The sequence below is a fragment of the Bos grunniens genome, chromosome 11, assembly GCF_055505025.1.
Source record: "Bos grunniens cultivar Pamir isolate PY7600 chromosome 11, Bosgru_T2T1.0, whole genome shotgun sequence".
Classification (NCBI taxonomy): domain Eukaryota; kingdom Metazoa; phylum Chordata; class Mammalia; order Artiodactyla; family Bovidae; genus Bos; species Bos grunniens.
In genome coordinates, this window is record NC_141175.1 from 33,057,286 (window position 1) to 33,118,233 (window position 60,948).

Here is a 60,948-nt window from a genome sequence, read left to right on the forward strand (position 1 = left end):
ATGCATATACCTGACAAATATATATGTCAGGTATACATTGATGTATAATGTACATCAAGAATTGATGCTTTTGAACTGTGGTGTTGGAGAAGACTCTTGAGAGTCCCTTGGGACTGCAAGGAGATCCAACCAGTCCATTCTAGAGGAGATCAGCCCTGGGTATTCTTTGGAAGAAATGATTCTGAAGATGAAACTCCAGTACTTTGGCCACCTCATGCAAAGAGTTGACTCATTGGAAAAGACTCTGATGCTGGGAGGGATTGGGGGCAGGAGGAGAAGGGGACGACAGAGGATGAGATGGCTGGATGGCATCACTGACTCGATGGACGTGAGTTTGAGTGAACTCCAGGAGTTGGTGATGGACAGGGAGGCCTGGCATGCTGCGATCATGGGGTCGCAAAGAGTCGGACACGACTGAGCTACTGAACTGAACTTGACAAATGACTCCTACCAAGGGTATACAAATAACTCCTTCATATTAATAAGATAAATACTGACAACCTGGTAAATAATGGGCAGAGGCTTGAACGGATACTTCACAAGAAATAAGCACATGAAAATTTCCTAAATTTGAATCATCAGGGAAATGTAAATTAAAATTACAATGAGATCCTTCTACTAGAATGGCAAAAATTAGAAGAACTAACAATACCAAGTAGAAGCTAAGATGTGGAGGATGCATTCCTGGTTTAAATTAGTACAGCCACTTTGGAAAACTTTTTAATGATTTCAAAACTAAATATGCATGTACTTTATGACCTAGAAATTCCACCCCTTTGTGGAAATATTCCGAACAGAAATAAATGTTTATATCCCCCCCAAAAGACATGTACAACAGTATTCATAGCCGCTCTTTTCATAATAGTTAAAAACAGGAAACAGGTCAAATATTAATGGATATGTTTCCTCGCATTCCTATAATGGGATACTATATAACACTACAGAAAAGTGAACTACTATATAATATTTACAACTATGTGGATGAATCTCATGGACACAATGTAAAGTGAAAGAACGCATATAAGATTACCTAGTACTGTTTGCTGTCATTCATAGACTATTCAACACTAAATAAAACCACTGCTGCTGCTGCTGAGTCACTTCAACTCTGTGCAAGCCCACAGAGGGCAGCCCACTAGGCTCCTCTGCCCCTGGGACTCTCCAGGCAAGAAAACAAAACTAGTTGATGGTTAATGATAGTGGTGAAAACGACAATACCTTTGACTGGGAAGGGTCAGGGAGGCGCCTTCTTGGGTGTTAATAGTATTTTATCTCTCTTTACAAGGGTGGTTACCTGGTTGTGATTACCTTTTAAAACTTCATCAGGCTAAGACTTTACACAAATTTGCCCTCAAAGAAACAGATGTCAGTGCTAACTCATTTGCTAACTTCAGATGTGTGGTCATTTTCTCCTCAAACCCTTGTATCTCTGCTTTGAGTGTTTGATATATATGTATGTGTGTGTATATATATATATATATAATTTTTTTCTAGAGTTTATTTTTTCTTTAGTTCTTAAGGTTTACAGAGATTTATTTGGTTATGATTTTCACTGGATATGTAGCAAGATTTTTCTGCTGTCATTCTTTTTTTTAATAAAGGAAGGCAATATCATTCATTTTGTCTTTCCCCTTATTTTTTTTTTTTTAGTATTTATGTTTTAAATGTATGTATTTGTCTGTGCCTGGTCTTAGTTGTGACACATGGGATCTTTTGTTTTGGCATGTGAGCTCTTACTTGCAGCCATGGGATCTAGTTCCCTGACCAGGGATTGAACCCTGCATTGGGAGCACAGAGTCTTAACCACTGGACCACCAGCGAAGTCCCTCTGCAGCCATTCTTTATCTACCAGTGATTTTCCCTCCTGATTTCCTCCTTTTTTCTTGTCTTTTTGGAAAGAGCTAGGCTGGTCCCCTTGTGATCATTTCCCTGTTTTAATAAGGGCATTTCTTCCTGCAGGGCTGACTCACTATCCATTTCCGAAGGAAAAAAAGTGAAAATGAGAGTCACTCAGTCGTGTCCAACTCTTTGTGACCCCATGGACTATACAGTCCATGGAATTCTCCAGGCCAGAATACTGGAGTGGGTAGCCTTTCCCTTCTCCAGGGGATCTTCCTAACCCAGGGATTGAACCCAGGTCTCCTGCATTGCAGGTGGATTCTTTACCAGCTGAGCCACAAGGGAACAATATCCATGCTGTATTCTCTCCAAGGGGCACTGTTCACATAGAATACCATATGGACAGTGTCTTCTGAGACACCTCTGCTGAGACAACCTGTTTGTTGAAATTCTTGTTGAGAAGTGACCAGGGCAGAGTGCCAAACCTCTCCTGGAGCCCCTAGGGCTTTGTATGTGTGCTTGTATGAGCTGGTCTAGCCCTTTCTTCTCCTCAGAGGAAAAGGTTAGCAACTGCAGGGCAGCCTATTACTTACTGACAGCTATTCTTCCACCTGGATGGGTCACCAGGATGGATCCGCAACCTTCTTTCCTCACCTGCTGCCCTTGTCCCTCTGTGGTCTCCAAAAGTGCCTGAGGAAACTTCAGCTGCCAACGCACCAGTTCTTTTTCTAAGCAAAGTACTGTTGGTTCTCATGTCAGGAATCCTCTTGTGTTTGAGCTGAGTGCTGCTGGCTCTGTGTGGCGTCCCTGGTGGTCAAAGAATCTGCCTGCCAGTTCAGGAGATGCAGGAGACGGGGGTTCAGTCCCTGGGTTGGGAGGATCCCCTGGAGGAGGAGATGGCAGCCCTCTCCAGTATTTTTGCCAGGAGAATCCCATGGATAGAGAAGCCAGGCGGGCTACAGTTCATGGGGTTGCAAAGAGTCAAGCACGGCTGAGCACTCACTCACTACTGCATGACTACCAGCTCTACCGTGTACAGTCTTCCTGCCTGGATCTCTTTTCTTACCCAGGTTGGATTATCACCATAGAAAACAGCCTTCCTTCATATATATTAAGGTTCCTGGTAAAAGCAGCTTAGCCATTTCATCCAAAGTGAATTTTCTTATTCTCCTTGTTCCTTTCAGATGACTTAAAATAGTTTGATCTCACAGACAATGCTGCAATGTACATAATGCAATGGATATCTATGCAAGTGTATCTGTAGAATAAAACCCTAAGATTGGAATATGGGTTAAAAGGATATGTGCATTTATCATTTGAACATTACCTAGAGGTTGCACCAATTTATACTCACATCAGTAAGCATGCCTATTTCCCCAGATCCTTGTCAACACCATGGACTATCATACATTTTTGTCTATGCCATTCTAAGAGGTACAAAATGGAGTATTAGTATATTTTGAAATAACATTTTCTCTTTTTGCATATTCAAGAATCATTTGTCTTAGTGTTTGCTCCCTTTGTCCTTCCTTTTCTACAAACTGTCTATCCATATTATTGGCCCATTTTCCCATTGGATGTTGTTCTTATGGATTTTCAGGAGCTCTTTATATGAGGATATATGCTCTTTGTGATGTGAGGTGCAAATATTTCCCCCAGTTTGTCATTTGTCTTTAGATTTCGCTTATAGTAATTATTGCTTTACTGATTTTCTTTTTTAATATATGGAGTTACAATTATGGATCTCTTCTTTGATGACATCCTGATAAATGATCTTTACTGTAATGCAAGTTGAGTTCTTTTGTGGTCACCACCCGTGGTAAAACAGGGCTTAGAATAAATGCCTCAACATCATGCAGTGTTGGCTAAAAGATCAGATTTTACTGGAGAAAACTACAAGCCAGGGGTCAGCAAGAGATGAGGTGAGTCTGTCTTCTCGTCATCCCAGGGCCTGGGTTATCAGCTGGAAACAGAGTAGGTTTGAATTGCAGTGGGAGCATCTCTCATCCCAGGGATCCTGATGCAGGGATTGAACCCAGGTCTCCCACATTGTGGGCAGATTCTTTACTGTCTGAGCCGCCACCCAGGAAGCCCATAATAAACATTGAGAATGATCAATATGCTGATATTTCCTAATCTTGTATAGCCTGGGGATCAAAAGATTTCATTTAAAACTGATAAGCCAGATAAAGCAGTATGATACACTGAATAGCACAAAGGAAAACTCTAAGACTGATTCTAAAAGTGGGCCAGGTTCTTGGTTTTAACAGTAAAATCCATACTCACTAGTTTAGGCAGAAAGGGATTTATTAGGTAGCTCCTCTAAGCTGGTGGCTCAGATGATAAAGAATCTGACTGCAATACAGGAGACCTGGGTTTGATCCCTGGGTCGGGAAGATCCTCTGGAGAAGGGAATGGCAACCCACTCCAGTATTCTTGCCTGGAGAATCCCATGGACAGAGGAACCTGGTGGGCTACAATCCATGGGGTCGCAAAGAGTCGGACATGACTGAGTGACTTTCACACACACACACATTAGTCATAACTCCTAGAACCACACTGCAGAACAGACCTGAAGGCATAGCTGCTGCCATGTCATGAGCAGCCATTCCCAGGAGGGCACTTCCTCAAAGCCAGGAGCTGTTATCTCCAAACACAGAACTGTCCTCTTCAGCACAGAACGCTCTTCCCCCAGATAGCTGCAGGGTTCCCTCCCTCGGGCAGCCCTCAGCTGGCTTCCATTCTTGGGCCTGAAGCTTGCAGATTAAATTCAGCCCTGGGCCCTGAGAGCCTTAATAATGGCCTTGAACATAGAGACACAGTATAAACCTGTTCGTATCCTCAGTTTTCATCTTTGATTACCCACTGCTCTTCACTTGCCCCAGGATAAATCCTGGCTTTGATACTCTTTTCTTTTTGAAGCAACTGGGGTAGTGTTTTCCCCAGAAACTAGGGGAACCACTGTCTGAGCGGGGAAGAGTGGGCTCCACCTAGTTGTGAACAGAGTAGACAAGGACCAAGTACAGATTCCATCTCAGAATCAAAAGGAAGATGTTAAGACTAGCTTGTGCTGGGCTCTCTGTAATTGCCTTTAGGGAATTAATACAGTGTGAAGGCTAGTGTCCACAGTAAGCAGGGCTTCCCAGGTGGCTCAGTAATAAAGAATCTGCCTGCCAATGCAGGAACCCCTGGAGACGTGGGTTCGATTCCTGGGTCGAGAAGATTCCCTGGAGGAAGAAATGGTAACCCACTCTGATATTCTTGCCTGGATAATTCCATGGACAGAGGAACCAGTCCATGGGGTCACAAAGAGTCAGACATGACTGAGTGCTACACTGCACTGTCCATAGTAAGCGTTTGAAATCATTTCTTATTTAATAGGTTCAAAATGTTTTTGACATGTGGAACGGCCTTTTAGTACTAGTCAGGTCAAAAGGTCGGTCTCCAGTTCACTGATGTCGTTCCCTTTCACATAGACTCTCTGGTGTATCCTTCCTTTCCAAGTCTGCACACCACATTCATGCACTTTACAGGGAGACTATTTTTAGTCATCAAATTCCTTGACATATTGGTGATGAATTTCTGCTAGCGAAAAAAAATTTTTGCATGAAAAATATCAAATCGCAGCATGAATTTCATCTGGGAGCCACATGTCTAGGAAAGTAATTATTTCAAACCCAAGGGCATAACCGACCACTGCTAAAATGGATCCAGTTTATGGTTCTGCCATACTTGCTCATAAAACATTGTACTCCCAACAAAATCACGGCGCTATCCACTGGGTACTGACCACTAGCCTTGTTAACTCTCTTCGTTACTGACTTGATATTTGAGACCTGAACTTTGAGTTCGTGGTCTCTGGAAATGAAGAACAGGGACCAGGTAAAATGGTCGATTTTGAGGGATTCTGAGAGCATGAAATGCATATGCAAGAAAACAGAACCACAGAAAGTTCTTGAAAGTCTGTACTAATGTTGACTGTGGTTATGAGGGGAAATTTGATTTCAAGTTCTTTTAGGAAAGGAAGGGGTGGATTCCTGGCACATACCTGTTGGTAGGTACTTTAGTGATGAAAGGAAATAAAACCGTGACCTCTTGAAGGAGAAAAGCAGTGTTTTCTGTAGCTACCATTCAACAAATAATCATTGAATGAGGGACAGTGAAGAGTAATTATAAGGACTAATTCAGCTAAACTTCGCATTTGTGATTGTGCACAACCATGTGGGTTAGGGTAACCTTCCTGAGAAAGACATTTTCCACAGTCGAGAAAGACTTAGAACTGGATTAGAAGATTTGGATTTCGGTCCTGGGACTTACTATCTATTTGAATGCCTCACCATGTATCTCTGGGCTGTAGCCCACCAGTCTCCTCTGTCCATGGGATTTTTCAGGCAAGAATACTGGAGCGATTGCCATTTCCCTCTCCAGGGCATCTTCCCGACCCATGGATTGAACCCTCATCTCCTGTGTCTCCTGCATTGGAGGTGGGTTCTTTATCTGCTGATCCATCAAGGAAGCCCCTCTGAGACTCAGTGTGTTCTATATAAATCATTTATGAAAATATAACAGGCATGTAGACTAGTGCATTCATTTGGAAGAACAATCCAATCTTACCATGAGAAGTTGGTGAAAGTAATCCTTATGGCCCTGTAACCCCCCAGAGTAGTTCACCTCAGTGTATAACAGCAGCTTTGTGAGGATGTTCATTGCATAAAGAGCATGCAACAACCTATTATCCATCTCTAGGGGAATGGGGGAGGAAAGTTTGAAGAATTCTTATCACAGAATTCTCTGCAGCAACTGGAAGTGATGAATTAGAGATACAGAGAGCAACATGGATAGATCTTTAGATAGAGCCTTGAGTAAATGAATGACATAACAATTATCATAGAATGATTCCATTTTGACTCATTAAAATCACATTCATGGAAAACAACCATTTATTTATCAAAGATGCATATCCATCAAGAATATATTTCAAACATGTTAGGAAGGATACCTATGAACTAGGGATTGGGGAAAAGAACAATATGCAAGAGGAGCCTTATCTAAAACCAATGGTGAGAATATGGCTTAATCATCTCCAGCCTAATGAAAAACAGCAAAAAATGCCATTCTTTACCCCATAGTTGAAACTGTTCCACTCACCTTGCTTGCTATCCTTGGGGTCTCTTTTTTTCAAATTGTTCTTTAGGAACTGTTACTTTACCTTAACTCTGTTCAGTGATATCATGGATAGTGCTTAGAGTTTAGGTATGGTTTACAAATATCCTTTTGTTCCCAAGGTTTTTCCTAGTCAAATTAAGTATTAGATGTGAGTATAAAGTAATGAGTTTTTAAACATGATCCAAATGAATGTTATTTCTTCCAAGTAGTCATAGATTCCACCAGCTCTGCCAATGCTTGAAACATTTTTGGAACTGTGTGTGGTGTGTGTGTGTTCACGTGCATTTAAGGATCAGCCAAGTTTTATATTATTTAAAAGTCTAGCCTTAGTTATCGGATCACCTCTCCAACTCCATCTCCTTCTGGTCTCTACTCCTTGCCCACAGTGTTCCAGGCACACATGCCTTCTTTTAGTCTCTGCAGCATATGAAACTTATTCTTGCTTGGGGCCGTTGCAATAGCTGTTCCCTTTGTCTGAGTTTCTTATCCTTCTGATCTTCCTTTGCAGAGCACTCCCTCTTATCAGTCAGATCTTCCTTAAATATCACATCCTCAGAGAAGTTCTCTCTGAGAACTGATCGCTCAGCTAAGAGCCATCTAATCATGTGCTCTGCCATCACTCTGCTTTCTTTCCATTGCCCCAACTTGAATAAAATTTGCTTATCCTCCATACCTAGAAAGATGCCTGCCGCATAGTAGGTGCTCAAAGGATGTTTGCTGAATACATTGAAGAGCATTATTAACTCAGATTTCTGTGTCTGAGGGCCAGAAAACAAGCGACATAAATACAAGTTAGTGTAGAGTCTTTCTTCCTTGTTAATGTCTTACAATTTATTGTTTATTCTTTTATGATATCATTTCACACTTTGTACCACATACGTCTATTTATAAATGTATCTATTTCTCTAAGTTTTGGGCTTCTGAAAAGAATAAACTGTGTTTCTAAAATTTATATCCCTTAGAGGATTTAGCACCAAATTTTGATATTCTGAATACTAGATATATATTGTTATCAGACTGAACTGAATCTGAGTGGTATGAACAAGTACGTATGTGTGTGTGTGAAAGAGAGAATGTGAGAGAGAAACAATCAAATGGGTCTGTTTGGGCACCTTCTGTGCCAGTGATTTCCAGACTGGTTTTGAGCACCTGCTTACGTTTGGACAGAGATCGGATTTCTGGACCAGGTTGTCATAACAGCTTAAATTCTGTAGGACAAAAAGCACAATGGGCAAATGGGCAAAAGGATATACGGTCATAGGTTTAAGACGGTACACGCCCGATTTACACGGTGTTCTGCTCTTTTCTGCATAAGAGCAGTGACGTTAGGGAGTTACATCACACACGAGGGGTAAGACCACAAAACCCGGGGTTACGCCAGTCTTTAACTGGAATGGGTGGAGGAGGTTGACTGTGAGTGACTTGAGGACTGATCCTGTGTCCTGCGAATTTTCCTCTGCAATGGCTAGAACAGCACATAACCCATAGGGCACACTTCACAGAATGTATGTTAAATGATGGATTAAATGAAAAATGGATACTTGAACGGTAATGAGATTGATTTTTCACATGACTCATAAATTGGCTTGGAGGCCATTGGCTCAGGAGGAACTCAATTGAATAGTTCCAAAACTGTGGTATCATTGACTTAAGTGTGAAATCTCTCCAGAGCACATATTTAACTGTAGAAGAGGCATTACTCTCCATCATTGCCATCCTCCAGTGTCTCAGACTAGAGTCTTTAGAACCTGATATGAGTCATCTACCTTACTTTTCTTCCATATCTAAGCAGTCATTAATTCCTGCCAGATTTACCATTGTCTTTTTGCTTAATCTGTAGACAGTGTATGCGTACTCAGTCGTGTCCTGCTCTTGTGACCCCAGGGACTGTAGCCCACCAGGCTCTTCTATCCATGGGATTTTTTTTGGCAAGAATACTGGAGTGGGTTGCCATTTTCTCCCCCAGGGGATCTTCCCAACCCAGGGATCGAACCTGTGTCTCCTGCACTGGCAGGTGGATTCTTTACCACTGCACCACAATCGCCTCTTAATTGGGATCTGGCCACAAATACCCCTCCTCTGGGCACAAGTACACCGAAGAATTGATGCTTTTGAACTGTGGTGTTGGAGAAGACTCTTAAGTGTCCCTTGGACAGTAAGAAGATCCAACCAGTCAATCCTAAAGGAAGAACTGACTCATTGGAAAAGACCCTGATGCTGGGAAAGATTGAAGGCAGGAGAAAAGGGGACGACAGAGGATGAGGTGGTTGTGTGGCATCACCGACTCAACGGACATGAGTTTGAGTAAACTCCAGGAGTTGGTGATGGACAGGGAGGCCTGGTGTGTTGTAGTCCATGGGATTGCAAAAAGAGTCAGACATGACTGAGCGACTGAACTTGACCCCTCCTCTTTGGAATCAATCCTCCTTCAATCCACCAAAGTTATCCACCTATCATTAATATAATAAACAAGTTGGACTTGGGAGGATTTAAGCAGAAAGCAACTTTGTTCTGTCTTGTAACTGGCCCTTTAAAACTGCTCTCTCCAATCTTTCTTTCCTCCCTATGGGTGTTGAAAGGTACAGTTCAATCTAATATGAAAACTTCAACTTCTTATCCCAATTAAAATTCTCCCTTTCACTAGTGTGGGGCTCAACCAGACTTGCAACCATATGGTGAAGAGTGAAGTTCACAGTCATTTCTTCTCTATTTTTTCACCTTCTCTTGCATTAGCTGAGCCCAGAAGAAAAGAGGGTTTAGAGAAAAAGAGGCAAGGTCTTCAGTAGCTCCTGCAGTTGTGAGCACAGAGCCCTCTGTGTGTGGCCGATGTAATGGGTGTTTCTCTGGTGGGGTGCTTTTGAGGATTCATTTAGAGACCCTTCTTCCCTGGGATATTCTACTGTAGCATTGCTCAAATAATACCTACTTCATGTAGGCTCTTAAAATTCCTCCCTTATCACCTGGATTCCAGCAGCCTCCCCCACCCTCTGTCCCAACCCCTGCTCCCAGCAGTGTCTCTGATGTTTGAATTATCTAGAAGAGCCTTGTAAAGTCTGTAAAATAACCCCAGTGCCATTCTCCCCCTTATATCCTCATGGCCCAAACTTCTGTATTGTTTCTGCAGTGAAGCTTGTTCCTTCTGAGGCCCACTGGCTTTGTTCTGCTGCCTGAGTTGCCACCAGCCAGCCTTTCGCTAAAGACTTTTTTCCAGTGGAATCACTCAGTCCCCTCTCTTAGCCTTTTCTTGCAAAGCCTGGAGGTGTGTGTGTCTAACCATGGCAGAACCAGTTCTAGGCATCATTCTGCAAGCTCTGCCTAGACAGTCTTATATCTCACTTAGGATGTGTGTGAGTAGGGAGAGACCTAAACCTATTGTTCTCAGCTTTGAAGCCTCAGCCAAAACCCTGAGAAAGGAAAAGGCCTATTTTAACACGCTGTTACATTCCTTTAAAAACATCAGATAGTGTTTTGTTTTGTTTTAATTAACTGTTCTAAGCTTATAATGCTTGATTTTAAAGTTCCAGAAAAGACAGTTTAGCAAACTAAGAAACGGATCACTGAAACTCCTTTATTTTGCAAATGAGAAACTAAAGTTGATTGATTTATTGAAGATCACACAACTAGTCATGACTGATCAGGGCTTGAACCTAGATCTTTGGCCTCCAAACCCTGTGCTTTTCCACTATGTTATCCTGTTTAACATGTATACATTCTGCAAGTGTACTCAGTCATGTCTGACTCTCTGTGACCCCATGGACTGCCAGGCTCCTCTGTCCATGGGATTCTCCAGGGAATAATACTGGAGTGGGTTGTCATTTCCTCTTCCAGGGAATCTTCCTGACCCAAGGATCGAACCCGAATCTCCTGTGCCTCCTGCATCAGCAGACGGATTCTTTACCACTGAGCTACCAGGTTGTTGTTGGGTCCCTAAGCTGTGTCCGACTCTTTGCAACCCCATGGACTGCAGCACGCCATGCTTCCCTATCTTTCACTATCTCCAAGTTTGCTCAGACTCATGTCCTTTGAATCGATGATGCCAGCCAACCATCTCTTCCTCTGCCGCCCTCTTCTCCTCCTGCCCTCAGTCTTTCCCAGCATCAGGGTTTTTTCCAATGAGTCGGCTCTTCATATCAGGTGGCCAAATTATTGGAGCTTCAGCTTCAGCATCAGTCCTTCCAATGAATATTCAGGGTTGATTTCCTTTAGAATTGACTGGTTGGATCTCCTTGGAGTCCAAGGGACTCTCAAGAGTCTTCTCCAGCACCACAGTTTGAAAGCAACAATTCTTTGGTGCTCAGCCTTCTTTATGGTACCATGCTTCTCCTTAACGTCTCTCAGGAGACATTGGCTCCTGAAATAAAGCTATGTGTAAAGGTCAAATGAAAATAATATATGCTTTAATGATTTTCAAAGTCTACAAACTGGATGCTGTGATTATGGATGATTTTCTTTTTTTTTTTTTTTTCGCTTACCTGTATTTTCTGGACTTCCCAGGTGGTGCTGGTGGTAAAGAACCCTCCTGCTAATGCAGGAGAGGTAAATTCTCTATGATGATCAAATATGTCTTCTACTGTAAGGAAGAAAAACATATAAAAATACTCTTTTTAAGTATAGGTCTCTATTATAGGAAATAATTCTATATATTAGTAAATGGAAACAAAATTGCATGTATACACTTTTGGTAAGTCCATTTGAGTAGAATAATAAGATCTGAATTAGGGACTTCTCTGGCAATCCAGTGGTTGAGACTTGGTGCTTTCACTGCTGTGGGGCTAAGTTCAATCACTGGTCAGGGGGCTAAGATCCTGGAAGCTGCACGGTGTGGCAAAAACAAAACAAAACAAAAACCCAAAGACCTGAGTTAGAGTCCTGGAGCTACTTAACTACATGATCTTAAGTTAGTCACTTGACCTCTTTGGTAATCATTTCCTCGAATGCAATGCGTGGACCTGGCCTATATAAAATCTAAGATGTTTTCCAATTCTGAAAATAAAATTATTTCTTAAAAACCGTATGAGGAATAATGATGAACATTTATATGAAAAGTATCAAAATAAAAGTGCCATGTATATTTATGGCAATAAAGGACCATGGTTTCTCATCCTTCTTTAAAATGGGCCTTCCAAGCAGGTCAGCCTTGTCAGTTTATCCAAGCCAGGCACCCTGCCTGTGTATTTACCCTCCAGTCTCACCTCCTCCCTGAAGTCTCCCTGATGTCGCTAGCCCCGCCCTGGCCACCCCTTGCAGGTCCTGCAGACTCTGAGCCGCACCGGCCCACTCAGTGCATCCTCTGATGCTCTATGGCACATTGTGATTCCTCATATGTTGGATTTTCTTCTCCAGCACACATTGCCCGCAGACAGCGGCCACCTTTGCCATCCCCGTTTCCCCCGCTACTGCCCACCACAGGCTGAGCACACAGGGCACCCTTCGTGCACGTTTGTCAGTGAGAGAGATCTTTTAGGAGGAAAAGGTCTGAAAGGTCCAGTCAGAGACTCAAGAGATGTGGGGCCCCAGGCTGTCTCTGGAGCAGGGTGCTGTAATCAGCCAGTCTTGGTCAAGAAGAAAACGAAATTGATCCCTTTCCCTCCACCTCCCTTTGGGTCTTCCCCTCTGCAGCTCTGGGCAAGGCTGCCTTGGGGTGGCTTTCTGCTGCTGTCACTTCCTGGAATTGGACCCACAGTTTGGACCCCTTCTGGAAAAGGGATCATGAGTCTCTCCTTACGCTGCTGGCTCCAGGCAACTTTCCTTGGGCCAGGCCGAGGGAGTGGAGCCGGCCAGAGCACTAAAGTATCTGGGGTATGCTCTGGGCCTCTTGGCTGAGAAGGCCAAAACACAGTCAACTCTGCTGATTTTTACTCTCTCCCCGGACCTGGAGGGGTGGAAAGGAGGAAGGGCCACCTCTCCTCTGTCTTTGTTGGGCTGTCTCTCTCCTGCGGTCCCCTTCCACCTTCCTCCTCCTCCTCTCCCGTCTCTCCTCTTCCTCACTGCTGCCCCCTGGCTGTCTCGCTGACTTTCTGCTTTACTTCTCTTGTCTCTGTTTTCTCCTCTTCTTTGCCACTATGCCCAGCTCTTTCTGTCTATGAAAGAGACAGAAAGAGCTGGGCAGTCTACCTTTCTGTTCCTGGTTTTCTCCACCGTTCTCTGCCCAAAGAGTTAATGGGGAGGAGAGGCGGTCCCCACTCTTGTGTGCCAGCCTGGGAACGAGGTGATTTCTGTACATTTTTCTCATTGTGAGAGCTAGACTTGTCCTCTTAAGATGGGGAAATGGGATGCCAGCTTCAGCTGCACTTCAGAACCTGGTCAAAGATCCCAACAGGAGTTGTCTTACACCGTGTCCCACCGCACCAGCCCGGGAGCGGGTGGAGGCAACGGAACTGGGGTGAGATGTCACAGGAGTAGTGGAAGTCCTCCGAAGTAGGCCACAGATGCTCGGCTGCACAGTTCTGAGTTCTCTGATAAGCCCTTCCGAGCACACTGCCTCCAGTCACACATCCACAGTGAAATGTGGGTGTTTTAATCACTGAAGAGAATCCTTAATACTGCTCCTTCAGCACATAGCTGCTTCTCCCGCGCCAGGAACCACAGGGAGCCTATTGCTTTCCGTCCTGAACTGGTTCCAGAAGCATTAGGTGATGCTCAGTACAATTTTCAGTTGTTATCATATGAGGCCCTTAGAGACACTTCTCAATTCTAGCAATTAGCCGCACAGGGGTCAACCAAGTGTTCTCAGCTCTAATTAACAGCTGTGTTGAATCTGGGACACATACAATTCCTTTGGGGATGTGCTCTTCAAACAGAAACAGAACCAGAGTATCAAGCTCTTTCCTCCTTATCAGAGGCTATGAAGGCCGAAAATGATGGCCGAGGGTATTCTTTGCAAAAATTCCGGGAAGCTGAATGGCTTCTGAGCTGAATGTATGAACTTAAAGGGGAAAATATCATCTCAGCTCTACCATGAAATGTATCCAGTGGGGTTCAGCAGGCTCAGGGAGTGCTCGGGGGATTAGATGCCTCCCAGATGCACGCCCAGAGCCCAGCTACACCCAGCGGGTTACATGATATCATCGCCACATGAATCAAAGGCTTGCTCTCTGGCTTCAGAAGGAAAAGGAACAGGAACAGGATACTTTGTATTGGGAGTCCCGCCCCAAGCGGGAACTATGCTGATGCCTGCTCAAGTTGTTCTCTGGGTATGCTGGCTTCTTGCCCTGCCTGACAGCTGCAGGAGTTCTGTAAGAAATCTGAGGGAGAATTTCCTTTGCAGCCATGACTGAGAACCCAGGATCAAAAGCTTTGCAGACAAAAAAGACATTACCCTTCAAATATCCCAAGTCATTTATTAGGGTCCATAAGCAGACGGCAAAGCAAGACAGCTAGCTGTCTGGCCCCGGATGGAGAAAATGTATTCCCCTGGGAACCAGCCAGTTGAATTTTTCTTTTGTAACTGAGAGCAAATGCACAGAAGCATTTAAAAAATATTTTAACACTGGAATGGTTCAAATGGATAGAAATGTACAGAACAATACCAATTAGCCAATGTTAACTTTGTGCCTTATTTACTACTTCATATCTTTTTCTAAATATATATATATATATATATATATATATATATATCTATATATATATTCAAATCTTCCTGTGCTTCCTCTGGCCTCACTCACCACTGATGTCCTGAGGTTAGTATGTATCTTCCTGTGTATCCACATCCAAGGGTATGTACTGTTACTACACATGGATGTATCCGGAAGCAATATTCTCTCTCTGTTTTTGAAATGTATGTAAATGGTATCATTCTATTCCTTCCCTTTTGCAACATTTAAAATTTTCTCTTGGGACTTCCCTGGCCACCCAGGGGTTAAGATTCCACACTCCCAATGTAGGGGGCCCAGGTTCCACCCCTGGTCAGGGAACTAGTTCCCACATTCCACAAATAAGAGCCTGCATGCTGCAACTAAGACTTGGTGCAGTCAAATAAATCAATAAATGTTAAAAAGAAGTTCTGTTAACTTTGGCCCCCGATGCAAAGAATTGACTCATTGGGAAAGACCCTGATGGCTGGGAAAGATGGAAGGCAGGAGAAGGGGACGACAGAGGATGAGATGGTTGGATGGCATCACCAACTCAATGGACACGAGTTTGAGTAAGATTCGGGAGTTGGTGATGGACAGGGAGGCCTGGTGTGCTGCAGTCCATGGAGTCACGAAGAGTCGGACATGACTGAGTGACTGATCTGAACCGAACATGTTTTAGAATCATCTACATCAGTACATGTAAATCTAGTTCATTCATTTTAATCAGAGAGATACTTTATTATATGACTATGTCAAAGTGTATGTATCCATTCCCTATTGATAGATTTTAAGTAAAAAAAGTTTTTAATCACAAAATGGCTGCAATGAATTGTTTTGTACATGTCTCTCAGGAGCTATATGGTAGATTTTTTTCCTTACGGCACTGGTTCTCAAAGTTTTGCTCTCAGAATCCTTTTACACTGTTATAATTATTAAGAACCACAAATAGCTTTTGTTTGTGTAGATTATATCTATTGGTGTGTACACTGAAATTAAAACTGAGAAATTAAAAAATATTTATTTACTAATTTATTTAGAAATAAAAAAATTCATTATGTTAAACATAATGTGTTTTTAATGAAAAATAACTATTTCACCAAACAAAAAATAATTAGTGAGAAAGCCATTGTTTTGTATTTTGTCAAATCACTAATGCCAGGCTTGATAGAAGTTATATCTGCTTCTGTATTCAGTCTGTTACAATATGTTGACTTGGTTTAACTATATGAAGAAAAAGAGACTTCATACAAGTATGTAGTTGGAAAAGGGAGGAGTATTTTAATAGCCAAAGATAACTTTGGATATTCTTCATCAAGGATACTAAATCAAAAGTCATTAAATAATAGTTTCTTAAAGGTTGAAATGTGGACTCTGAAATCATGTCAATGAACTTCTCATACTCTTTTACACTTAAAATCCATTGATCTTTCTTTCTCATTTGGAAAACGTTGGTTCACTGAATTACATGTCTTACGAACACTGGCAGATTTCATTATACAGTATCAAAAAAGAACATTTATTTATATCACCACTGACTTCATCACAGAAGTTTCTGAAAGTTGGGAAATTGTCAAGGTCATAATGGTGGATTTTAAGTTTTCCAAAATTCTCACTTTTGCTTGAAAGCTCAAAATTTATCACTGGCAACAGATGCACTCAATTTCTTTCCTTGAAGTGACAGGCTCACTTTGTTCATTTATGAGAAAATGCCTGCCAAAATCCAGGTCTGAATAACCATAGTTTGTCAGTCTTTCTTTCAAGTAGAAATGGTGTTTCATGAAAAAAGCAGCTAGTTCAGTTCATAGCTTAAAAAAAAATTTTTTTTTAATGCACAAGTGTTTTTCCTTGAGAGACAACCATCTACCCTAGTGTGCAGAAATGTTTTATGTGTTTTTTCCATTTCATTTCACAGGATATTAATATTCAAAAGACATGGAAGCCAGAGTTGAGATTCAATACAACTTATTAATTTTCACTGCTTCATCAATAAACTTTATAAGTAAACCTGGATGATGTTGATGGTGGTGATGATGATTTTATTTCAAGTACCTGACAGTAAAGATTATAACAACAATCAGAAAAGTTCATTACTACAGCCTGATTTGTGCTAAATCACCAGCATTTTACCCACAATTCCTTTTGCACTGTCAGTGCAGACAACACCACATTCAAAAAGGCAAGCAGTATCGAGTACAGACCTAAGTGTGGAATTGCAGAGGTCTAGGATGTGTATTTGGAGAAGGCAATGGCACCCCACTCCAGTACTCTTGCCTGGAAAATCCCATGGATGGAGAAGCCTGGTAGGCTGCAGTCCATGGGGTCGCTGAGGGTCGGACATGACTGAGCGACTTCACTTTCACTTTTCACTTTCATGCATTGGTGAAGGAAATGGCACCCCACTCCAGTGTTCTTGCCTGGAGAATCCCAGGGACGGGGGAGCCTGGTGGGCTTCCATCTATGGGGTCACACAGAGTCGGACACGACTGAAGTGACAGCAGCAGCAGCAGCAGCATATGTATTGCCTGGAAAATCCCATGGACGGAGGAGCCTGGTAGGCTCCTCCATGGGGTCCATGGGGTCGCTAAGAGTCAGACATGACTGAGCAACTTCCCTTTCACTTTTCACTTTCATGCATTGGAGAAGGAAATGGCAACCCACTCCAGTGTTCTTGCCTGGGGAATCCCAGGGATGGGGGAGCCTGGTGGGCTGCCGTCTATGGGGTCGCACAGAGTCGGACACGACTGAAGCGACTTAGCAGCAGCAGGATATGTATGACCAGTGTGTTCTCTTGGCAAAACTCTATTAGCTTTTGCCCTGCTTCAGTCCGTATTCCAAGGCCAAATTTGCCTGTTAGCCCAGGTGTTTCTTGACTTCCTACTTTTGCATTCCAGTCCCCTATAATGAAAAGGACATAATTTTGGGATGTTAATTCTAAAAGGTCTTGTAGGTCTTCATAGAACCATTCAACTTCAGCTTCTTCAGCGTTACTGGTTGGGGCATAGACTTGGATTACTGTAATATTGAATGGTTTACCTTGGAAATGAACAGAGATCATTCTGTAGTTCACCTAGAGCCAGACATCCTGGAATGTGAAGTCAAGTGGGCCTTAGAAAGCATCACTACAAACAAAGCTAGCGGAGGTGATGGAATTCCAGTTGAGCTATTTCAAATCCTGAAAGATGATGCTGTGAAAGTGCTGCACTCAGTATGGCAGCAAATTTGGAAAACTCAGCAGTGGCCATAGGACTGAAAAAGGTCTGTTTTCATTCCAATCCCAAAGAAAGGCAATGCCAAAGAATGCTCAAACTACCACACAATTGCACTCATCTCACACGCTAGTAAAGTAATGCTCAAAATTCTCCAAGCCAGGCTTCAGCAATACGTGAACCGTGAACTTCCAGATGTTCAAGCTGGTTTTAGAAAAGGCAGAGGAACCAGAGATCAAATTGCCAACATCCGCTGGATCATGGAAAAAGCAAGAGAGTTCCAGAAAGACATCTATTTCTGCTTTATTGACTATGCCAAAGCCTTTGACTGTGTGGATCACAATAAACTGTGGACAATTCTGAAAGAGATGGGAATACCAGACCACCTGACCTGCCTCTTGAGAAACCTATATGCAGGTCAGGAAGCAACAGTTAGAACTGGACATGGAACGACAGACTGGCTCCAAATAGGAAAAGGAGTATGTCAAGGCTGTATATTGTCACCCTGCTTATTTAATGTATATGCAGAGTACATCATGAGAAACACTGGGCTGGAAGAAGCACAGACTGGAATCAAGATTTCCGGGAGAATTATCAATAACCTCAGATATGCAGATGACACCACCCTTATGGCAGAATGTGAAGAGGAACTAAAAAGCCTCTTGATGAAGGTGAAAGAGGAGAGTGAAAAAGTTGGCTTAAAGCTCAACATTCAGAAAACGAAGATCATGGCATCTGGTCCCATCACTTCATGGCAAATAGATGGGGAAACAGTGGAAACAGTGTCAGATTTTATTTTGGGGGGCTCCAAAATCACAGCAGATGGTGACTGCAGCCATGAAAATAAAAGATGCTTACTCCTTGGAAGGAAAGTTATGACCAACCTAGATAGCATATGCAAAAGCAGAGACATTACTTTGCCAACAAAGGTCCGTCTAGTCAAGGCTATGGTTTTTCCAGTGGTCATGTATGGATGTGAGAGTTGGACTGTGAAGAAGGCTGAGCGCCGAAGAATTGATGCTTTTGAACTGTGGTGTTGGAGAAGACTCTTGAGAGTCCTTTCGACTGCAAGGAGATCCAACCAGTCCATTCTAAAGGAGATCAGTCCTGGGTGTTCTTTGGAAGGACTGATGCTAAAGCTGAAACTCCAATACTTTGACCACCTTATGCAAAGAGTTAACTCATTGGAAAAGACTCTGATGCTGGGAGGGATTGGGGGCAGGAGGAGAAGGGCATGACAGAAGATGAGATGGCTAAATGGCATCACCGACTCTATGGACATGAGTTTGGGTGAACTTTGGGACTTGGTAATGGACAGGGAGGCCTGGCGTGCTGCAATTCATGGAGTCCCAAAGAGTTGGACATGACTGAGCGACTGAACTGAACTGACTGAGGATATGTATGTGTTCATTTCTACTGGATAACATCAAATTACTCTTCAGAGAAGCTGTGCTCTCTTAGACATCTACCAGCTGTGTATGAGAGTTCCTATTTTTCCACAACCTTGCCAACATGGAACTTGTCTTTTAACTGTGATATTGGTATCTTGGTACAGAGATTTTAAACTCTTTTGAAATATTCCCAGAACATTCTGTTCTTAAAGGTCTGCCCTCTACAGAAACTGTTTTACCAGAGCCTAACTGACTGGGGTTTTATCAGAGACCCACTAACCTGAAAGATAGGAAATACCAACTCTAGCCCCTGGTGGAGTTAGAGTCATGTACAGATGTAAGAGTTGGACCATAAAGAAGGCTGAGTGATGAAGTATTAATGCTTTTGAGTTGTTCTGGAGAAGACTCTTGAGAGTCTTGAGAGTCTTGACTCTTGAGAGGCAAGGAGATCAAACCAGTCAGTCCTAAGGAAATCAACCCTGAATATTCATTGGAAGGACTGATGCTGAAGCCAAAGCTCCAATCCTTTGGCCACTTGATACAAAGAGTTGACTCATTGGAAAAGACCCTGGTGCTGGGAAAGATTGAAGGCAAAAGGAGAAGGGAGAGGCAGAGGATGAGATGGTTAGATAGCATCACCAACTCAATGGACATGAGTTTGAACAAACTCTGGGAGATTGTGAAGGATGGGAGAGTCTGGAGTGCTGCAATCCATGGGGTCGCAAAGAGTTGAACAGGACATTGCGACTTGAACAACAACCTACAATTATTGCATAATGGTAACTCCCATCCAGACAAATATAAAACTGCACACTAATGGTCTATTTACCTCACTTCCTTTTATTTGTGTATCATATCTGGCTTTCAACAAAAAATTACAAGGCATGCTAAAAGCCAAAAAACACAGTCTGAAGAGGCAGAGCAATCATCAGAACCAGACTCAGATGCAGCAGAAGAATTTAAAACAATTATGATTAATATGCTCTGATAGTTTTGTTTCTATGGTTCCAATTCTTTCACATTTATTTCTTCACAGGACTACCAGGACATTGTTAAATAGAGGTGGTGATAATGGTTATCCTTGTCTTTTCCCCCTGAATTAAAAAATTGTTCTAACTTTTCATATTGACTATAGAGTTTGCTTCAGGTTTTTGATACTCTTTTTCAGGGTAGGAAATCCCCTTCTATTTCTAGTTAGCCAAGAGTTCTGTGGTTTTTAAAAAATCATAAGTGGATTTTGAATTCTATTGAGTGCTTTTCCTGTATCCTCTGAGATGATCATGTGGTTTTCCTTCTTTAATTTATTAATGCATTGTAATGAAATAAGAGATTTTTTTTCTTATGGTAATTCATCATTGTATTTGTGTGATAAACCTAATTGGTCACTATTTTTAAAAAATGACATTCTTGGATTGTGATTGCTATAATATTATTTTGTGTAGGATTTTTTTACATCTCTGCTCAAAACCAAGATTGACCTATATTTTCCTTTCTTGTACAGTCATTGTCTGGTTTTGATATCAAGGATACACTAGCCTCCTAAAATGAACTTTCCATTTTTCAGTTCATTTTCTGGAAATGAACTCTCCTGCAAAGTAATATGTACCTCATGTATTATTTGTGGTAGATCTAGCTATTATTCCATTTCTTTTATAATCATAGAACTAATAATATTTTCTATTTCTTCTTAAGTTAAATTTAATAGCTTATCTTAAAAATCCACATCATTTGTTTTCAAATTTATTGGCATTAATTTATCATGTCAATATCAAAGAATTTTTTATCATAATCATAATTATATCTTTATGCTGCTGCTAAGTCACTTCAGTCGTGTCCAACTCTATGCGACCCCATAAACAGCAGCCCACTAGGCTCCCCCGTCCCTGGGATTCTCCAAGCAAGAACACTGGAGTGGGCTGCCATTTCCTTCTCCAATGCATGAAAGTGAAAAGTGAAAGTGAAGTTGCTCAGTCGTGTCCAACTCTTCACGACCCCATGGACTGCAGCCTACCAGGCTCCTCTGTCCATGGGATTTTCCAGGCAAGAGTACTGGAGTGGGGTGCCATCGCCTTCTCCATATATCTTTATACCACTTCCAATATTATTTGTGCTTTCTTGTTTTTCATTGATCAACCTTACTAGAAGTTTGTCTGCCATGTTTTATTAAACCTTAGATATTTTACTCCATTATTCATTTCCTAATACCTGGGTTTAGAAACTTAACTCTATTATTTTTCATACTTCTTTTAAAAGTATATACATGTAATTTGTGTTATTTGTACTGTGAGTTTGATATACAATTTTTCATTGCTATTTTATTCCATGCACTTCACATTCATAATTATTTATCCTTTGAAAACTAAATTAATAAAAATGTTTAAAAATTTCCAAACATTAAAAATATTTTTATTTATTTCTAGCATTATCACATTGTATGCAAATTCTTTAGTATTTGTTAAGAATTTCACTATGGTCTTGTACATAGGTAATATTTATAAATGTTTTCTATACAATTTTATAACTGATCTTGAAAAATTATATATTTTAAAATTGTTGGTTGTGTGTGTGTTAGTTGCTCAGTTGTGTCCAACTCTTTGGATACCATGGACTGAAGCCTGCCAGGCTCCTCCATCCAAGGGATTTTACAGGCAAGAATACTGGAATGGATTGCCATTTCCTTACCCAGGGAATCTTCCCGACTCCAGGATTGAACCCTGGTCTCCTGCATTGCAGGCAGATTTTACCATCTGAGTAACCAGGGGAGCCCATAATTGGATATAGAGTACTCTGTATGCTCATTACATTGAATTTGTTAAGTTGATTATATAAGCCATCTATATCTTTAACAAAATTTGTGTTTTTGATCTTATTTCATGTGTAAGAAATGTTAAAAACCCTCCCAGTGTTATTATAGATTTATCAATTTTCACTAGACTTTTGTCAAGCTCTGCTCTCTACATATTTTAAGGCTACCATGTTAGGTCTATATTGTCCTCGTGACTTAATAAATTCAACCATTTACTGAACACCTACTGTATCTAAGGCATTGTTAAAGACAGTGAAAAAACAGCACTGAACAAAACAGAATGATTCCTTTTATTATTAAGTAATAATACTCTTTATCACTAATAATGCTTTTTGCTTTAACATTTACTGTGTATAATAGTAATACTGGTGCGCCAACTTTTTTAAAATGCCTATTTTCTTGGTATTTTTATCATCCCTTTGTTTTCATCAGTTTATGGCCAGACTTCTTTGTTTTTTAAATTCAGTCTAAGAATTGCTGACTTTTAATGGAGAGATAGACTCCCTCTTCTTTTACTTTGATCCATGATATATTTGGTATTATTTTTAGCAAGGTATTTTATATTTTCTGTTTACCCTTCTCTTTTTCTGTCATCTACTGTCTTGATTTTTTTTAAAGCCCTCTTCTTTCCTCTGTTGGTTGGAAAGTTGTATATTCTATATCTACACTTTTAGAGGTGTTTTTGGTTATAGTTAACATTTAGTATGTACAGTTGCCTTTTGTTGTTTTGTTGCTAAATCGTGTCTGACTCTCTTACGAACTCATGGACTATAGCCCATCAGGCTCTCTTTCGATGGGATTTCCTAGACAAGAATACTGGAGTGGGCTGCCATTCCCTTCTCCAGAGGATCTTCCTGACCCAGCAATCAAACCTGCGTCTCTTGCATTGGGGACAGGTGGATTCTTTACCTCTGAGCCACCAGCTGCCTTAACATTGTTTAAAGTTAACCAAGAGTTCTACCCTCTTCCCAAATAGTGCAAAAGCCTTAGATTCTTTAAATTTGTCCTTCCACCTCCTGCTGACATGTTACTCTTGAGTGGTATTTTTTTTTTTTTAACTTTACATAATTGCATTAGTTTTGCCAAATATCAAAATGAATCCGCCACAGGTATACATGAGTGGTATTTTATTTGTACTTTGTTCTAAGCACCAATTGGTCTTCAATGTTACTAATATTATTTTTACAAATGAATATTTGTTTAGATTTAATCTACATGTTTACCAATTGGCCTCTCAACTGTTTTTTTTCTTTTTTGCATCTCATTTCCTCACTTTTGTTTCAATATCTTTCTTCTGATGCTCCAGGAAGAAGTAGCTATCATTGACCTTCCAGCCAGTGATAGCCTATGAGTAATAAACTTTTTCTGTTAGTCTGAAAATGTCTTTATGTTAGCCTTATTTTAATATTTATTTATTATTTAATATGTATTTATTATTGGCTCTTCTGGGTCTTTGTCTGCTGGGTCTTGGTCTAGTTGTGAAGAGTAGAGGGCTACTTCCTGCTTGCGATGCGTGGGCTTCTCACTGTGGTGGCTTCACGTGTTGCGGAGCACAGGCTCTAGGGTCCAAGGGCTTCAGTAGTTGTGACTCACTGGCATAGTTGTGCCGCTACCTGTGGGATCTTCCTGGACCAGAGATCAAACCAGTGTCCCTGACACGGCAAGCGGTAGTCTTAACCACTGGACCACCAGGGAAGCCCATGTTAGCCTTATTTTAAAAGATAACTTTAGTTAAGTGTGAAACTTTTTTAAATAGTTATTTTCTCTTATCTCTCTGAAGATACTAATCTAGTCATTAAGATCCTATTGTTGCTGATGAGAAGTGTGTTGTCAGTCTAATAGCTATTTTTTTGTGGTCATGTGTCTTTTCCCCTCTGGTTGCTTTTGAGATTTTCTCTTTCTCTGGTATTCTGTAGATTCTTTCACCATCTTTTGTCTGCGTGTGGATTTTTTTTCCTGCTGGGTCCTTCAGTGTGAGAACTTACATTTTTCTTTGAGTATGGAAAACTTTGATCCGTTTGTTCCGAGCTCTGTCTCTCCCCCTATTTCCTCCTCCAGGAACTCCTATTAGAGGCATCACAATATCTTATTGTGTCTTCTCTCTCTTAGCTTCTGTCATGCATATTCCACCTCTTTCATCTGTCTGTGCTGCATTCTGTGTGATTTATGCAAATCTATTTTCTAGGTAATGGATTCTTTCTCAGCTGTGTCTAATCCGCTGTTTAATTTACCTGTTAAGCTTTTACTTTTGTGACAATATTTATTTCTAAGAGTTTTTTTTTTTTAATCTCCCAGATTTTCTTCATTGTGGTGTCTTTCCTTTTTTGTATATCTTTAACTATTTGTTTAATTCAGATTTCACCAGTGTGTGTGCGTGCGTGTGTGTGTGTGTGTGTAATTTTATGCAGTCTTATCACACACATAGCTTTGTGTAACAACCAGCACAATGAAGATTCAGAACTGTGCATCACCCCAAGGCTAATGCTGCTCTTCAGGGCCACACCTACTTCCTTCATTCACCCACCCTGTTCCTAACCCCTGGCACCCACATATCTGTTCTCAATTTCTATAATTTGGTTATTTCAAGAATGTTATATAAATGGAGTAATACAATGTATAACCTTTGGAAATGGTTTGTTTTATTCAGCATTATTCCCTCAAGATCCATCCAAGTCATGTGTGTATTAATAGGTTACTCCTTTTTATTGCTCAGTGATATTCTATGATATATTCCACAGTTGTTTAACCATTCACCAGTTGAAAGAAATCTGGGTTATTTACATTTTAGGCTAATATGAATAAAGTTGTTATGAATATTCATATGCAGGTTTTGTGTGAAAATAGGTTTTTATCTCTCTGGAATACGTGCCCAAGAGTTCAATTGATATGTCATATGTTAGTTGCATGTTTAGTTTAAAACGAAATAGCCAAACTGTATCCCAGAATGGCAATATCATTTAATATTCCTATAATCATATGCCCGATTCCGTTTCTTCACATCCTCCTCAACATTCTAACAGGTGTATAGTGTTATCTCATAGTTGTTGGGCTTTGGATTTCCCCAGTGGCTAATGATGTTTCGTACTTCTTTTTGTGAACGTGTCATCTGCATATCCTCTTTGGAGAAATGTCTGTTCATATCTTTTGCCCATTTTCTAACTGGATTTTTTTAAACTGCTCAGTTTTGAGAGTTCTTATATATTCTAAATACAAGTTATCCATTGAATATGTGGTTTGCAAACAATTTCTCCCAATCTGTAGCTTATCTTTTCATCTTCTTGATGGGATCTATTGCAAAACAGAATCTTACATTTTGATGAGATCCGATTTGTCAATTTTTCCTTTTAAGAATTGTTTTTGGTGTCAATTCCTTAACCATTTTAACTTAAATATCTAGTAGTCTCTTTCTGATTTGCTTTTATACCTGGTTGTTAGCACACTGATTCTTAGCAGTGTTGTGTCTATGAGCTCTACCTGATACTGTTTCATTTTTTCATCTGTTTTTAATACTATGAGCTCATTTTGGGGGGGGAGGAATATAGGATGTTCTTTTTTCACCATCTTAGTGACTTGACCTACAGAAGTCACTCTATTTTGATGTTTTTTATTTTTCTTACCAGGGTTTGAGAAACTTTATGAGTCCTGGACCAGTTTGGGGATCTCTGTACCTTGCTGCTGCTGCTGCTAAGTCGCTTCAGTCGTGTCCGACTCTGTGCGACCCCATAGACGGCACCCACCAGGCTCCCCTGTCCCTGGGATTCTCCAGGCAAGAACACTGGAGTGGGTTGCCATTTCCATCTCCAATGTGTGAAAGTGAAGTCGCTTAGTCGTGTCTGACTCTTAGCGACCCCAGGGTCTGCAGCCTATCAGGCTCTTCCGTCCTTGGGATTTTCCAGGCAAGAGTACTGGAGTGGGGTGAATATAGGCATAGTTATGGATAAATTGGAAATATATGTGGTTGTATATATGGATAAATGTGTCTGGAAGAACATATCTCGAAAGGTTAACAGTGTTAATCATTGGGTGGTGATTTATCAGTGTTCGTTTTTTTCTTTATACTTTTCAACATAAATCCTTGTTGGGTTGGTTTATATTCTGCTCTCACAGAGCTTAGCTATGACAATTCAGAGACTGCTAACTGTCTTCAAAGTTCTTTTTCTCATTTTTCTTTAGTAATAGAATTTTTAGCTGAGTACAGGGATGCCCAGAATAAAGACTACATTTTACAGCCTCTCTTGAAACTAGATGTAGCCATGTGTCTACCTTCTGGTAAATGAGATGTAATTAGAAATGTCATATGTGACTCAGGGAAAGGGTTCTTGAATGGAAGATGCATATTCTTCTTCCTTTCTTTTTCCTTCTTATTGACAGAGAAACAGATATAATGGCTAGAAATTGAACAGCTCTTTGGACCATGAAGATGAAGGTCACACCCTAGGGATAGCAAACTGGCAAGCTCGAAGAAGCCTGGATCAATGACAGTTTTGAGGATCTTGCCATTACTAGCTCAAGGCTTCTCATCTCTGGACATTTTACATGAGAGCAATACATATGTTTTAGCCATTATTAATTTGGGTTTTATGGCACAGTTAAATCCTGACATGGAATTAGTGTGTAATTCATATTTTCCTTTGCCTCAAAGGTGAAGAATTTATATTATATGCTCTTCCCTGGACATATTTGCTGTAAGTAAACTGTTGGGCTTCTTATGAAATTTTAAGATTGTTCAGTCTCATCGAGCTCTGGTTCATTGGAAACATTAGTACATGTTTATCAGGACACACATGTACTAATGTATACAAGTATATACTAGTGCTCATGGCAGAATGCTCATGTACACATGTACTAAGAATGTTGGTGGCAGAATCCATTGTAACAAAAATTTAGAAACCACTGGTGAAAATGATTAAATAAAATTGTGGTACAGTTCTGCTGTTGAATGTTACACAACAGTGAAAGTGAATTAACTATAACCACAACATTATTGGTAAATATAGGGAACATAATGCTGAGCCAAAGGAATAAGTCCCAGAAGACAACATATAATATGATAAGTTCAAACATATATAAACTAGCATATTATTTAGGCCCACACATGTGTGTAATAAAACGTAAAGAAAAGCAAGGATATGATAAAAGCAAAATTTAAGAGAATGGTTACTACTGAGAGGAAGGTGGGGAATGGTGCAGAGGAGGAACACATGAGTCAGTGTAAATCGTGGAGGCCTTTTAGCGCTTGGGTTGAGAGGTGGGTCCATGAGTCCTTTATTATATTATTATGATACATACAGTATAAATTAATTAAATGAGGTTTATGAAGGGACCAAAGGACTAATGATAGTCCTGGATTTGTGACATACTATTAACACGAATCAGGACTCTGATCATCCAGTTTTGTGTTTCTGAAGTTCATAAAATAATCATACCACTTGTGAAGCTGCCTATTAGGCAGGCCTGGCTTAATTTGTATAAACCAGGCAATAAGAATGGATATGTTTCTATTTGTGTATCCAACTGTTTCCCTATCCAGGTTCTTAAAAATAGACTTTTAATTTTAGGATAGTTTTAGACTTACAGAAAAGTTGCAAAGATAGTACAGAGTTACTGTAAGCCTTCCAGCAACCACTGACTCTGTTTTCCCTGCTGTTACATCTTATATGGTACATTTGTTTCAGTTAATGAACCAGTGATGATACATTATTATTATCATTGTTATTATTTTTATTATTAACCCTAACTAGACTTGAAGCTTCCTGAGAGTAGGTCTCATGCATCTTAGCATTCCCCAGCATCTTGCCTCTAATCAGTGTTCCACATGTGTTGAATTGATGAGGAAATTAAATGTACTAAATGTCTAAACTGTCTGCAAAAATAAGCTCCATATTTCATGATCAAATACAATTTGCTTTAAGCAGCTAAAGCTGCCTTGAGATATAACCCTGAGCTAAGTTGGGTTTAATGTTCTTAAAAGTCATTGTTTCTGAATTATTTACAAGCGCTCTCATTAGAATAAGCACAGGGAGCCAAGTGCTGAATTGTTTTTGTTTTTTTTTTTTCCTTCCCTGGGTTTCTTTTCTAAATCAGGTCACGGAAAATGGATGCTACTTCTTTAAATAATATAACCAAGCTGATCCCTGGATTACAATTAGGTTACGTAACTTGCTTATGAGCTGCTTTTCATTAAGACTTGCAGTGGGCAATGGGGCTTTACATTTCAGAGCAAAGCTGGGAGAACAATTCTGCTAAAAGCCAGAACACATGCGGTGTTGGAAGCAGGAACCGCAATAATTTCGGCGCGGGATTGAGTTCACTGTAGGAGGCTCCTTTTCTCTTTAAATTCTTAAAACATCTTTTGTCCTACCAAATTCTCTGGTTCCGAATACATCCACGACAGAGGTGTTGAGGACCCACAGTAAGGGAGGAGATAAAGGTCGCTGGTCCCCAGCAGGCTGAGCAATGTACCCCTCCCGGGAGGACATTATCAAGTTTCTGCACAACCATGGCTCAGTTTCATTTCTTGCAGAACACAAATTACTAGGAAACATTTTAAAAATGTGGCCAAGGGAGGTAACAAAAATCCTCGTACCAGCCTATAACCATATCTTTGTAAATAAGCATTTAAGAGGTGCAGTAAGTAGAAGGTTCCAGATCAAGGAGAAAACAAGGAACTGGGTATCAAAGAAATCAAGTTGGAGGAGATTCCAGAGATCATTCATCAAAACGTATAAACATCTGTTCTTAAAAACAGAAATAAAGCCAACTTTCCACAAAAGGAAGTTGTTCGTTGCTGTTAAACAACACACTACAGAATGGGACCATTTTTCAAACTAATATTAAAATCACCTCCAATAAGATGACGAATGTTGGAAATGGAAGTTTTACAGTTAGGGTAAGCAAAGTTATCAGAGAATGGGACAAAGCACCCTTGACAATAAATGAACAGGGAATGGCTCTGCTCTCCAGAAAGTGAACCAGAACAGCTTATGAATAGAAAGGACAGCCTAATGCCAAAATTCTACTAAGTGCAAAATTCTTTTTTGAAATGGAATTACCGCACAGTGATTAAAATAGCAATCAGGAACAATTAAATGACCTTGGAGCCCTTTCTGTCCTTGAAGAAACACCTGTCATATACTTTAAAGGAAGAGTTAAAAGGATAATTCTTTAAGCAGCTAAATTAAAGCTTGTTTCTTAACTTTTGATAAATGTGATATCTTGCAAATTCCCCAAGTGGAGGATATCTTATTGTATAGCTCTATAAAATAATGAATAAAGAGAATTTTTTTCTTTTAACCCACAGCTAGCTTTTACAAATTATGGTTAACTTTCAACTACTAGCATGTAATAATTATAGTTAACTTTTATAAGTTTTTTAACTTAAAAGGAACCTTTTTATAATCAATAATACTAGCAATATAAATGTAAGCTATATGCTTGAATGCAAAGCAGTTAATTAATTCTAATGGTATTGCACATTAATCTTGGCTTCAACACAGCCTAAAACTTGCCTAAGTCCTGTTGGTTGCTGGGGAGTCTTTGATTCTTGTGTGTGTGTCTAATTTACTAATGAACTTGGTGTCATTTAGGGCTGAACCAAGCACATCTGAACGGGTCTGGCTGCCCCTGGGCAGCTGGGGAAGGGCATCCACAGTGTTCTGAGCAAAGTTGGAAGAACACCAGAGCCGAGATGAGTCAGAGGCTCTCAAAGTGTGTGGTGACTCAGAATCAATGCCCCCCTCCCCACCCCAGGCGTAGCAAAAAAAAAAAAGAAGAAGAAGCTGGGGCAGGGGGAGTTCAGTTCTAAGAGGGGAGGTATTAAAGGACACACTACAAACCTACCCGCTGAGACCCTTTGTATCTTGAGTGTTGTGGATGTTGCCTATTCCTAGGGTGGTTCAGATCAGAGGCCACAGTCTAAGCAATGATCAGAAGGAGAGCCAGCAAAGATAACCCTAATCCTAACCCCAACATGATGGATGGCAGGAAAAGGGATGGACTGACCAGCACATGCCACTGGGGTGTGGTCTCCAGCAGGGAATCTTGGGGAAGCCACAAATGGTCCTGGAAGCCACAGAGATACCCCAGGGAAAGCACATGAGCTCTGGGTCCCAGATACTTGGGTTTAAATTTAAATCCTTTCTCTGTCACTGGTGGCTCAGAGGGTAAAGCATCTGCCTGCAATGTGGAAGACCTGGGTTCTATCCCTGGGTCAGGAAGATCCCCTGGAGAAGGGAATGGCAACCCACTCCAGTATTCTTGCCTGGAGAATCCCATGGACGGAGGAGCCTGGTAGGCTATAGTCCATGGGGTCCCAAAGAGTTGGACACGACCAAGTGACTTCACTTTCTTTCTTTCTTTCACTTTCTGTCACTTACTGTGTGATACTGGGGCAAGTCACTCAAACAATCCAAGCCTCACCTCCCTTATCCAAAGGTGGTAGTATCCTTTCTCATTAGCTAGTTAGTTTAGTGGTAAGGAAAGTGGGTTGCAGGTTGCTAAATAGGATTTCATGGTATTGCTTGGCTCAATAATGGGCCTGAAATGAGGGTGGAACTCAGTAAAATATTAGTTGAATGAATACCTAAGTGATACTATCACTAGATCATCCAGTTGAGGCTGTGTTTGATTCCAGGTTGACGTGTTTTCCAGGACATGATTTCTTTAGACTCCTTCATATCCCCCCGAGAGCAGGAACTGTCTCTCTCCTAATCTGGGAATTGTCCATCTCCTATGAGGAAAGATTATGTAGAAAAGCTAAAGTTTAAATATTGAAAGTCTTAAAAAGCTCTAGCCAATACTCTATGGACAGGCACAATCTTCTTAAAAATGACTCTCCCAGCAAAATGCCACTGCTGAAGACTGACATCTTGAAAAATTATTTTTATTGAAATATAGTTGATGTATGATATTATATGTTACAGGTGTACAATAGAGTGCTTCCCAATTTTAAAAGGTTATACTCCATTTCTAATTATTATAAAATATTGGCTATATTCTCTGTGTTGTACAATAATCCTTGTGTTATTTTATACCTAATAATTTGGACCTCTTAATCCACTATCGTGCTCTTCTCCCCTTTCCCTCTTCCTACTGGTAACCACTAATTTGTTCTCTATATCTGTGGTTCTGCTTCTTTTTTTATTATATTCACTAGTTTATTGTGTTTTAAAAATATTCTATGTTTAAGTGATAAACAGTTTTTGTATTTCTCTGTCTGACTTCACTTAATATGACAATATCTAGGTCCATCCACGTTGCTGCAAATGGCAAAACTCATCCTTTTTTATGTCTGAGTACTATTCCAGTGTGTGTGTGTGTGTGTGTGTGTGTGTGTGTGTGACATCATCTTTACTCATTCATCTCTTGATGTACACTTAGTTTGCTTCCATATCTTGGCAATTGCAAATAATGCTGCTATGAACTTTGGGTTCCATGTATCTTTTCAGATTAGTGTTATCGTGTTTTTTCGATATACACCCTTGAGTGGAATTTCTGGGTCGTGTGGTAGTTCCATTTTAGTTTTATGAGCAGCCTCCATACTGTTTTGCACAGTGGCTGCACCAATTTGTATTCCTACCATCAGTATAAGAGGGCCCCCTTTTCTCCACGTCCTCACCAACATTTGTTACTTGTGTTCTTTTTGATAACAGCCCTTCTGACAGGTGTGAGGTGATATCTCACTGTGGTTTTGATTTCCATCTCCCTGATGATTATCAGTATTGAGCGGAAGACTGAAATCTTAATGATGATGAAAGAGGCAGAGGTTTTTGAATCGTATTTCAGCATTAGAGCTCATTTTGGAGAAATACCATTCAGCCTTCTTTGGACCAAATTCTGCTGAAAGTTCCTCCTCTACAAGGCTTTGTTTCAGGTCTATCCAACAGAAAGAATTATAGATAAGGCACAGGACGCTCTCTAGAACCTACAATCTTATGGAAGGAAATGACTGCAAAGATGACTATAGTAAAAAGATAGGTTGTGGTAAGAAAAACATTCAGACAGAGTCATGAGACCCTATTATTTATTTTTGTAACTCTCACAGGGCCTTTCATACTGCCACACAAAAATAATGATAATAATAATGATGATGATGATAATGTACTTACTACAAACCAAACACTGTGTTAAGAGCCTCATGCATCCATACACTGCTTTGTTTAATGTTTACAACTCTGTTAGGTAACTTCTCTTGTTTGTCCAGGTTACACATGAAAGGATTAAGGCAAAGATTTTCTCTAGGATGTGCTGAAGACATTCATTTGCTTGTTCATCTGAATTTCAGCACCATATAAAAACAGGGGAACCACAATGGAACAAAAATTTCATCTCCAGATGCTCCTAGAAGGTAGACTTTGAAGGAGAAAGAAGAAAACTAAAATTAATTGAATATTGATTTAATGCCTTGCACCTTCACATGCATGATTTCGTTTAATGCTCACTTTACAAGTGAAGGAATGGAAGCTTAGAGAGACTGCGTAAATTGAGTCCAGATACACCTGACTCCAAGTCTACATTCTTTCCATTCTATCAGGAGAGTTCTGGCTCTCACTTACCCCTATCAACATCCCTTACGTTTTCTAAACATTGATGTTCTCAACAGTAAAAATGGGGATAAAATGGGTGCCCATCTAGCCCTTAGAATATTTTTAAATTTTAAAATTATTATTTTTTATTTATTTTTGGCCACACAGCTTACAGGATCTTAGTTCCTCAACTAGGACTCAAACCCATGCCCCCTGCAGTGGAAGCACAGAGTCTTAACCACTGGACCATCATGGAAGTTCCACCCTTAGGATAGTCTGAGAAATCATGTGAAATGGGATGGTCTACAAAAATAAAGCAGGCATGGCTCCAACAGCAAATAATCCAAATTCATATCAAGGAGATATAAACATAAGAAAGCAAAAGTTGCTCAGTCATGTCTGACTCTTTGCACCCCATGGACAGTCCATGGAATTCTCCAGGCCAGAATACCGGAATGGGTATCCTTTCCCTTCTCCAGGGGATCTTCCCAACCCAGAGATTGAACCCAGGTCTCCCAAATTGTAGGCAGATTCTTTACCAGCTGAGCCACAAGGGAAGTCCTTATAAATATAACTGTGATACAAAATGTTAGGAGTCGATATACTTGTTTTATAAAAATACTGGAGCACTGAAGAGAGATTTCTTTCTCTTGTTTGGGTGAGCCATGGAAGAGTTCACCTAGAAAATGACATTTGAGCTAACCATTTGGAATGAGGCTTCCCTGGTGGCTCAGACAGTAAAGAATCTGCGCACAATGCGGGCGATCTGGGTTTGATCCCTTGGTAGGGAAGATCCCTTGGAGAAGGAAATTCCCTCCAGTATTCTTGCCTGGAGAATTCCACGGACAGAGGAGCCTGACTGGCTGCAATCTGTGAGGTCACAAACAGTCGGACATGGCTAAGTAACTAACACTTTCACTTTCTTTTCAGAATGAGGAGGGCTTCATTAAGTTTAGAAAAAAAAAAAAAAACTGGTCGGGGGCGGGGGGTGGAGGGTGGGGCATTTTAAAGAAAAGAAATGACAGGAAAGGCATGGAGGCATGAGAGAGTGTGAGTGTCCAGAACACACAGTACCAGGTGTCTGGGCTGGCAGATGATGAGCCCGGGAATAATTGGACCAGAGTCAGGAGGCCTTGAATGCCATGCTAAGGCCTTTGGACTTAATTCTGTAGACAGTTGGGAGCCACCGAGGGTGACTACCCAAAGAATCCATAATGACAAAGAGTCTGAACAGGGCCTTTTGCCATCCTGTTCTTGTGATGATCACAAAGTCCCATGTTCAGAACATCACAGTCTGTTGCCATGGAAATAGTAATGGGCCTCACTATGGGAATAAATTATCCTCATCATTATACCTTTCTTCCAAGGAACTCAAAGTGTTTGTTGTGTGTGTTTTCTTTTCTTTCTTTCTTTCTTTTTTTTTTTAATAGAAGCACCAGATGGTGGTTACGGGAAAGAAGAAAGCCTAAAGACTGTTGAATTAAAGGAGATTTCAAAGGAATGGAAGGAAAAACACAAGTTGAATTTTGAAAGGTTTAATCAAAACAGATGGCAGAATATCTCAGCCTGAGGGAAGGGGAAAATTGTCTCAGAACCAATCTGAAGTGGAAGCTTCTTCACCCTTGCTTCCTTGGTCTCTCTCTGAAGCCTTTCTTCAGGCTGATGGTTCAAGCTGGTTAATGAGGAAAGAGGTGTGTGAATGTGTGTGATAATATATATGCCAGTGACAAGAATTAACGTTGCTGAAATGCCTTTTTGAGATACTATAAATACTGATTTCTTATTCATGTGATCTTTATTTTCAGACAAAAAATTAAAAAAAAAACAAACAAGATTTTACTCTCTTCACAAAAGTGTGTCTGCTGTTTTTCACTCTGTGGGCAGAAAAAGGAAACTATTACTTTGTGTATCTCATTTGTACACATGTTCCTATATCACCCTATTTTAATTATCGGTCTAATTCAATCTTTGGACAGAATTGCCCTATGTAGTAGGCATTGCTGTTCTTTGTTACAGAGGAAGATGAGACCCACAGAGGCTGCAAATATTACCCAGGTTATTCCTCAGTGACAGCCCTGCTCTGAGCTCTGGTTAGCACAGGCTCTTCCCAAAATTCCAAGAGAGTTCTGTCACCACCACTCTAAAACTGAGAGAAACTGATTAAGGTTCGCATCCTCTCTGGGCCTCAGTTTCCTCTAGATAATAGGAAAATCAGTGCCTACATCAGCATTCTTGCTTTAGAGGCATGGGCGTGGAGTGGAATGTGAATGTGAAGAATGATAAACATTATGTACCTTTTCTGATATTCTGATAATCACATTTGAGATCTCCGAGTCCCTGTCTTACTAGGCTGCCTGGGGTTCTTCTGAGTGGACCAATCGTGTTCTGAGGATTTAAATAGTTATTTTTAAAAAATGTAAGATGAAAAAAAGCAGAGAAAAGTTAGGACATTGAAATACTCATAGTGGCTCTATTGATACCAGGTGTATTTCATGAGTGTTTACCATATGCCAGGCACTGTTGGTGGGGGATACTAAAATGAACAGACAGACAGACAGGGTTTGGCTATTTTAGAGCACCTAGGAAAAGAGCAGTCATGGGAGATTTCTACCTGGAAGCTGCATGTGAAATGATATTCCAGCCATTATCCTCCACAAAAGACTATTTCCTAAATCTGTTTCTTGTACCTTCTTCTAGGAGGTAAAGAAAGTTGTATTACTCTGAACCTGCCTGGTCAGTGAGGCATCTGTCCCCACTCCCTGTTCATTCTTATCACAAACAAGACTTCTCAGCTTCCTGAATATGTCTGAGGTTTTGATATATAAACCACACATTAGATGGATCAGGGCAAAAATGCTTGTGTTTACATTCTTTCTTTATCATTCTGCCTTTTATGGACTGAACTACTGGCTTATAGCTTCCCAGATGGCTCAGGGGTAAATGAGACCACTGCAGGAGACCCAGGTTCAATCCCTGGGTTGGGACGATCCCCTGGAGAAGGAAATGGCAACCCACTCCAGTATGTTTGCCTGGAAAATCCCATGGACAGAGAAGCCCGGCAAGCCACAGTCCATGGGGTCACAAGAGTCAGACAGGACTTAAATGACTAAACAAAAACAACTGGCTGATAACCCATCTGTCTGGCTGCATGTTGTGGTCTTCCTGTGAGCGGAATGGCAAAGTGAGAGGAGCAAGGCAGCTGCATTGCAACATGGAAGGAGAAGCAGCTCACAGACGCCGGCCCAGGAGTGTGCCTCCTCCTCGTGTTCAGGATGACTTTGAATCCCTCCAAATTGCCACAGCACTAAAGGGGAAATAGTTTTCCATTAGAAGTTACACCTTTCAGTTTGGATGTTTCTAACACACATTCTCTAAGTACTTTATTTTCTCTCCTCGCCCATTCTGATCCACCTGATGCAGTCTGTGCATCACCAGATTTTACTGAGGCGTTTTGGAAGTGATTCTTACCCAGGGTCTTTGGACTTTGGGCTAGAGGGAAGATAGAAGAAACTTTCCTGAGGAACAGGGCTGAGCTGAGAACATATCCCAAACGGATTATAAATACCAGGAGGTCTAGGGAAAATTGGGAAAGACCGTAAGCAAACAGGGCTGGGAAAATCTGGAAAGGCAGCAAGAAGCAGCAGCAGCTGGGAGCAGAGAAGTGCAAGTAGTCAAGGAGATTTGGGAAACAGAGGCCAGAGGGGATTTGTGCATTTTCATGGCCATGCCAGATTCATTTTAAGGCAAAGATACAGAAGAACTCAAAAAGATGACCATGAATTTGAAAAGGATTTTGGACTTTATTCCAGGAGTCACTGAATTAGATGTTAAGACTGAAGGAGAAGGAGGAATCAAGGAATCAAATGAGCATGCCATCTATGGCGATGAGGAAGTTCAGACAAGGACCAGAGCCCTCAAAGTTTAGACAAGGACTGCAAGGAGATCAAACCAGTCAATCCTAAAGGAAGTCGGTCCTGAATATTCATTGCAAGGACTGATGCTGAAAGTGAAACTCCAATACTTTGGCCACCTGATGCGAAGAACTGGCTCATTGGAAAAGACCCTGAAGCTGGGAAAGATTGAAGGCAGGAGGAGAAGGACGTGACCGATGAGATGAGATGGTTGGTTGGCATCAGCGACTTGATGGACATGCATTTGAGCAAGCTCCGGGAGTTGGTGATGGACAGGGAAGCCTTTCATACTAAAGTCCACGGGGTCGTGGGGAGTTGGACACGACTGAGCGACTGAACTGACTTAAAGAACCTCTTGATGAAGGTGAAAGAGGAGAATGAAAAAGCTGGCTTAAAACTCATTATTCAAAAAACTAAGATCATGGCATCCAGTCCCATCACTTTATGGCAAATAGATGGGGAAAGAATGGAAATAGTGACAGACTTCATTTTCTTGGGTTCCAAAATCACTGCAGATGGTGGCTGCAGCCACAAAATTAAAAGATGCTTGCTTTTTGGAAGAAAAGCTATGACAAACTTAAACAGCATATTAATAAACAGAGACATTACTTTGGTGACAAAAATCCGTAAAGTCAAAGCTATGGTTTTTCCAGTAGTCATATATGGATGGGAGAGTTGGACCATAAAGAAGGCTGAATGTTGGAGAATTGATGCTTTTGAGCTGTGGGGTTGGAGAAGACTCTTGAGAGTCCCTTGGGCTGCAAAGTGATAAAACCAATCAATCCTAAAGGAAATCAATCCTGAATATTCATTAGAAGGACTGATGTTGAAGCTGAAGCTCCTTTGGCCACATGATGTGAAGAGCCAACTCACTAGAGAAGACCCTGATGCTGGGAACGATTGAAGGTGGGAGAAGGGGACGACAGAGGACGAGATGGTTGGATGGTATTGCTGACTCAATGGCCATGAGTGTGAGCAAGCTTCGGGAGATGGTGAAGGACAGGGAAGGCTGGCATGCTGCAGTCCATTGGGTCGCAAAGAGTTGGACATGACTGAGCAACTGAACAACGACAAGGGCCCTCAATCCTGAAAGTGAATCTACAGAATTTCACTTGCTTTTGTTGCGTTGTGTTTGGATGCAGGAATCTGGAACTCAGAGGAGAGGTCTGGGTTGGAGACATGAATTTGGGAGTTGTTGACACAGATACTTCATGCTGCAGGAATGGATGGATGTAACCATCCAGGGAGAGAGTGTAAAACAATTATTATCTGCATTTTACAAAAGGAGAAAATTGAAGCTGGGGGAGGTTAAATAACTTGTCAAATATACCCATTCTGCCCTGGTGAGTGGTGGAGCCAGCATCCAAACCAAGGCCCATAATGGGTATAAAAATAGTTATTGTTATTTTTGTTGTTGTTGTAGCTATTATATCTTGCTGACGTTAAGGGCTTGGACCCATTACATTTATGTAAAACCAGCTTAACACCCTAAATGGCCCCATAAAAATCCTTTGAGATGATATTCCACTGCCCTGGGAAACCCCCAGGCTCTGCCTCCCACCTGTCGTTCTAAACTGCTTGCCTCGTCCTGGGAGCTCAATTCCTGTTCTTTTGCCCAGCACCTGGTTATTTCTGCCTCTTTGCCCAGATCCTTTGGCCTCACACTTCAGAGGGACTCTCTGTTTGGCATCCCAGCTTTGCCCAGGGATGCTATCTTTCCCTTGGCTCCATTAGTTACAGTCTGTGGGCCAGTCTTGCCTCATCTCTGAGCCTAGTCCTGGATCCCAGTTCTCTAAAACAGTATGGTTCCCTGGGTACTTGTTTTTGCAGGAAGAGAGCTCAAACAATATCACGTCTTTGTCTTTTAATATATATTTTTTCCATGAAAAGCATCCTAGGTTTATTCTCCTTACTTTTTCTTATTCTATCTTATTTTTCTAGCCTTGAGCTAATCGAGTAAGATTTGTTTATTCCATCGTCTTCCATCTTCTGAGCCTATCTTCCTGCTTTTCATTCGTCCCTTATAGACTTTTATAATTTTTTTTTTAAACCCTAGTATTACCTCCTTCTTCCAAAATGTTCTGGTTTTCTTGAAGGTCTTTTATCATTTCACTCCTGTATATTGCTCTCTCCCACATTATTCCTAGCTTTGAATTTTAAAAAAAAGTTTAAACCTCATTGTTATTTTTTGACATTGGCCAATTCTAGCTCTTTCTCAGAGGTGTCTTCTCACAATTCACAAATACTGTTTGGGTGAGGACCAGGTATTTTTTTTTTTAATTTAATTTAATTTTATTTTTTAACTTTACAATATTGTATTGGTTTTGCCATATATCAAAATGAATCTGCCACAGGTATACATGTGTTCCCCATCCTGAACCCAGGTATTTAATTATACTTTCCCTTTATTGCTAAATGCTGGGTGACCTACAGGTGGAAAACATGTAATGGCTGTTTATGTTCCATATTCATTCAGGTTGTCCAGTAGCCCTCCTGACCAGCTATTTAATACTTTAAAGATTACTCTGGCTAAAATACTAGCACTTCTAGAACAGAGGCACCCTGAGAATGACATCTGTTAACTTTAATCAGTCTGAGAACTCATTGATCCTAAATGTCAGTCTGTTAGGCTCTTGGAAGTCCACCAACCTCTACATTCTTTCTGGTAACAGCGTGATGAAACAAACTCAGCAAACATTCCAAACAGAGAGCTTATAGGTCTTCCTTGCTGGGGATTAATGCTACTACAATTACTTAAGAGTCCAGATTTCCCTAGGGCAACCTTGTGATTCTCAACAAGGGCAACCTTGACCATTTGGGAAACACAGAATCTCCAGGTATAGAGAAGGGGATTGTTTGAAAAAATAAATTCAATATTAGAACATACTTTCATATTTGAAACTAATTAAGAGAACTTTTGCTTTCATTATGCAAACTAAAGAAAGTAAATATGGACAAATGCAGGAAATAAAATAATCTCATCAGAACAATCAGGGAGAGGACGATGTTTTTCTAATTTTTTTTGTTGCTGTCATGAACCACAACAAATAAAAAATACATTTTTGTCTTAATTCAGTACACATTTGTGTGTGTGTGCTTGTGTTTGTGTGTAATTAAAACAAACAAAAACGTTTTAAACAGTGCTTACTCTTTTTTTCCAACTGTTAGTCATGACAAACTAAATTGATTTTATGGTTCATAGTTTGAAAAACATTTCTTTCCGGTGACAATATCAGAATTTGGGGAGAAAAGATGCATGTTGATATATGGCAAAACCAATACAATATTGTAAAGTAAAAAAAAAAACAAAACAAAACTTATTTTTTAAGAAGTGTCTATGTCCTTGAGATTGCAGACTTCTTATTTCTTCTCTCCAGGGTCCCTGTTACTTTACTTTCTTTTGCTTTAATTTGCATAGACAATGAATGAGACTGTGAAATTATTTTATTGCAATGTTAAGCGCCTAGATTTTGTACTATGTGAGGTGGCATATTGCAGGTACCTGGTTTCATTCTTTAAACTTAAACTTATCTAACAACCTATCAAAATCTTAACTAATATATTGATTATTAATGAACAATTTATCTTGTGATTTTTAGTTCTATTAGGTACCTTCTATCCTCATTCTAAATGAAGGTCCAGTTCTTACCTCACCTGGCTCATAGGGGAGCAAAGTCCCATTTTCCCTACACAGTTGAGGCCTCACCCTCCCACACAGGATGGGCTGCATTCTACTCTGCCTCTTGAAATCCAATAGTGATAATCTTTTGACCACCATCCCCCCTTCCCCCATCATCATCTCCTGCAGCTGGTCTCTCTTGCTGGCCTTCTTCTTAGTCTACTTTTTGTTGGCCTTTATAGTCTACTTTAAAGTTGGCCCTTTTATAAGAGTGACAGAGTGACTTTTTAATCTTTTCTCCTATTTCCTGACCCTACAGATCCTGTATTTCTTCCACCCTTCCCTTCCCCAGAAGGCAAGAGTCCAGAGCAGGTATGTTACCTACCTTGTTCATCAAATAATTGTATCTATTTTTTTGAATCCAATCTGATATTGTGATTTTTCCTGATGTAAACCAGTAAGATAGAGATGTGGAGGGCTAACTGTACACAAAGGCCTGGGTTCATGAACTTAATTCATTCCCCTACATTGGCTGTTATGTGCGCTCTCCACTTGGATGTCATCCCAACATCTTAGCACATTTAAAATTGAGTTTATTATAAAGTAATTATCCACCAATTCAAAATTTTAAAACAGAAATAATGAAAAGAATTGAATTTGTTGTATTAGCCCTCAAACCGCATCCCTTCCCAGCTTTTCTACTGACAATGATGAGGACAGTGATGGTGAGCTGTGCTGCGTCCACTCATCCAGAACTACCGTGTTTTCTCACGTACCACTTTTAAAAATATATATTTACTTGACTATACCACATTTAAATTTTGGCATATGAGACCTTTTAGTCGTGGCTTGTAAACGCTTAGTTGCACCAAGTGGGTTCTAATTTCCTGAGCAGGGATTGGGAGCACAGAGTCTTCACCACTGGGCCACCAGGGAAGTCCCCCACGTATCATCTTATTTGTGCCTCCCTCAAACACTGTGAAGTTGATAGAGGCACTTTACGAATGAGGGACCTGAGTCCAAGAGGGAATCAGTACCTTGTTCAAAGCGGCAGACAGGTCTTCCTCCTCTCAGTTCTATGCCTTGGCACTGCCTGGCACCTCCGGTTTTAAACGTCGTGGTTGTTTCTGCTCCTTTTCCTCTGTTGCAGGCCCGCATCTAACCCATCACAAAGTCCTCCTGATTGCTCTTCTATAGTGTCTCACACTTGCCATATCTAAGCAGCTAAAACCTCTTGGAGGCCCCCTTCTGCTCCTTTCTCAATCACTGAATATACCTTGTCCATGCTTCTTTTCTTCTCTAATTTGTCCTGAAGACATTCATTCAGAATATGATGTTTATTTTGCATATTTTTTCCCTTTTTTGTTTTCTTCCCTCTGTTCCATGTGCATTTTGAGGTCTAATTCTGACTTCCTACCAGAATTGAAATGAGGGTCTCAGATACAGCAGCTGTCAGAAGAGTATCGTCACCTTTAGTGAAGAGTAAGTATCTGTGGATAATTGGAAAGATGATATGTGTAGTATATGTGTAAATATGTTGCTCTCATGATATCACTGTCTTGTGGCCTACATCAGCATCCTATTTCTTATTTGGAAAGTTCAAAATAGGCCTTCTATCCAAGACTGTCTGTTAACTGAGAATTTTCTGACCTTGTCCTGGATACCAAGGTAATGCAGCATTCAACCCACCTGTCCCAAAATTCAAGGTTGCTTGTGGTCAGGGGCTCCCTTCAGGGGACAGATGATGGATCAGTTGGGTTAGCCAAACATTTTTTGACATGAAAAACCTGAATGAACCTTTTGTTGTTGTTCAGTTGCTTGGTCATGTCCAACTCTTTGCAAACCCATGGACTTTAGCATATTAGCCTTCCTGTCCATCACCATCTCCCAGAGCTTGCTCAAACTCATGACCATTGAGTCAGTGATGCCATCCAACCATCTCATTCTCTGTCATCCCTTTCTCCTTCTGCCTTCAATCTTTCCCAGCATCAGGGTCTTTTTCAATGATTTGGCTCTTCACATCAGGTGACCAAAGAATTGGAGCTTCAGCTTCAGCATCAGTCCTTCCAATGAATATTCAGGGTTTATTTCCTTTAGTATTGACTGGTTTGATCTCCTTGCAAGTCCAAGGGGCTCTTAAGAGTCTTCTCCAGCACCACAGTTCAAAGGCATCATCAATTCTTTGGCACGCTAAGCCAATATTAATTTCTGAGATGCCAGAAGATTCTTAAGGAATATAAAAGGAAACAACTTTTATAGTGTATTTTCTTGAAGTCACCACCAAGCCTGGTATTTTATCCGATTTATCTCATTGAATGCCAACACCAACCCTACAAAAAAGGTAAAAAGAGAAGGTGGGAAGGGCTGTGGAAGAAGTTCTGGCTTAGCTGCCTAACCTGGGCTCAGAATTCTGACAGGTCTTGGAAGGTCCAAATGCTGTTGGGAAGGGACATACTTGCTTGAGGAATTAAGGAGATCCTGAGAAATAACCCATTCTAAGGAGAGTGGGGCAAGTTTGGATGAAAGTGGGGAGGGTGTTGTCAGTAGTATAAACTGCTGGTCACTAACATCACCTGCTGACTCTGCTCCGGGGATTCCTGCCTTCCTCCCAGTGAGACTGAACAAAAAGAGGAACAAACAAAGCTGTTTCTTTGAAAGATATTAAGGCAAGATGCTGTGACCCGAGATACCCTTGCTGGACACCGCACGTGGCATCCTACAGCCCACAGGGATCTGCAGGAAGCGGAAGCAGAAAGCACACAGCGACCTGGGAGGGTGACGGCACTGGGCTCCTGCAGCCTTGGTCTAGGCCTCGAAAACTGGGCAGCAGACTTCAGCCCAGGTGCCAGAGCAGAGACCAGGGAAATGGTAGACTTCACGGGCTGCTGGGATGACTATAGTTGTTTTAAAAAAATACTTACAAGATAACTACTTTCTCCCCTTCCCCACTGTCAGAGCTATTTGAGAAAAAATCAAGGAAGCCTATTTCTCAAATACTATTTTTCTTGGCATATTGTTAATCACTGTCTATTTCCACACCTGACCTGAGAAGCAGATCACAAATGTATTTTCATCTCCATTATATGGATGAGAAACTGAGGCTCAAAGAGTCTAAGCAAATTAAGACAATTAGAAAGTGGCCGAGCTTGGGTGAGAATTTGAGTCTTCTATATTTTAAAGCCCATGCTCTTTTCACTTCATTATTTATTCAACAAACATTTATGGAGTGCCCACCATGTGTCAGACACAGGAGGCAATGTGAAACATTCTGCCCAAATGTGCCTCATACCCAGTGGGAAAGATCGATAAGTGTTCACCAAAACTTCTGGTCTCTTCTTTTTCCTGGACTCATAGCTAGACACACTTCCCAGCTTCCCTCGCATTAGGTCTCCAGCCTGCTGAATGTGAGTGGAAATGCTAAGTGTCGCTTCCAGGCCTGGCGCATAACAACCTCCCCTCATATGTTTCTCTGTGCTGAGTTGACTAGTGCAACCTTGGAAGCCACGTGTGGAAAATGGCTGAGCTGCCTCCGCTGATGAGGAACATATGATCTGGTCTGTTACATGAACAAGACATCAATTTATACTGTGTTTGAGACATTATACATTTAGGAGTTTATTTTTTTTTATAGCACTCTCTAGATCTTAATTAAAACATACTTCTACATGAATACTATCTACAATAGCTTTGTTTTTACCAAAAGAATGAGGATAAACATTCCTTCTTTCAAACTATACTTTCTAAAGACTACTTTGACAAGTCTCTCAGTGTTGGAATAAGAACAGTCATCTTTTGAGTGGAAGGGGCTCCTGGTGGCTAAAGGGCAACACAGAGACTCAACGTGAGAAAACCTGCATGGGTCCAGCTGTGCCCACTACTGAAGGGGGCCGTTCTCCCTAAGTCTGGTTCTTTCTACCCACCCTGCTTTGCAAACAAAGCTGGATGCTGCCCTCTCCAACCTGGCCTCTCTCAGTTGTAATAAAGGCAATATCTTAACTTCCCTCTGCCACTCTTCTATTTTACTTCTTAATTTGTTCAGAACTCAGATTGGGAAGAGGTTCGCTACTTATGGGGCCCCATCCGAGATTTCTGGAGAAATCAGTAGTCAGTGATTATATTATAATTATTGTATAAATAAATCTTCACAGTTGAACCCAATGGAATACTATGATTATGTTTTGTTTCTAGTACAATTTTTGCCATGGAGTTAATAAAAACCATGTTTTTGTTTTTTTTTTTTAGTTTTCTATGAACTTATCACTATTTATTCCAACTACTACAATCTCTCTGTCAAAGATTTTTCAGATAGTATGCTAAAAGTGCTAACCATGACAGTCAATACATTTGGAAAGCATTAAAATTAAGAACTTAGGTTTATCAAATGATGTGATTAAGAGAGTGAAAAAAAAGCACAAAATGCAGTATACTTCAGTCTGTGTATTCAAAAGAGGATTTGTGTATAGAGTATATAAAGAGCCCCAATGGATCAAGAAGAGAAAGACAACAGGATTGTTTAAAATGAGCAAAAGATTTCAACAGACACCTCCCTGAAGAGGATTTCCAATGGCCTATAAACACACGAAAAGATCTGCTTCATCAGTCATCAGGGATGTATAAAATAACGCCACAATGAGGTCCTACACATCTCCTATCACAGTTACAATGAAGAAGACAGACGATCCATACAGCACAGGATGTGCTGAAGCTTGAATCCCTATACACGGCTGCTGTTGGGACTGTAAAACTGTACAACCACTATGGACAATTTTTTTGTTTGTTTTTGAAACTTTATTTATTTGTTTATTTTGGCTGCACTGGGCCTTCGTTATTGTGTGCGGCTTTCTCTAGTTGTGGCAAGTGGGAGCTTCTCACTGCAGTGGCTTCCCATGCTATGGAGCACAGGATGTAGGGTGCTCTAAGGCATGTGCACTTAGCTGTCCCATGGCCTAGGGGATTTTCCCAGACAGGGATTGAACCTGCGTTTCTTGCATTGGCAGGCAGATTCCCAACCACTGGACCAGCAGAGAAGTCTGTGCATAACTGTTTGCATTAAAGTCAAATTTAAACATACTCTGTGAACTAGCGATTCCACTTCTTGATACATACCCAATAAAAATGAGTATAATATTCACAAAAGACATGCACAAAAATGTTCATAGCAGCAGTATTTGTAACAGTGAAAACCTGAAAACAAAAGTCCAACAACAGTAGGATAGATAAAACAGTGATGTAATTATAAAATGCTATACACCAATGAGAATGAAGAAACCATTGCTACTTGTAAAACGATGGATAAATTTTATAAAATGCAACAAATGCATGAACAAAAATCATACAAAAGAGCACATAATATATGATTCAATTTATATAAAGCTCAAAACCAGGCAAAACTCACCAATGGAGATAGAAACTGTTTGGTGGTTTCTTCTTCGTTGGGTGGAAGAAAGCTTGAGGGAGACCTCCTGGGGTGCTGGTTATATTCTATTTCACAATCTGAGTTCTGATTGTTTGATCTGTGAAAATTCTTTGAGCTGAGCAATTATGATTTGTGTACTTTCCTATTTGTTACACTATACTGAAAAACTTTTAAATCTGCCATAACATGTAGACATACTGAAAAAATATTGAAAATTCTAGGAAACGAGAACCTCCTAAGTAGGTAAGCTTCGCAGTACACAAACTCATCATCATCAGTAGGATTTGGTCTCTGGAGTGACAAATATTAATTCCAATTAATTCTCAGGGGTGAAAAGGCCAATTAAGTAGCATCTTGTTTAATCAGCTGTCCCCACTATTTTGAGGGTGAATTTTGAAGTATAAGTACCCAGAGTGGACACTGGTTATTTTTTCTGTCTAGAATTACTTCCTTGGGGGCTGCTAGTGTCCAATATGTTCAATATGTGGTTCTGATATGTTGTTAAGTACAACACTCTACCCCCAACAGAGAGGTTGATGTTTGATCTTTGCTTGGCCAATCACACTCTTTATCCGAAGAAGTTGAACTTTGAGCTGAGAAATGCAGGCACAGAAGGTGGTGAAGCTGTGATCCTATGCTGCCATGAGACAGCTCACAGTTCCTGATTCCCAGATCCTTGAAGCTGCTTTGGTTCTGGCCTCCTGAGAACAAATGATCCAACCGATCTTTGTATTCCCTCATCTGCCCTGTATCCTTCCAATCAATTTTTGCGTCAGTAGCAAGGGTTTATTCTCGTAATTTTCAACCAAAGAACCAATAAAGCATCAGAACCTGCAAGGTTTATAAACTGAGTTCTATCAGTTCATTCAGGAATTATTATGCTGCATAAAAGTGATACACATTGACCAAACTCATAGAAATTTGACATATATAAGTGATGATATTAATTTATTTCTTTATTCTAGGAGATTTTCTTAGTCTAAAGACAAAACAATCATTTTGAAGAGGGTGTACATTTCATATTTAGCATTTATTTACTAAGGACTGACTTTTAGGTACTAGGGTAAGCAAAGAAATATGAAACTGGGTGCTTTCAAAATAATTTTTATAACCTTCAACTCATGTCTTGATGTGCTATGCTTTCTAATTCTAGTTCTACAGTGTTCCTTAATACATTTTTCTAAAATACCATTTTGTTGCACTCTGGTCAAAAATCTTCAGTGAAAGTGTTAGTCACTCAGTCATGTCCGTCTCTTGGTGACCCTGTGGGCTGTAGTTTGCCAGGCTCCTCTGTCCGTGGGATTTCCTAGGCAAGAATACTGGAGTGGGTTGCCATTCCCTTCTCCAGGGGATCTTCCTAACCCAGGGATCAAACCCAGGTCTCCTGAATTGCAGGCAAATTCTTTACCATCTAAGCCATCATCCAGAATGCTTCCATCCTTTTAATGTCACCCTCCCTATTCCTAGACGAAGTCTCCAAAAAGCTCTTTTGCTACATTCTTGGGCCTTGGGGAGCTGCTCCAGGCAGTGCTTCCCATGTCCCTTTCAGAGCCTGCTCTTCCACAGCACCTCTAGTTCACTCTGGTTACCTCATAACTAGCCCTGCCTCTCTGATATGTTTATCTTGATCCTGGCCATGCCCCAGTTTGCTAGCTTGATCTTCGTCCTCAGTACATTTTGCAATTCCATGTGCCAGTCTTGCCTTCCCTCCTACCCTGCCTCAACCCCCATAGCCAGGAGGAATTAGTATCTGACGTCTCCTAATTTCTGAGGGAGTGAGGATAAGGATCAATTCTGGAGGCCTAAGACTGGCATTCAAACTTCTCCCAAGTGCCATGTATTTTCTTTACATGAGCACGCCACTCTAGCTGGAGTGATTATTTACTCTTTTGCAAATAGAAAATAAATCATTTTGGACTCTCTGCTTTTGCTGACATTGTTCTTTATCCCAGGAACGCCCTTACTTCTTCTCTCCCTGTCTGAATCCAAGCACTCCACAAATTCTCCTATGGATTCCTCAGAGCTTCCCAATCCTTCCATCCATGAATATCCTCCTGATTTTCTTTTCTTTAAAAAAACTATTTTGGACTGGACTGCACAGCATGTTGGATCTTAGTTCCCTGACTAGGGATCGAACCTGTGCCCCAGCATTGGCAGCAACAGTCTTAACCACTGGACTGTCAGGCAAGTCCCTCTTTTTGTTTTTTTAGTTGCTCTGCTATGCTCATCTTTCTTCTATTACCAGTTTTCAGGTGGTCTTGAAGGTAGTGATTTGTCTTAGATTTTTCTCCATACTATCAATTAAAATATTGGTGCTGAAGTCCTACTCTTTGAAGGGGACTTCACTGGACTCTTGGGGACATAGAGAAATAGAAGACTTAGGTCTTGGCTGCAAATAGTTACAGCTTAGTTGAGGAAAATTTGTCCCTGTAGCCTGTGTGCATTAGGCCCACAAGAAGTCCCTGTTTCTCTTAGACTTCAAGGGCTTCCATAACAAAATACCAAAGACTAGGTGCCTCAAACAGCAGAAATTTATTTTCTCACAGTTCTGGAGGCTAGAAGTCCAAGATCAAGGTGTTGGCTGGTTTGATTTCTTCTGAGGCCTCTTTCCTTGGTGTGTAGATGGCCATCTTCTCATTGTGTCCTCAGATGGTCTTTCCTCTGTGTGCACAGCCCTGGTATCTCTTTGGGTGTCCAAATTTCCTCTGCTTATAAGAAAATCAATCAGATAAGAATAGGGCACCTTGACAGCCTCATTTTAACTTAATCATCGGTTTGAAGGCTCTTTCTCCAAGTACAGTTACATTCTGATATACTGGGGTTAGGATTTCAACATACGAGTTGGAGGCGGCCACAATCCTGTTGAACACCTTTTTGGACGATTGCCTAATGATAATCCTGTGGCGTAAGCTTCACTTCCCATAGGAGGCTAAACAGCTGTGGCAAGTGCCTGTGAGTTATTGATTATCACTATCTTGGACTTTCAAAGGCAGTCCACCAGGTATGCTTCCTGGGGGTTTACAGCACAAAATACAATATGAGACACAAAGAAGACCTTATTTCCTTAAGCAGTGACTAGAAGTGTAGCATTTCTATGTTTGGTTTCCATCTTTTGAAGTTAGAGGTGGAGTCTCTATGTGATCTACAGGAAGCTCAGGAGATTATAATCTTCTCTCTTGTATGATCATCCATGTGCAAGTTCTAGAAACTATCTTCAAGCATTGGTCCTCTATGTTGTAAAATTTTCTTTGAGTCTTTTCTGTGGTTAAGTCCTGTTAAGAACTTGGTCTATTCAGGCATGACAAGGTAGGGTGGTAGATATTGGGGATAACCACAGGCTGGTGAAGGTGATCAGCATACGGATTAGTTAAGGGCAGGCCTTGTACATGTGTGGCTGGCTCAGATATTAGATGAGTCAATAGAGCAGAGATTAAAGCAAGTGACCAGGATCAGGGTTTGCTGAAAGTCTGGAGGACAAAATTGAAGAAACAATGAGTACAGTTCTTTGTTCCTGGATAGAGAACCTTCAGGCTAAGAATTTGAGGGGAAAATGTTGCTCTGAGAGCGTGCAAGACTCTCCTTTCTATCCAGTGGAATGGCTTTTTAAAAACAGCACTATTGTTCTCTGAGCATCATCAATATAAGCAATAGTCACATGCAGTCCTGATTGCCAGTGTGCACTAATGCAGCCTCATGCGTTGCCGCAGGCTGGTCTGTTAGCTTCTGTGTCATATCAGTTGTTAAATATTTTCAGTACCACCCTTATGCAGACGTATAAGTTCTCTATCATTTTTGGTAAAATTTCTGTCAAGGGCACCAGCTAATCTGCTCTTCAGTGTCCTCATACAAAGATTTACATGATAGATTTCACTTGGCATTCCAAATTCAGGATGATACATAACATTGTGCTGTAGTGTACAGTTCCAATTAACATCAGCACTGAAGTCACCAGTACTGTCAGTTTCTCTATATGGCAGTGACTACTGACAATTTGTCTTGGTTTCCTGGATGTCATCCAGTACATTGGCCAAAGAGGCCAAAGTAGGCATCTGTGTTATATTTCAACCTCCTTCTTGTCTCTCTCTCTTTTTTTCCTCTTCTTATTTTATCTGTACCTAAACTTTTGCTCCTGAGTCTTTGGCCACATGATGAAAAGAGCCGACTCACTGGAAAAGACCCTGATGCTGGGAAAGATCGAGTGCAGGAGGAGAAGGGGGTGAAAAAGGATGAAATGGTTAGATAGCATCATCGACTCAGTGGACATGAATTTGAACAAACTCCAGGAGATAGTGAAGGACAGGGAAGTCTTCATGCTGCAGTCTGTTGGGTTGCAAAGAGTTGGACACGACTGTGTGATTGAACAACAACAACACAGGTACTCATTGGGAGGTGCCTTTATTATTCATTTGTTTATTCCTTCAACAAGACAAAGTTCCTACTCTGTATCAGGTACTAGACATGATAATAGTGAACAAAACCTGATATGGTCCTTGCTCTCATGGAGTTTAGAGTCATATGGATAGCTTAATGGCAGGATAAGCCAAGAAGTCAAGTCCCCACTTTTGGTTTTAATCTCATCCTTATTTCACACCTATTAAACCTCGCTTGGTAAATTATTTTTATTTTTTTGCCACTTCAATCTTTTCTTATAAGTGATCTTCCCCTCTGAGCAGAAACATGTCTTATCTCCCTTCTACTGCAATGATAATCCTCTTGTGTTCATTTAAGTTCTTATTTTTATTTTTTTAGTTTATTTGTCTGCTGTGAGTCTTAGATGAAGCACACTGGATCTTTGTTGCAGCATGTGGAATCTAGTTCTCTGACCAGGGACTGAACCTGGGTCCCTGCACTGGGAGTGTGGAGTCTCAACCACTGGACTACCAAGGAAGTCCCTCATTTAAGTTCTTGATTGCCATCTTCTCTGTCCATTAACGGACTTCACAAGTGAGTTAATCTTGACCTCCCAGGGCCCACTCCTTTACCACTTGTAATCCTGCATCCATCCCTACCTCCCTGGGTGGCCGGTGATTTTCCTGCTATCTGAGTCGCCTCTTTTTGGTCATCTGAGTGTTCTCCTTCCTTTCCATGCTAACGGGAAGCAGCAGGCAAGCAAGATCCTTTAAATCTGGGAAATTTTGTCCCAGAAAGCCTTTCCTAAATCTCATCTCAGCAGAATTGCCTTCTGTAGGAAGCAGCTAACTAGCTGTCTCAGTTGCCTTATCTGTCATATGAGTAAGTTGTACCAAGATCTCTTCCTGTCTTAGGAGTTTGTGGGTGTAGGAAATCAGATGAGGGAAGAGTTAAGGGACCCCAGTGTCTCCTGACCTTAGGGACAACAGGAAAGTGGGGAGACAGCAAACTCTGATAGCTCACACAGCAAGAGTAGCTCATGGGGAGGAAAAGGCAAGGAGAGGCTGGAGGGCAGTGATGAGTCTGGGCAATGGGGAGGAGCAGAGGGCAACATAAACTCTTTTCTGGAGTCATAGCTATAGACACATTTGGAATAAGAAGCTATGTGCAGGCTCTGAGCTTGCGGACCCAGGATTGCTGAGTTTGAAGTATATCCCTGACACATGCTGGCTCTGAGAATGGAAATATGCATTCTTTCCTTCCCCAAACCGTATAAGCACTAACTGTCCAGTTTAGTTGAATGTGTGAAACTTCCTTTTTAGAAGGTGAGTGCTTTGGGACTTCCCTGGTGGCCCAGTGGTTAAGAATCCACCTGTTAATGCAGGGAATATGGGTTCCATCTCTAGTCAGGGAATTAAGATCCCACATGTCGCGGGGCAGCCACAACTACCAAAGCCCGAGCACTGCAACTAGAGAAAGCCCACCCACAGTAACAAAGAGCCCGTGTGCTGCAATGGCACATATAATTTGCTCTTCCTTCTGTATTTGAATTCTAAAAGAAGATTGCTCAAATAAGTAACAATTATGTCCTTTGATTTGATAACCTCTTTTGAGAATTTAGAGTCTTACCTGGTGGATTAGACAGTAAAGAGTCTGCCTGCAATGAGGGAGACCAGGGTTCAATCCCTGGATTGGGAAGATCCCCTGGAGAAGGAATGGCAACCCACTCCAGTGTTCTTGCCTGGAGAATTCCATGGACAGAGGAGCCTGGGGTACAGTCCATGGGGTCACACAGAGTTGGACACGATTGAGTGACTTAACACTTTCACTTCACTTTGAGGATTTGAGTTCAAGGCAAGACTCTGAAAATGAGAGAGAGGAGAAAACATCCCAAATTTGCAATGATAGAGAATGGTGAGATCAATACAATTGAATACTATACAACCCTTAAAACCAAATAAGCTTGAGATCTCTATAAGAAATAATGAACCTAAAATAGTTTATTCACTGATTACATGTCTGACTACTGATTAAGAATATGTGAATTTTTATACACTTATAGTATGTTCTGTATCATTAATCTGTGTCTAGCTCAAAGCTTTGCTCATAGTAGATGTTTAGTTAATATTTATTGAATGAATGAAGGGACCAGAAGTAAATTTAGAGAAATTCTTGGAATTTATATTCATCAGATTTCTTTTACTGTAAAGCTACTTTGGGCTTCCCAAGTGGCTCAGTGGTAAAGAATCTGCCTGCCAATACAGGAGACACATAGATAGGGGTTCGATCCCTGGGTCAGGGGAGATTCCCTGGAGTAGGAAATGACAACTCACCCTGTTATTCTTGCCCAAAAAACTCCAAGGACAGAGGAGCCTGGCTGGCTACAGTCCATGGGGTCGCAAAGAGTCAGACACGACTGAGCGACTGAACAGGCATGCATGCATACACACAAAGCTACTTTAATACATAACAAAAGATTCTAAAGAGAAGATTACCTTTTCAGTTTTATGTATATGAAAGGAAAAGAAGGAAACAACAAAATGTTAACAGTAGTAGAGTCTGAATTGTGAGCTATAGGTAATTTCTATTTTCATTTATCAACTTCTCCGGAAGCTCTTGATTTTCTACAATAATCATAATCATGGAGAAACAATTTGTTGAAAGAATCATCTTGAAGTAGCAAGTTACAAACCCAAAGGAATGAATCTCTGTTGTTGAAATTGTAGGCACTGGTAAGCTTGAGGGTGAGGGTTTGTCTGGCATCTCTCGAAACGCATAACACAGGCTACCACCAATCCAGTCCTACATATGCAGCTGACATCAGTATTAAGACTTCGAAAGTAAAAAGCAGGGTTTCCCTGGTGGTCTAGGGGTTAAGAATCCACCTGGCAATGCAGGGGACGCTGGTTCCATCTCTGGTCTGGAAAGATTTCACATGCTCTGGGGCAACCAAGCCTGTGCGCCACAACAGCTGAGACCACACTCTAGAGCCTGCAAGGTCTAGAGCCCGTGCTCCACAAAACAAGAGAAACCACTGCAAAGAGAAGCCCGTGCACTGCAACTAGAGAGTAGGCCCTGCTCGCCGCAACTAGAGAAAGGCTGTGCACCACAACAAAGATGCAGTGCAGGCAAAAATGAATAAATACAAGCAAGAAGCAGCCACGACAGCAAGTCTGATTGAAGTCCACATATGTTAGGCAGGTATGCCTGTGTTTTACATCATCAGCGCTTGTCTGAGATATTGTCATCCCAGAAGGGCACAAAGAAAGCATCCGTTGCAGTGTGCTTTTAGTAGTGTAAAATGATAAATAACCAAAATGTTCATCATAGAGAATATAACCTTCCAAATTCTGACATGAAAACCAAAGATATTTTATGGTACCTTCATCTTTTAGCTACAATGAATACACATAGATAATGTCCACCTTAAGAGAAATAGGATGGTTTTTGAGACTAAAAGGTGTGAAGTGATCATTCAGGAAAGGAAGATTGTTTTTTAAAAATGATCACATCTACATTGCCTTTGGGTCTGGACACGCAGGGACTACTTACGTCACTGGAGAATTCACTACCAAGCATGAAGCATGTTGCTAAGTAGTTAGCTATGACAAGTGAATTAACTGAATTAACTGACATAGGACATAAAAATATTTTAGAAAATAACTGCTATGTAATGTACAGGAATAGAGTTATAGTAACTAATCAATAAGACTTGGAAAAAAGATCAGAAATCCTGTTATTTGCTAATAGAACACTATGACATAGTAAGTTATTTATTTAATTTAAAAAATCAATTGGAAGAAGTAAAATTATTACTATTTGCAGATGACATGATTTCACACCTAGAAAACTCTAATGACTCCACCAAAAAGCTGTTAGAACTAATAAAAAAAATTCAGTAAAGTTGCAGGGTACAAAATCAATATACAAAAACTGGTTGCATTTTAATGCACTAACAACAAACAATCAAAAAGGGAAATTAAGAAAAAAATCCCATTTATGATTGCATCAAAAAGAATAAAATACCTTGGAATAGGGCTTCCCTGGTGACTCAGATGGTAAAGAATCCACCTGCAATGCAGGAGACTTGGGTTCGATCCCTGGGTTGGGAAGATCCCCTGGAGGAGGGCATGGCAACCCACTCCAGTATTCTTGCCTGGAAAATCCTCATGGACAGAGAAGCCTGGTGGGCTGCAGTCCATGGGGTCACAAAGAGATGGACGCAACTGAACAACTAAGCACAGAATTATAAATAAATACAACACAAAATTTAAAAAAGTTACCTAGGAATAAGTTAACTAAGGAGGAAAAAGACCTGTACACTGAAAACTATTGATGAGCGAAATTGAAAAAGACACAAATGGAAAGCTATTCCATCCTCATGGATTAGAAGAATTAATATTGTTAAAATGTCCATTCCACTCAAAGCAATCTATAGATTTCATTCAATCTCTATCAAAATTATAATGACACTTTTCACAAAAGCAGAACAAACAATTCCAACATTTTTATGCAACCACAACAGACAGGGAATACTCAAAGCAATCTTGAGAAAGAAGAACAAAGCTGGTGGCATCATGCTTCCTGATTTCAAGCTATATTACAAGGCTACAGTAATCAAAATAATATGGTGTTGGCATAAAAACAGACACATAGATCAATGGACCAGAATAAAGAGCCCAGAAATTACACCTATGCATATGTGGCCCCAATTCATTTTTGATAAAGGAGGCAAAAATAGACAATGGGGAAACGACAGTCTTTTTAATAAATGGTACTGAAAAAACTGGACAGTAAATGTAAAAGAATGACACTGGATCACTATCTTACACCATATGTAAAAAATAACTCAGAAAGGATTAAAGACTTGAATATAAGACTTGAAACCATAAAACTCCTAGGAGAAAACATAGCCAATAAACTCCTTGGCATTGGTACTGGTGATTATTTTTTGAATCTGACTCCAAAAACAAATGCAACAAAAGCAAAAATAAGCAAATAGGATTACATCAAAAGAAAAAAGCTTCTGCACAGCAAAAAGAAGATGAAGAAATGAAGTGAAAGTCACTTAGTTGTGTCTGACTCTTTACAATCCCATGGACTATACAGTTCATGGAATTCTCCAGGGAGAATACTGGAGTGGGTAGCCTTTCCCTTCTCCAGGGGATCTTCCCAACCCGGGGATCAAACCCAGGTCTCCTGCATTGAAGGTGGATTCTTTACCAGTTGAGCCACAAAGGAAGCCCAAGAACATTGGAATGGGTAACCTATCCCTTCTCCAGAGGATCTTCCTGACCCAGGGACCGAACCGGGGTCTCCTGCATTGCAGGCAGATTCTTTACCAACTGAGCTATCAGGGAAAAACATTTCCAATCATATATCCAAAAAGGAGTGAATATCCAAAATCTATAAAGAACTCGGGCAACTCAATAGCAAAAAAACACAAACAATCTGATTTAAAAAATGGGCAGAGGATCTGAATAAATACTTTTTAGAAGAAGTCATAATGATGGCTAACAGGCACATGAAAAGATGCTCAGCATCACTAATCATCAAGGAAATGAAAATCAGAACTACAAGAAGATATCACCTCACACCTATCAGAATGTTTGTCATAAAACAGAAGTAACAAGTGTTGGAGAAGATGTCGAGAAAAGGGATCCCTCGTGTCCTACTGGCAGGAATGTGAATTGGTACAGCTACTGTAAAAATAATATAGAGGTTCCTCAAAAAATTAAAACTAGAACTACCATATGATCTAGCAATTCCACTTCTAGGTACTTATTTGAAGAAGAAAACAAAAATACTAATTTGAAAAGATGTGAGCTCCTCCATGTTCTTTGAAGCATTATTTACAATAGCCAGGGTATGGAAACAGTCAGGGCTTCTTTGGTGGCTCAGTTAGTAAAGAATCCTCCTGCAATGCAGGAGACTGCATACAATGCAGGAGACCCAGGTTTGACCCTTGGGTCCGGAAGATCCTCTGGAGAAGGAAATGGCAACCCATTCCAGTATTTTTGCCTGGGAAATCCCATGCACAGAGGAGCCTGGCGGGCTACAGCCCATGGGGTCGCAAAAAGCAAACACTACTTGGTGACTAAACCACCACCACCACGGAAACAACCTAGAGAGGTCCCTGGTGGTCCAGTGGTTAGGACGCAGCGCTCTCACTGCAATAGCCCAGGTCCAATACCTTGTTAAGGAACTAAACTGCAAGTTGTGTGGCATGAGCATAAATAAATAAATAAACTCTAAGTGTCCATTGATACATTGATACATGGATAAAGAAGTGGGATGGGCTGGAGGAAGCACAAGCTGGAATCAAGATTGCCGGGAGAAATATCAATAACCTCAGATACGCAGATAACACCACTCTTATGGCATAAAGTGAAGAAGAACTAAAGAGCCTCTTGATGAAAGTGAAAGAGGAGAGTGAAAAAGTTGGCTAAAGCTCAACATTCAGAAAACTAAGATCATGGCATCCGGTCCCATCACTTCATGGCAAATAGATGGGGAAACAGTGGATGGAAACAGTGTCAAACTTTATTTTTTGGGGTTCCAAAATCACTGCAGATGGTGATTGCAGCCATGAAATTAAAAGACTCTTACTCCTTTGATGGAAAATTATGACTAACCCAGACAGCATATTAAAAAGCAGAGAGATTACTTTGCCAACAAAGGTCTGTCTAGTCAAAGCTATAGTGTTCCCAGTAGTCATGGATGGATGTGAGAGTTGTACTATAAAGAAAGCTGAGCACCGAAGAATTGATGCTTTTGAACTGTGATGTTGGAGAAGACTCTTGAGAGTCTCTTGGACTGCAAGGAGATCCAACCACTCCATCCTAAAGGAGATCAGTCCTGGGTCTCCTTTGGAAGGACTGATGCTAAAGCTGAAACTCCAATACCTTGGCCACCTCATACGAAGAGTTAACTCATTGGAAAAGACTCCGATGCTGGGAGGGATTGCGGGCAGGAGGAGAAGGGGACGACAGAGGATGAGATGGTTGGATGGCATCACCGACTCAATAGACATGGGTTTGGGTGGACTCTGGGAGTTGGTGATGGACAGGGAGGCCTGGCGTGCTGTGGTTCATGGGGTCGCAAAGAGTCAGACATGACTGAGCGACTGAACTGAACTGAAGTGATATATATCCACATATACACACACAATGGAATACTCAGCCATTAAAAAAATTATTGCCATTTGTGACTACACAGATGAACTTGAAGGTATCATGCAAAGTGAAATAAGTCAGGCAGAAGAAAATAAAAATACAGTGTGATTTCACTTATATGTGGAATCTAAAAAATAGAACAAACAAAAAACAAAGCAAAATCAAACTCACAGATACAGTGGCAAAATTGGTGGTTGCAGAGGGGATGGGGGTTAGCAGGTAGGCAAAAGGGGTGAAAGGGTTAAGAGGTGCAAACTTTCAGGTGTAGAATAGGTAAGTCATGGACACGTAATGTATCACGTAGTTGAATATAGTCAATATTATTGTATTGCATATCTGAAAGTTGCCAAGATAATAAATCTTAAAAGTTCTCATCAGAAGGAAAAAATATGTAACTTTACTTGGTGATGGATGGTACCTAGACTTACGATGGTGATCATTTTGTAATCTACACAAATATCAAATCATTATGTGGTATACCTGAAACAAATATATGATATATGTCAATTATACCTCAGTTTAAAAAAAATCAACTACCTGAGCAAAAAGTTTTGCCACCAAAGTAACAACTTAGTATCAGAACTGAAAGAAACTCCAAGAAACAATTCAAAAATCAGTATTAGTTGGGGGCAAAATCATTCAATTTGTTTAACAACAGCTAATTTAACAAATAATATTTCAAAGTATTTTTAAAAATTTTAATTTATTTGTTTATTTTTGACTGCACTGGGTCTTTATTGCTGTGTGCTGGCTTTCTCTAGTTGCCGTGAGCAGAGGCTGCTCTTTGTTGCAGAGCGCAGGTTTCTCTTTGAGGTGGCTTTTCTTGTTGCAGAACACAGGCTCTAGGGTACACGGGCTTCCTTAGTTGCAGCACGTGGGCTCCGCAGTTGCAGCTCACGGGCTCTAGTGCACAGGATTCACAGTTGTGGTGAGCAGGCTTTGTTGCCCAGCAGCATGTGGGATCTTCCTGGACCAGAGATCAAACCCATGTCCCCTCATTGGCAGATTTTTAACCACTAGACCATCAGGAAAGTCCCTTTGTAAAGTATTAAAAAGAAACTTTTAAGATACTCCAAATGAAACCCTATATTTATGTACTATCTACTTCTACTTAATACCACATAGTAGGATATGGTTGGATGGCATCACCGACTCAGTGGACATGAGTCTGAGCAAACCTCGGGAGATGGTGAAGGACAGGGAGGCCTGGTGTGCTGCAGTCCATGGGGTCACACAGAGTAGCATACAACTGAGCGACTGAACACCAAGAGATGGGAACTCTTCTCAGAGTTTAGATGCAATTTAAATAAAACAGTGTTTTTATAGGCTCAAAGTAAAGCATGGCTGTGTATAAAGGGGTCAACATCCAGTCTGGACTGCAAGGTGGACACAGGGTATACTCTTGATTTGGAAAGAATAAAGTTAAGATAGATGAAGAATTTTCGTCCAGACACCTCTTTACCGAAAACTCTACTTCTGGGTTTTAAATCAAGGCCACATTTCTGTCAAAGAGGCCTTAGATTTTCCAGACAAGAGACAGATATATCATTTTTATTGATATAATTATGAACACCAAAGTTTCTGATATTTATGATTGTGGAGAATAAGATTTCTCAGTGAGTAGGGGAGGAGTAGTCACTCGAAGAAGGCAGCTATTATGGCACTTTACAGCTGCAGTGTGTCCTTAGGGGACACTGCATCCTGTCGACTGTGCAGCTGGCTTTATCTGGGCCTATTCTTCCAGCTTGATGCAAGAATCAGGCAGATTTTTACCTTCTTAGTTTGAGCTTAATTTTTACTTTTTCATGGGCAATCCTAAGTGCTGAACACTAAACTAAGCGCTTTGCGTATATTATTTCATTCAGTCTTTGCAATAATCCTTTCCTAGCATCCTATTTTACAGATGAGGACACTGAGGCTTGGAGGTGTCAAAGGAATTTGCTCAGGGTCACACTTCTAGTCGGTGACATGGCCATTTCAAAACTGAGTCTGCCTAATTCTAAACCTAGCTTTCTTAATGTCCATAAATCAAGCAAATGTAGAAGTAAAAGACTATTCAGAAGGAAACTGACAAAATCCTTTTGTGGGGAATTCTTTTGTGGCAGGCTCATGCAAGGTAGACAAGGTTGGAACAGTTTTCCTGGAGGTCAGTTTGGCAAATATATATTAAAAAAAAAGAAAAGATTAAACATGTACACTTAGAGACAGCAATGAATCTTCTAGGAATTTAACCTAAGAAAATGATCTTCAAGCCCTGGATCAGAGCATGTATTAGAATTTTAGCATTATTTATGAAAACAAACACATAAACAAGAAAATAAAAACAATGTAAACACCTCCCACCAAAGGATTGGTTAATTAAATTGCTAAAGAGACACACAAGGCAAGAGTATTCAGCCTCTTTAATGATGAAAATGTATTATATAATAAAAGACAGCAGAAGGACTTCCCTGGTTGTCTAGTGGTTAAGACTCCGCCTTCTAATGCAAGGGCACAGGATTGATTCCTGGTGGGGGAGTGAAGATCCCACATGCTGTGTGGTGCAGCCAATAAATAAATAAATTTATTTAAAAAAATACAGCAGATTATCTATGAGGATGTATAGTGTGTTATGTAAAATCAAATACTATACTGTATTTATATGTGCAAATACACTTAGTCCATATGTGAAAAGGTGTCCATTATGTTTTTTTTCTGGCAGCAAAGAGTTTGTTTGTTTTACCCCTTTATAGTTTTCTGTATTATTTGGTTATTTTATGAATCAAAACATAAAGAAAACTATTTGAAAAAAAGTGTTGATGTTAAATCGGTTCTTGCCTCAGCAACTGGAGTGATTTCACGTACACTAGCCAGATGTTTTATACAACTAGAAATCTATTATGCCTTGGAGAAAATTCAACAGGTATATTACAGACCCTGGTCATGTAACTACCATGTTTCTGTTCCATTGAAGGACTAATATTAAAATATGAGGTCAGTGCAGGACCTGACTAAAACCAGACCTACCTGGTCTATAAAAGTTAAAATGTTGTCTTATATTTTCATTAAAAAAAAAAATCTCTTTAGGACTTCCCTGGTGGTCCAGTGGTTGAGAATCCATCTGCCAATCTACATGGGGTACATGGGTTCACTCCCTGGTCCAGGAAAATTCCACATCCCAACTAAGCCCATGAGCCACAACTACTGAGCCTGCTTGCCTAGAGCCCGTGCTCCACAACAAGAAAGCTAGTGTAGTAAGAAGCCCGTATACCACAACAAAGAGTAGCTCCCCACTCGTCACAACTACAGAAAGCCCATACAGCAGTGAAGACCCAGTGCAGTCAAAAATAAATACACATTATAAAAAAGATATAAGAAAAAAAAACCTCTTCAAAACACTTTAATTGGAGTCAGCCCTATTTGTTGATTGGCATTGTACTTTGGGAGTCAAAGAACTTTTTCTTAAATAGCTAAAGTAAATGGATTTCAAAGAAGCTGTGTGGGGTTCAGGAAGTAAATCTGACAGATTTATGCCTCTGTATTAATGGTTCCTGGTGGTGGGGTGTTGGTTGGAATTAAAGAAATAGGCCTGTTTAGGAAATGTAGATGGAGCCAGAGAGGTGTTGAAAATGAGAAGAGACCAATTGGGAAACAGAAAAGTGGCTTATGAGCATATGAAAAGATGCTCAACATCATTAGTCATTGCTGCTGCTGCTGCTGCTAAGTCATTTCAGTCGTGTCCGACTCTGTGCGACCCCATAGACGGCAGCCCACCAGGCTCCCCCGTCCCTGGGATTCTCCAGGCAAGAACACTGGAGTGGGTTGCCATTTCCTTCTCCAATGCATGAAAGTGAAAAGTGAAAGTGAAGTCGCTCAGTCATGTCCAACTCCTAGCAACCCCATGGACTGCAGCCCACCAGGCTCCTCCGTTTATGGGACTTGCCAGGCAAGAGTGCTGGAGTGGGTTGCCATTGCCTTCTCTGTCACTAGTCA

The 60,948-nt window shown here is 40.7% G+C and overlaps 1 long non-coding RNA gene across 1 annotated transcript; it reads left to right on the forward strand.

The window, feature by feature from the left end:
* Positions 1 to 33,935: 33,935 nt before the first annotated feature.
* LOC147362832 (uncharacterized) lies at positions 33,936 to 44,273 on the forward strand. Its single transcript, XR_015136531.1, has 4 exons — positions 33,936 to 34,196; positions 40,355 to 40,407; positions 41,433 to 41,517; positions 42,648 to 44,273. It is a non-coding gene; the product is annotated as an uncharacterized LOC147362832 (long non-coding RNA).
* Positions 44,274 to 60,948: the final 16,675 nt, after the last annotated feature.